Consider the following 69,638-nt stretch of genomic DNA (forward strand, 5'->3'; position numbering starts at 1 on the left):
TCAGTCACCCAACTTGAAGGTGCTGCTCCCTTTATCATGTTAATAACGGGAGATAATTAGCATGGAGTTTAATCTACAGCGCCACTTCTCGCCATCTGTTTGTGCGACCTACAGTTTCCTTTAAAAGCAGCGATTGACAAGAAAAAGAAAATATTGTTACGAGTCCTTGTCTTTAATGCTCCAGGCTATGATTATTCTGAGAGCACTTTCACCCAACTGATACCAAGTCATTTCATGCGTTTTTTCAACACAGTCCGCCCGGTTAACCCTGAATTTCGTCATGTGGGGTTCCCGAAAAAAAATACTCCTATTTATTTTTCCGCATTAATCAGCCGTGAAAATCTCAGTGTACAAACCTGAAAGCTGAGGTTATAATGGAAAGTATGCACATCCATCATGAAGTGTAGGGACCACACAGGCCCTGGCTGGATGTGACTGAAAGAGTTTAGTGTCTGTGGGTTTAGAAGTCCTGATATAAGCGTCCCCTACCTCTCTGCGTGTGTTCTGTGGTTCTAGCAGGAACATCTTAAAAGCTCAAATATGTCATTTTGATTTAATGCTGGTCAGTGTTGGCTCCATTCCTGCATGTCCATGCAAAAAATAACTGAGATAAATAATGAACTGATAAAAATTCCTAAGCAAATCCAACAGGACTATATATGCTGCATGGGCTGTTCGCATGTATGGGCAAATTCCTGTAGATTTGCAGAGGCTCTGCATCCATGCTTCAACTTGTTCCTCTATCAAAGAGGATGCTTTATATGAATTTATTTGTTTCTATTTTCAGCTCATTTGATTATGGTAATAATGTTCAGTCTTACCCAGCTTCCACATGATGCCTCATCTGATCTATGTTTTATTGCTTTTCTTGAAACATGCTTTCTGTAAATGTCTGATACTGATCTCTTCTTCTGTCTCTCAGCAAAGCCCATCAGCCTGGTGGAGAGATGCTACTGTCGCTCAACAGTCAACAGCCTCCCACGGGGCTACATCCGAGAGCTCAGGTTCATCCACACACCCAACTGCCCATTCCAAGTGATGTGAGTGTTGTTTTTACTCCTTTTTTACTGCTTTACTGACTGGCATCCACACAAACACGTAGAATTGCATGTTGTCCCTGGCCTTAAAACATCAGACAGGTTTCCTCCTTGTTGGACATTTCTCACCATCAATCTCTGAGAGGCGACAGGCCAGAGAAAGGAGCTGTGCATGCATGTGTATGCACACGCCCCTCTGTCACTCGCTTCCACACACATGCACAGAGAGCAAGTCGTTTTTACCGCAAGCCCACTGACGCATCCACAGGAAGTGCTCCATTTGAGTATGAGTGAACGTGAAAGGAAGGTGGAAATTGGATGCAGTTTTGTTTTTAACAGGAAAGCAATAATTGTGGCTTTTGTAATTGGGTTTGCTTCCTATTTGCTTGTCACGCAGCGTTTCCTCCTCATACTGTGCTTTTAACCTTAAGGTCTGATTTAATTCATTGTTACGGCTCGTGTGGAGTGAATTTACAGATGAAAGTGCACTGCAACATGCATGTTGGTTACAATAGAGGGGAAACTTCAGGATCAGTTAAATGCTAAGAGTGAGAAAACGAATTGGCAGGTCTTACAAATACACATTTGCGCCAAAAGGAGGCATGATCTTCCACATAGGGACATATGATCCAGTCTACACCAACTCTGTAAATAACCACAGGGTTATGCTGCATTTAGAAAGGAGCCAACATGTTGAGGGACTCTTCAACCTCCATGTGCTCGTTTTTTTTAACTACACATTAATTAGATACTTCAATCAAGGGCAAAATATCAAATTTAAGGGATATGATCCGTGACAATGCACATATGTCTTTAGCTGTGTGAATATTGGTAGCAGCATCACATGTAAGGTGAAAGGTGATTGGTCTCCACTGTGAAAGAGCTCTGTGTGTGTCAAACCGACAAGGCGGTGTTAAATCAGTCTGTTTGATAACAATGTGTCAAGACACCTGATGACACTAATTTTGCATAACTTACTCTTTCATCTTCCACTGAGGCATAATTGCCATGTTCTGACCTTCTTTTCTTTTTGCTCAGCGCCAAGCTGAAGACAAACAAAGAGGTGTGTGTGAACCCAGAGATCCGGTGGCTGCAGCAGTACCTGAAGAACGCTATCAACAAGTGAGTTGCATTAAATCAGACTGATTTTGGTTCTGGAATGTGTGTTTGCTGCAGTGCATGGTTCTGCTGTCACCCTGTAACGGATCACTCATCTGCAGCACCATAAAATCACTTCCACTCTATAGAAATTTAAAGTGAGGCATGCAAGAGCACAAATGCGCATTTGGGTATCTATCAATGGACCATTGTGAAAGTGACAGCTCTTAATTGCCCAATTTAAATGGGAGCCCAGGACTTGAGGCGTGCTGGTACATGACCAAGTGGGAGTTGAAAGTGATTCCATTTTCACACACGCACACACAGTTTAATCTGGTCTTACTAGAGTGCTGTTATGGGTTTGTCCCCGGTCATCACTGTTTATGCAAGACACTGGTTTAATAAAATATTTACACCTCACTTGAATAAATATTGCATATTTGCTAGACAGAGCTTTTAATTCAATACTTGCAAAAATAATATAACTTCACAGGGTTACCTTTCGCTTTCAGTCACTCAGTGTAACATTAGTGCAACAACTTGTTCTTTATTCATGTTAAAGTTTGTCTGAAGGCTCAAAGTCACTGCCAATATCAGCTGTCTTCTTCCTGCCCCGAGGACACTTTTCTGAAAATAACATTGGCACCATGAAGTTTATTGAAAGGATCGAGTTGCCATCCTAAACTTTATGCAGTCATATACTTTCAGTGCACCCCCCTAGTGTTCAGATCACACAAACTCTGCACTGCGGTGCGAGACAGACAAAGATGCAAAAAGTGAATTTTATGCCTTTCATATGAAGAAAATCAACACACTCCTGCAGTCACTGGCCCAGTGAGGATTTTGATATCAGCCCTGCGCTCCGGCTCCCGACATTCAATACACACTGACTGACCCGCACACAGCCCCGCAGTCAGACTGTCTGTCTCGAGGATGATTGTGGAGACCTCGACTTGCTGAGGTGTGAGCAGTCCACTGCATAACAAAACAGCCCATGCAGAGAGTTGACGGTGGTCATTTACAATGGATCAGATCTAATGTGTTTCCAATTGCACATGCAGTCAAATGGGCGGAGGGACAGACTTACTTACAATGTGTGTAAAGACACACGATTGTAAGTCATGCATTGTGCTGCTCTTTAGTCTGGTAAACAAGACCATGATTGCCTTCTTCATGAGTTGAAAAGTGGCTCAGATTTTGCATAGTATTATTCACTGTCAATAATAAGGCTGCCCACCCATGTGTACTGTTTATACATGGTTAGTGCAGTGTATGTGTATATCACCCTGCATATACAAATTCATGTTCTGCAAAACTGCATATTCAGATACGCGATTTATCAAAACAAGTTTTTTTTTTCATTTGCCAGCAGCCAAGTGAAAAGTTTACAAAAGGCTGGAAAGAAAAACTCACCCTGTCAACGAGCGATTGTCTGAAAACTTTGGAGATAGAAAATACCAACTGACAAATGGGATAAAAGGAGACTCACTGACCAGCTAAAACTGAGTGCAGGGGAAATTCAACTTTAATAGGTTAAAATGTTGAGTTCTTGATTCCAGGTAAACAAACATTTTGGTCCCGTAAACTCGAAGCAGCTGTTTTTGTTTTGAGAATGCTGGAACTGAATACTTTCTGAATTCTGGCACTTTCCTGGCATCCAATCAAGACTGGACAAATACTCATTAATTTTCAGGACGGTGTTTACTAGTTACATTTTCAATAGCTAAGTGTTTATAGAAATGGACACTGTACCAATTCTGTTTAGCAGGAGTTGAAAGAAATAGATCCGCACTCCACTGATTGAGCTTGTCACTCAGCCAGAGTTATCTATCGGCTCCTGTTGGTTTTGACAAAATTGGGAGGCAGCAACCAACAGTGCAAGTACTCAGTGCCAATTAAGCTATATGATTTTGACATTTCGCCTCAACATCTATTTTGTTCTTATAAAGCTCATATCAAATTTGCTTTTCCCTTCCAGGATGAAGAAATCCAAACAGGGCAACTGAAAGCTCCTGCAAAGATCCCCCTGAGCCGTCGCAGCTATGTAACATGTGATATGAGATCATCTGGTATGTTGTACAGCACTTATCCCGGCTGCCACGCGGCAGCCTCATGCATGGAGTAAACCTGCAACTCTTCACCATGAACACCAGCCCTGTCGCCGTTTTCACCATCCTCGCCATCACCACTCTCACCACTTATAGAGATCGTAGATGTTATTAGTGCAAAGTGCAATTATATCTGTGAGTGTATGTTTTTCTAACTATAATATGTATATACTTTTTTTTGTTAATGGACTTCCACAGTAAAGAGATATTTTTGGAGATTTTCTTGTCCTTCTGGCCTCTCTGTCATTTAGGAAAAGGGATCAACCCCGGGGTCAAAGTGTTTAAGGGGGAGAGATGTAGGTCAGCGTGAGGGTTTTCTCCACCACAAACATGATTAGCATCCCACAGTCCTGTGGATTGCTGAGCATGGAGATTTATTATAACTAATCCCTAACATGGGATCTGCTTATCCTTATTGTCTCTGATTTTAAATTGTACACAATGATCAACAACAATGTATGGTTTCCCTTCTCAAAGCAAGGGAAAGGGGCAGAGCCAGAGTCTGCCAAGTTGTATTTCATGTTTCAGATTAATTGGCACCATGGAATTTCAATGGGCACCAGCTACTCCCAGGCTATATATAGATGTATAAAAGATCCTAGTAAAAGTGGCAATTACAATGTTTTTGTGATGGAGGTTAGGATGCCAAACGAGCTCGAGCATTTCCTGAGCTGCTCTGCGGCTGTGATTACGCGATCCCGCGTTACGCAACGTGTCTGCCTTTTTTCATTCTTAGAGAAAAGCTGAACATCTGGATCCCAAACACTTTTAACTGAGCAACCAATAACTAGAAATTTACTGGAATCATGAAGCTGGGTCGCTTGAGAAGAGATGGTAAGAACAAACCGTGGCACAGTTAGCTGTCTTACTAAACTGGAGTGAAAAAGATGAAGTCATGTCAGAAGTAATAGGAGTGTCCATTTCAAAGAAGAGTGTAGAGCAATTTGAATAACAGCCATCACATCGGTAGTTAAAGCATCATGTTATACTGAAAGCCACACTAGAGAAAGTATTACCTTTACCTGTATTACCATTACTATCAATGAATAGATGTACATCGATGTGTCTACCTACAACTGTCATGCAGATAGCAATGCACTTTATATGTGATGTATCCAAGTTTTAACAACAAAATTTCCTATTACTCACTAAGTCTGATAATTGAATTCTGTCTTTTATCTTTATTTTGTATGTTAATCATGCTGTTTCCATTCTGTTCTTTTTGATCACTGAATGTGTAGCTGCATTTAACTGTTAAAGCCCGGGAGATCTAGTCATCTATTCATTTAAATCTCCCTTTCATATGTCAAATTAATATTATATAAATGTTTTATTTTTGTACTCTTTTTATGCATTTATATATTAAATCTAAACATTTAAACGAAGAAACTCTAGTCTCACACCTGAGTCATCCAGCCAACGTTTTCTTGTAAAACTTGTATACAGTTGGTCAGTTAAAAAAGGAAATCCTTAAAATGTTATGGGAACTATTTCAATATATGCTTTCCTATGAGTTATGAGCTTTTTCATCATAAATACTCACACTTATGCCCATTGCTGCACACACACACACACACAGACACACAAACACACACACACACACACACACACAATGATATGTTCAGCGTAAAGCCAGCTTCTCCAGGGCCAACACACAGCTGCTGAAATCTTACTGTACCAGTGGGTCAGAGGGTGAATCTGACTTTGATGTGAGAACATGTGTTTAGCTTTACTCACAGAGGCAAATGAGAGGCAAGGACAATAATCCCGCCTGCTATTTAACTATTAACTCAACAAGCGACCATTAAGAAAACATTAGAGCTAAAAGGGATGAACTTTTAACTTCCCTCCAAGCGCATTATGTGAGGCGGAGCACAGTAGTATATGTGATGAGAGTGGTCGGCTGATTGAAACATCAGGAAGAGATAAAGGGCAGTGAGTGGCAGTCCCCAAGCCGTTTTGCCATGTTTGCTGATTAGCTTTGAAGTTCTGCTTAAGTGGGATAAAAGCTCTGTTGTGGGAGATAAAGACATTGATTTAGCCACTGATTTAGCTCTGATGTCCCAATTCGGAGTGGAAATTAATCGCACATAATCACATTATAAACTGATTGTGTTAAACTGATATCACTGCAGGAATCTGCAGGTAGCATTACTTTCCTCCCCAATAACGGGGAGATGGGGCAGCTTGTCACATTTTGTCAGTCATACAGAGGATGGATCCTCATATCTTGCAGTGTTAACTGTTTGTACTCTTAATAAAGCATTTAAAAAATATTTGCTCACTGAGAATATTTCTGTTAAGCTTAATAAGGCAAAAGGCTCACATGCGATTTGCCTTCTATCATCAATGCTTCACTTATTACTTATTGCACTTATCAGTGTGACTACATTATGACCGATCTACGTGGGTCGCAGAGAAACCTACAAAAATGTGACATGTCTACTAATGAAAAGCAGTTGTTCATTGTGTTCCTGGGATCACTGCCAACATCCACCAGTTAAACCATGCAGGTGGTGCGACTGGTGCCATGAAGCCTGAGATGCAGTGAAAAGGGGATATATTTTATATTTTATGTGCACATTTCATTTACTTGTAAATGGAAAATGTGAAAAGAAAATGCAAAAAAAAACCTCAGAAAATATCACACATTGCTTGTAAAGGTTTATGTCATTCACATAAAATGTGTTGTGTGTGAAAAAGGAATCAGCCAATGTAAACATATAAAGAGGTTTCTTTGAAGCCTCTCTTAAACAAGAGACTATGGAAAGTAAATGAGACGTGCAAAATCACTAATGCATCTGTACGTCAAGTTTACTGAAGTGTAACAGAACAGCATTATTAAATGAGTTACTGGCCGCTTTACACGAGTGATCGTCTTCAGTGGCGTGTTGGTACTGGAGGCGAGCCGGGCACCGAGCCTAAACAAACACACCACAGATCTGCTCAGTAAGCCATCGGCAAACCTGGGAGACAAGCACACAGATGTAATCAGCTGTGACTCAGTGCCACTTTGGACAAACGAAATCCCTGAACGAGCAACTTTTCGAACCAAGAGCTCAGTTTTAAAAGTGAATTAAAGTCTGTGTTGCAAGGCTGTGTTTTATTCTATTGTGAAAGACTCTGAGAATATACTGAAAAAAATGATAAAACCAGAGGGCTGCTCAGCACCTTGGTATGAGCTGTACAGCCGGCATTGTACTGATTTACTCAAAGGCGAAGGAATGTGCAAGACAGGAGACGACATATGACTTTCATATTCGGCATTGCCTTCAAAACTCAGTTGGGGTTTGGAGTTCAACCACAATGTCAGAAGAAAAACTGACACCTTGACAGACGCGTGAAAATTTGTCATGTGAAATGCGAGGAATGACACAGAAATGAGGGACCAGCGAAGTGTATGTGCTCGTTTAATGTATCGTACATGTTCCCTCCATCTTATGCTGTAAGGGCTCCCAGATGTGCAGCCAATGAAACTCCACTTAGCGGTTATTCATCATGAAAAGCTGAGCATGAAAAATATAACATTTGTGTGTGTATGTGTGTGTGTGTGTGTGTGTGCGTAAGAGGGTAACAGGGGTCATCGAAAGCCACTTCAAGAAGGTCCCAGTGAACATTGCTCTCAGACCAGACCAGTTTTTAATAAAAACTACAAGGTGGTAAAGTTAACCTGGGTTCAGCTTGAATGTTTATGTGTGTGTTCATATCAGCGAGTATGCATGTGTATCCATGTGTGATGTCACTTCCTAGCTCTCCTCCAAGATCATTAACTTTGCTTTAGCTCTGTACCTCCAGCCTCCAGCTGGCAGCTGAACACAGCAATTTAAAGGCCCTTATAGTTTGTCACCACCCGAAATGTCAAGGGATAGTGAAAATTACCCACCGGAGCTTATTAGGTGGTCAAAACGCAGACACTCCTTCATCGCTGTGGTTGGACCGTGGAAGAGCAAAGTGCCACAACCCAACAATAATCTCCAAGACGGCAAATGGAAACTATCTGGCCAGTTCCTGAGCAGCTGTGATCTGAAACTTGCGAATAGTTTGAGATTTGTGGTCCGCTGAAGGTCTGATGATATTGTGCTCCATGAGAAGGCCTCTGTGGTTAGCACAACTTTCAGACAACACTGACTTCCTGCCCTATAGTCACTGCAACATGCAAGCATGTGCATGAAACAGTATATGTGTGTGTGTGTGTGTAGCTCATCTTTCTGTTTCTGTTGCTTTTTGTAACCCTGTTAATAAGAGCGGATGCACTAGTTTTGGTATTCACATGTGATGTCCCAGAGGAAAACTCTGTGTTTTTTTTTGTTTCACCCCGAAACAATTAGCTGAGCGCGCGGGGTCAGCTACCGCGGGGCAGACACTTGGCTGTCATGTGGCATTGATTTTTGGTTTTTCCGGTTGAGGATTGAAAACTTAAATTCCTCGGCAGCCAGGTTTAGACTCTGAAGCAGTTCAATACAGAGACAGACAACAAAATAAATATGAAGAGGAACATTTAACAGTGAAGATTAGAAATCTATAGAGCTGTGAACTTTAGCCTGAGCGAGGACAAAATAATGGCAGCTGTGAGGGTATGTGTGCGTTTAATTTAAACAAACACACTGGGCCTCTTCTAATCTCTTAGATTATTCTGTATTGTTCCATTAACTGTCATTCAACACGCCCGTATAATACTGCGGAAGAGAAAAACATGAAACTCATTCAGACCTGATTTCGACTAAGTCAGCTGACCTGATGTGATGTAGCATGCTTTATGTATTTGTATTGGATACAGAACTGCCTGCAGTCGTTCCCTTGCTCAGATATGATGCCCATAAGCTCTGATTCTGTCTCATTTCCCATCAGAGCGGAGGTCGATGTGTCTGCGTTCGTCCTGTTCTCTCTCAACCACAGCCCCCCTCCTGCTGCCTCCATGTTGTTATTTACCCCCCCTGCCCCAGACCAGGCCACTGCCCTTCGGCATCGCGTGTACCAAAATCCCGCCTCTCAAGGGAAACATTAGCAGAGTCGTAGCTGCTCTTGTATCAGATGACCCGTAGCACGTTTCTACAAATGCACACACTGACTCTGAAAAATCCCAAATAATGATTAGCAAATGACTTGTTGATTGTGCAAAGAGGGGTATTGAGTGTTGTTAATTGCCTTAACACTGCCAGTGACCCGCCAGAACATTAATCACAATTATGACAAAATTGCTCAGGCGAACGTCTCCGAAGAGTTAGTTACTGCGATGGATGTTGAAAGTGACCAGCATGCAGTGTGTAATAACAGAGGCATGTGTGTGTCTGTTTGAGACTGAATGGGAGGCTAATAGAGGGGGCCCTATCAGCAGTTAAAATAGCCCCCCTGCAGTCTTTCCACCTTTCATGTGCTAATATTGCCGAGGTTATGAGTCCCAACTCTATCCATCTTCACACAGATGTTTGCATGGATGTGGGGCCTTCTCGCCACACAATAACATGGCTATGGTCCAAATTCCTTCAAAGTCATTCTGTTTTCAAACCCAGGAGAAACCCAGTGGACTCTGGATCTTAGGTATGGATGAGGCACAATGGAGTCACACACTCAGGGGACAGTAGGAGGCCTCAGTCTGCGGGGCCCAGAGACGCCGAAACACCACCAATTTCAAAACTCACCCGCATATCACACACTGTGCTTCCCTTCATCTCCATTCCTTTCAGGATTATCACTCACATCCCATAATTGGTTGATATATCTGCGGTGCCCCCATGAATGTTGAGTTGAATGTCTTCCCATATGCAGCTCAAGAGTGCCACGTGACACCCAAAGAGACGGGAAAAAGAAGACCGTGAATGATGTGACTAACCATAAGAAGAAAGAAATAATTATACCATTATCTGGAGATGAAACCAACATACTGTACTCGCCTCATCTTTAATACCACAGAGTGTTTTTTTTTTTTTACCATGAGTATGATCACTATAGAGACCCTTCTGTTGCGCTGCAGTGTGACTCAGTGACTGAGAACGCTGTCCAGATGCGACAGACAGGGAGGTCTGAAGCCTAATGCCATCCACCAACATTGTTCATCATCAAACAATTACAGTTTCTAGAGACAAAGCAAAGAAATGACCGTTTCACCCACAATACATCTGAACGGGATTTTGTTGTAACTGATACACCACAAATATTTTCGATGTTTTTATTTCATTAGGTAGTTGTGATGCTTTGACCAGATTTCAAATTTGACTTGATTATTTGAACTTGGTGTATTTTAAAAGAACAGAACCATGTGAAAGCTCTGTATTTTCTCCAAAAGACATGACTCAGTAGTGGATACCATTAACCTGATCATGTTGTTGGATTCGCAACTTTAGTCGAGGCTGAAACATCTGAACAGCTATCGGATGGATTCCCGTGTAATTTAGTCCTATTGACTTTTGTGATCCCCTGACTTTTCACTTAGCACCAGCTTTAATTTGTGTAGTCTGCAAATCTAGCTGGTATTAGCATGCTAATACAATAAATGCTGAACATGGTAAACATACCTGCTAAACATTAGCATGTTAACATGATCATCGTGATCACGTTAGCATGCTGATGTTAGCGTTTAGTTCAAAGCACCCCTGTGCCTCGCAGCCTCACAGAGCTGCTTGCATGGCTGTGGTGATTGTTTTCATCTAAAAAGAGCTTCAGTAATAATGATCATTTTTCAGGAATTAGAGAAAGAAAGCCATTGATGATGTTTGACTGGTCCAGAAAATGAATCCATTGTTGAAAATGGATCAGTAGAAAGAGGGTAATATTCATTATTGGACAGTCGACCTTTACTCAGTCTTAAAGGATAACTTTCGTTTTTTACAACCTGGACTTTATTTGTAGCATTAATTACGACCATTTAGACACCCCGACAACTTTGGTGGCATTTGGAGTCGTTTTGAAGAAATTAGCGGCGGAACATGAGGAGCGGCGCATATATCCGTATAATGCGAGTTATCGGGGCACCCGTGCGTACCCTCTATAAACGCATAATCTGCGGCGAAACTCGTTCATATTCCAATATTTTGTTGAGATATACTGGTGCTATTCCCCTCTGAGCCCGTGGTGGCATGTTATCAACATCCAGTGTCTCTAGACAACTACTTCTGACGTGGATGACGTCATTTTCGAGCGCCGTGCGAAAGTTATCCTTTAACAATACACCTAGGCCAGAGCAACATTGCAATCATGCAATCAGATGTTTTAAAAAAAATGTGAATAGGGTTTTCTATTTTCATTCATATCTGGGCCCTGCCAGTCCTTATCCAAAGCTGAGCCAACACAAGAAAGCTCCTCGCCAGCTCTGGCTGAAAGACCAGAAGCACAACATCCAAACTAAACATGATCTCATCTCTCACAGATCCCAGCTTCTCTCTGGTGTTTCACAACCTGCCCCCGAGAGCCCTACATTCAGTTTGCAGGAAATCCAATCACGCAAAGGAAGTGAAGCGAAGCTGTGAAGCCGATGCCACGAGCACAGAGGAAAATTAAAGACCATCCACCTTGCACGTCTGCCTGGTGCATTTGCACCACCCTCCATCTGGCCGACTTAATGAAGCCTTCCTGGAACCGTATCTATTGTTATAGGCGAATGCAACCTCGCAGACAAACCAGTTGTCTGTTGCAGTTTACATAAAACACATCAAAGAAGCTAGAACAAAGGCTTTCTAATACCCAGACTGAAAGGAATTCTCTATCAATCTGGTCTGAATTGTGCGATACATAACAGATATCTTATAAGTTGGCTGTTTGTAGCTCGCCAAAGTTCAGAGGAGTAGTGTTTGATTACTACATGTAAATAGCAACTATGAATTGTTTTAAGCAATAAAATGTTTCCTTTCATCAGAGATCCAGTTTAGTCGAATCACAAAAGTAAATTATTGCTGCATATGTATTCCAGTGGGTTCCTCTGACAAGTCCAGGTTGCACAGCTCATGAAAACTGTGTCCAAGTACAGTTAAGAGTCTGAGCGATGAACTTTAGTATTACAACACTGCTGTGCAGGCCAGCTAAAAGCTGGACATGACAGAGACAGATCTGACATGACTCTCATCTTAAAGAGGCTGCCAGAGAGTCTTTTTTTCTTCCTTTGACCCCTTTCTGGGTGCACACAAATCAGGATGCACTTCTCCACCGTTCCAAGTGATCTTAAATGTACAGCACAACATTGCCTCCTGAAAAATAAATATTTCCATTCACTTTTCCATGTATGAAGGCTGTGTACATTGGCACAGAGACCAAACAGAACCATAAAGGCAGTGATTCAACAAAAGGAAAGAAACAAGCTGAAGGATGATTCACAATAGAGCAAAAGAAAAAAGAAAAAAAAGAAGCATAATCTGTGACATAAAACAGCTGCATCTGCAGCTTTGTTTCCAAGATGCAGACACTTGTTCGCGCCGGAGGATTAACTATCAGCTAAGAGACTTATTAGACTGATATAACAAAGACTGTGTAAATGCAAATAACAAGAAGGGATTGGTGTACGTTTCATCTGGTTTGACCTTGAATTTGTAAGAGTTGTCATCATTTGTCTGAAGGTTGCTCTCTGGTTTTTTGTGTTTGCTTCTCTTAGTCACAGTGGTTTGGATTAATGTCAGTGCCCTAAAAACTCAGCTTTATATGGCACGAAATATGCAAAAAACAAGGGTTCATTCGCACCAACAGATATTTCCATTTTTCTTTCTTTCTTTCTTTCTTTCTTTCTTTCTTACTTTCTTTCTTCCTCATCCTCTCGTTACTATTATTTGTGCACTCAAGGGTATATGCCACATCAGATTCTCTCACTCACACTACTTCTCATGACATCGTTTTTGGCGTTCTTTGTCCAAGTTTTGAGCTGTCTGTCTCTGAGTTTTCTGCCTCTGTTCCAAAACAATGGAGGTGAATAGAATTTATTTTGTGGTGATTACAGCACTGAAAAATAACTTTTAAAGGAGTGTCTTTCCAGAATTATTTATGTTGGAAAGTCCATTTAATTCCTCTACTGAGGAAGTAGCTCCCAAATCTGTTACTGTTCTAAAATTGAAAACGGATTTGTATGATAATAAAACACCTTCCTGAAGGAGCATTGTTTGATCTGACACAAAACTCACAGGGTAAATGTTCATGTTCGGGTTCCTTAGAGTGATTCACATTCAACTGAGGAAATAAATGCTTTTTTTTAATGCTGGCATCAAATAATCCTTGCAGACTTTAGTACCCTATTGTTACTACGTTTGCTCCCACTCACGCAGCGATCCCTTGCTTTCCCGAGCTGGAATCTGGAACAAAGCTAGCAAAGCAGCCGACATGTAATCCCTGAGTGTAACTGAAGATGTCTCTCCACCTGCAACATGAGGCTGAACTGTGATGCTGTTTCTTCTCAAACTCGGCCACATGTATTTGAAACGAGCTGCACTGTCCCCTCTTTAGTTACTTTTCCTTCAAACCACAGCTGGAGAAGCCACAGTGTTGAGCATACTTTTCGAAGTGATCAGGGTCTGCAGTGCTGCCTAATTTGGAGGCTTGATGGCAAGAATAGGACAGTAGAGTAAAAGCAGTTTGTGGAACCGGAGAAGTCCAAACTAAAAAAACGTTATACTCCCCCCAAAACAGAGCTTTTCTGAAACAGACCCCAGAGTATGTGGCTGTGTCAATGCAAATAAACAGTGTTTTACCAAAACAATGAAGCAAGCTGCCCAGCGAGGATCGGGGCTATGTGCCAGTGAAGTGAAGAAGAAAACCTTTGCTTTTCTAACTTCCTCTGTGATAGATCATTTCACAAGCCAACACAGCTGAATACACTACAGAGCAGGTCTCTTCAACCTGGATTCATTTTGTCAGATGATGCTGCAAGACATTTTTCCATTTTCATGTAGTTCAGGTGGATCCACTGTCCACTAACAATGGATAAAGGTGCCTACAAAAACAACATGTCTGTGCTCAGTGATTGCCGGTGTCTGTGTGATTTGGCCTTCATGGTGGATGTTACCAAACACCTCTTAGAGCTGAGCCTCAAGCTTCGGCCGGCTTCTCAGCTCTCTGCTTTCAAAAGTGCAATTATTTAAAGTGAATTTAAAGGTGTGACAAGTACAACTGGGGAGAGGAAACAATGTGCATTTTCTTACTCTGCAAGAACAAAAGCCTGCTGTGACATCTGGCTTTCCAAACCAGGAAAAACAGCTGCAAGTGGCATCGTTATCACTACCATCTGACATAAGACGCCTTGCCAAAGAGGAGCAGCTTTATCCATTGCAGAGGTTAGTGGGATATATGTTCAATAATTTAGCATGGCCAGGGGGTGCCACTAAGGGGGGTCCATGCCCCCCCCCCAAACACTCATATGCATAATAAGCTTCTCTGGTGCTGCCCACTCACCAGAGAGCCCCATGTGCCACTCAGTATGGCCCTTGAAGGATGACATAAAACTGAAATGGCCCCTGATAGGTAAAAAGATTCCCCTCCCCTGGAGATACAGCTAACCAGGCTCTGTCCAAAATAATTCCCTTCCCAACACCTTTAGAGCCAACTAATTAACAATTTGTATCTCCTTTGTTTAATGCATCCAAAAACTAAAGTGTGAAAGTGACAATTCACCATTTTAGTTGCTAGGCAAACTGTGGAGATACCAGGAAGTTACTGCTCCTGGACAAGAAATGGTGTGGGACACAGCCCCCTATAAAACACTTAATTGTACCAATTAAACAAACAAAATATGATGTGTTAAGTAGTGAGCTGGAAGTGCTGCTAGGACAAAGCCAGGCTCGCTGTTTTGCCCTTGTTCCATTGTTTGCGCAAAGCTAATTGGTTCCAGCTACATATTTAGCATACAAACAGCATCAATCTTGTCATCTAACTCTTGGCAAGAAGGCGATGAGGGTACAGCATGTCCCAAAATGTTGAACTATTCCTTTAGCAGATGGCGGTATAATCTAATGCCGGGCATTGCTTGAAATACATTTTGCAAAAAACAAAATTTCAAAAAACAAAAACATTTCTAGTTGAGCTAAATGTGCAACCCCTTTTGCCTTTTATCTGTCAGAGTGAAGCAACACTCTCACTAAATGGTTTGCATCACTGCCAAACTGCCACCAAGCAGTCAGCCATATCTGTCTTTCACAAACTCACTGGCAGCATCTCAAGGCCACTTACAGAAACAATCATGTCAGCACTGACAGCCTCCTTTCCTGATACACACACATAGCACTCACATGCATGCCAACAGGGTCCCTCCCACCTTCAGAGGGTCTGTAATTTTCACAGTTGTGGACAAATCTCTCTGTTCTTCTCTCAGCTGCAGGAGTTTCATCAAGCCTTGTGAAAAGCAATGCTGTGACATTCATTTCTTCACTCGCTTTTGATGGTTAGCTCAATATACAATTGCTCATTTGAGCCACCGACCCCCTGCTGGGATTTTATTACTTGCATCCAACCATCAAGAGTTAATAGGAAAATTACGGTTGTCAACATGTCATGAATGAAATTTCAAACACAGTAACACTGACACAAAAGTGAAAGCTGTGGTTAATATTTGTCAAAACAAAGCTTAAAACAAAAGAAACACAACTGGCACAAAGGCTTTTTATGTGTGTAAAAAAATGAGCTGACAGATTTTATTGCTTATCTTTGTCGCCATTACACAATTCACATGCTTGTCTATCATACATAACATTTCGTAATGGATATAAAAGAAGGGGTGAAAATGCCTCCTTTCACTTAATGTTAAAAGACACTGAAATGATGTCGGTAATGAAAATGGAAAGATCCTGGGTGATAATTTAAAGATGTAGGACAGACGTGAGATGTGGGGGAGGAGGAGGAGGGCAAGGAGAGAACATCTGTCCTCCTTTTCAGCAAAACTGACAGATTTAGGCTTTGATGCCATGAGAGACAAAGTAATAAAAGAGGGAAAAAGAAATAGATGAAATGTGGACTAAACCAACACAACAGAGAGAGCCGAAGAGGAATCAAGCTTCATTTTGTTGCACAGTTCATGAAAAATACGGCATAACTGAAGGTGTGTGCGTTTGTGTGTGTGAGAGAGAGATGAGTGGCTGCATTGTGTGTTATTTCCTCCGAGGTGAAAGAGCATCTCACACCTTCTCGGGCCTGTTAATTTCACCCCCGAGATTGGAGCAGTTATTGCAGTCCCATTCAGTAATTACACTGTGGTCCAGAAAATGCTTAAGGTTACATCCATGTTATCCTGCCTGTCCAGCCCCTGGGACGGACCTGAAAATTGCTCTCAGTGCTATTTCTAACGAACTTATTACTTTGGCTCTGGTGTAAATACTGTGGTGCTCATAAATGTGAAACCAAATCCAACTGGTGTTGCACAAACAATAGAGACAGTATACAGAACAAATCTACAACAGTTTACTGATCATCAGGGTTCATCAGGGACATAATGCCTGATTGCATCACTGAGACAGACTCTCTCTGGATACGTTCTGCTCAAATATCTTTCTTTTGAGGCAATGCAATTCTCAGCCCAAAGAAGACTGTTATGGATTTTTCCCAGCAGTTTGTGTCCAGTAAAGCGTGGCATTTCCCACATAGCTGGTGCATTTAAAAAGAGCTTGTCCCTGATCCAGTGATAAAAATGCACAATAATTAGCATTCTCTGCTAGCAGTTCTGTGAAGCTGCAGGCAGAACAGTGCATGCTAACACACTCACAAACATGCTGCTGTTTAGTACTGTCTTGCTCGCTGTCTTTGTTTAGTGTGTTAGCATGCAAACATTTGCTAATTAGCTCTAGCTCAGCATGGCTTTGTTTTGTGAGCATTTAGTCATGAACCACAGTGTTGAACAAATGGAAATTTTGACCGGATGATCAGTGAATGAAAAGCCAGTGGATCACCGAAGATTTTACAATTCATCCTGATGCGGTAACAAATGTCTGCGCTACGTTTCGTGGCAATCAAACATTTGTGGAGAGATTTCAATTACAACCACAGGTATGAAGACCTCATGGTGGCGTCACAAGCTGCAAGATACATTGTTAGGATTCATCCTCATGTACGTGTCTGAATGAGATTTCTTGGCAACCCATCCCATATTGAGATATTTCATTCTGGAGGTGGAATGGCAGACCTACGTTGCAGTCTCTACTGTTGAGTCATACCACTAGCATGACTAAAAATAAGATGCAACCCTCTTTTCTGTTGTTCAAGTGTAAATATTAGGTTTCTATCAAACAAAATCAAGATGTATAAGCAAAGGAAATGAGGATTGTATGTGGGACTTAAGACGCTTTCATCACAGAACACTATTGTACAGTTAGAGTAAATGTTTACAGAAACACAAACGGCTTGAATGGCTCGCTGGCAAATTTTATCAGTGATGCTCTTCAAACTGAATTCCAGCTAGTCTCTGTTTGGTCCTCTGTTTAAGATGTCTGGATTTCAAAACATTTTTAGCCTGACCTCTATTTTTAACAACAACAAATGCAGTTTCTGAATGACAGTACAAGCCCTTTGTGTCAGAGCAAATGCAGCATATCATGTTAAAAACTGATGAAGATGAAAGTTGTTGTGAGTAAAAGTATGACAGTGTTTTGGGGAAATTGAGAACAGTGCTTTGGGATCAATTTTTGGCAGACTTTTCAAAATTTGTCCTTGTTTCATTTTGTGCTGGAAACACCCCCGCACCCATCCACCCACACACGCAGCAGTGGGCAAGTAGCTTCTCTCTCTACAGACAACCACAGACCCCGAGATCTGGAAACGTTTCACAGTTTGGTTTTGCATTGATGCTTCACAATGATGCACCAGCCACCACTCAAACCTGCCACCACAGGCAGCGAGGATTAAGCCACACTGGAGAAAAGGAAAGCATTTGATTTTCATGAAAAGAGGTAGCTCACAGTCTGCATAAAACAACGAAGTGGGGGTCTAACATGTGCCAGTGAAAGACTGCACCTCAGAGACTGACCTCCAAAGGATGGGAACCTGTTTTTGTTTCTTGTGTTCTGGGAAAATATTTTTCCTCCACCAAGAAGGTTATGTTTTCGTTTTACTTTGTTTGTCTGTCTGGATGGATCAGCAGGATATCTCATAAACCTACAAACAGATTTACATCATGTTTTGTCAACCCAATATTTTTGTTCTGTTGACAAAACATATTATTTTGCCAACAGAACTGAACCTTCGAGGAACAATCAATTCATTTTTGATGGTGATCTATAATCATTAGAAAATCTACAATTATTAGTCATTATGAGGAAACAAAAGCCGATACTGCAGATATTTTTATTCCATGACCGAAGTTCATCACTGAGGTCATGTGATCACACCTGAGGCAGCTCCGTTCACTGACGAGGTTGGTGAGATGGGGCTAAAATCTCCCAAAATCATCTAAGTGGACACTGAGTTGAGATTGTTTTCATACACATAACAGAGGTAGTCCCTCCAAATCAATGGGTAAGGTTTGCATAGTGAAGAAATCAAATTCAAAGAAATTTTTACTGCAAAATAATATGAAAGAATGAAAAAAATGACAAATGAAGTGCTACAAAGTCTGATTGAACTATCTGCATGCATCTGTGGAATCACACTTCATAGCTCCTTATTGGTCAAACAGATCCTCCAACCTTCTAACCTCAACCCCAAAAATATATTTATTTGTTTAAGCCGCTTTAGCTGCTTGACCTAATCTTGCATTTCAGAAACAATAAATCTCTGCCAGCAACAATAGCTAACAAAGCTGCTTTCTGCAGCAAAAAAGATGTTAATGTTGTGTGATGTTTTAGCTGCATCAAGCTCAAGCTTCAACCAGACAGTGAGACTCAAACTAGATGAAAATCAGGTGCCAAAATGAACACTGACAGATTTCTGAAACATATATATCACTGCTCTGGAAATGACCTGTACAGCTTCAAAGTGCAACATGCTGTCGCCCATTATAGCCACATTACAAAGCCACATGTCCATATGTGCTGTATTGTGCTAATGCCTCATGCATGATATTTTGCAGTTATGACTGTGGAGAGTGCAGGAACGGGGCTCACCGTCACTCCAGAGGCACGAGCCCTCTGGGGAAGCATGGAGTCTGTTAAAACACATTCTGAGTTTGTTGTTTTAGCTCCAGGAGGGAGAGAGGATCTGTTGTCAGATGTAACCGCGGGGGTGCTGCTGTGGATGTTTATTTGTCTTTCTCAGTGACACAGGCTGTTATCAGTCATTAAAGTTTAAGTCTGAATCACCAGCAGCCTTCCGCCATTGATCATAATCCAATAAAGCATCACCTGCAGATGGTTGGAAGTCACGCTGACTGATGCTGGTGCAACAAAAATATGAACTGTCATTAACACAACCAAACACCAATGTGATGCAATAAGTGGCCTCCCCTGCTTCCACATGGCACTGAGGGCAGGATTTCACCAACAATAGATTTATTAATTGTGCCAATTTGTAGCATTTTTACAATTAACCAACATTCATCATTCTCCTCCTGAAGGAAATCCTGAAGCATTTAGATCACGTGACACAAAAGTGCCCCACTAAATAAAATCAGATTGATGTGCTGACAGCTCATGTAGGCAAGATTGACCGACCAATTCAGAGCAAAGGAAACTGGGATATATTAAAAATAAGTTTCATCGCAGGGCTTGGAGGCAGTTTTTAGAGCCAGTAGCTGTGGTCTGGCACTCAGTCTTAATGGCAGTGTCTTTTCACATCTGGCTTGTAGAAGAATCAATAACAGAATCAATAGATATTGTGGGAAATAGCAAAACTCATCACCTTTGCAGCATTATGCCGAACACAGCACACAGACACACAGCCTGGACCTTGAGGCTGATACAAACTGCATGTCTGCATTAGAGGATGTTTAGATGTTTAGTTTCAGGAGCCTCAAACCCTTCAGGGAGAAGTGGCCACGCAGGACCCAGAAACCTCACTGACCTCTAACCTCTCAGAGGGGCTCTGAAAACATGGACATTCATGCATTTGAAACAAAAAGAGCGAATTTTAAGTTTAAAGAGAAAATGAAAGATGAAGGGAAGCTGCAAAGGAGAGGCAGCAGGAGCCCGAGGGAGAGGGCAGTGAAGGGGAAGAGAGAGCTGGACAGGAAGGCAGAGTGTGGCCTTCAGCAGGCGTTAAGGATAATAAAGAAGGGCTTAAGAGGGTTTAAAAGCTGTTGGTGGATAACAGCAGGACAAATGAGAGGTCTTTTCTAACAGCAGCACTTGACTGACCCCAGCTGAGTCAACAACATCACCACGGGAAACCAGACTACCTGAATGGAGAGAGGAGAAAGAGGAGTGTGAAAATTCTTTCTCATAGATAACGTTGATCCTTTTGGTGTTTTATGCTCTATTAAAAATGACTTACAGTGCACGGGAGAGAGGTATTAATGAGAAGAGACTGTCTCAATATAGTTTCATATATTATCCTTATCTGTATTTAGTATACATAAACGTTAGTGTTGAGTGATGTGTCAGTGGTGTTAGATTTTAACTTGAGAAATCATGTTTTTGTTTCTGTATCCCACATTTCACACTGCTGAAACTTTCCAAATGGTGCTGACATCTTCCTTAAAGGGAGCTTCATAATGTAAAGGCTTAGTTTGCACAAATCCCCCAAATGCATCATGCAGATATTTAGTTTTTAACCCTTTAAGAGTTAATCAAGGTAAATTTCAGCACAGCAAACAGCTGGCACACATAACCCCTCCAAAGTGGTGACCTGTTGTTTTTACAGTTTTTTTTTTTTTTCGGATGAATAAAACAAAGATAAAAGGTGTTAATTGGTGAGCTTTAGAGGTGTTGGTAGGCAGATTTTGTAACCGTTGGTCAGTGCCAGGCCAGCTGTGTATTTCGTTTCAGTCTTTGTGCTAAGCTAAGCAAGCTGCTGCAGGCTTATATTTCACCACCCGAAGTGATTCAGCATATTGGCAAAATGGAGTAAAGAGTAAAGAGTAAAATATTTGTCCCACAGTTTTCCTCACAACAAACTGCAGCTCAGATGTCAAACTTCCAACATATTTAACATGTCGCTGACTCAGCATCACACCAGTAAACGTTCACTTGGACCAAAGGATGTCCTGATTAGATTTTGGCGATCAAAGGTCAGAGGTCAAGGTCACTTTGACCTCATGTCCTTTCCATTCTTGAGAAAGTGATGTCTCAGGAACGACAAACATGCACTTGGACCCAGGGATGAACTGATTATATTTTGGTGGTCAGAGGTTCAAAGTTCAAGGTCAATGTGACTACATAAAACACATTTTTAGCCATGACCCAAGAATTAATACACTACTCATGTCAAAATTTCACAGAAATGTCTCATAGGATAAAATGTACAAGAGATGACATTTTATGTCCAAAAGGTCAAAAGTCAACTTCACTGTGACATCATAATGTTCTGCAAAAGCACCATTATTCAACACCATAACTGAGGAACAGAAGGGTGGATGGTGACCATATTTCCCATTTGTTCAGATACTGAATTGGTGACACTAATCTTAAAAGCGACGTCCATGTTTGAAGCATTGTGGTCCACCAAAAGCTTGTTGGTTCTGCCGATATTGAGCTCCAGGTGATTGTCGTTGTGCCATGTGATGAAGCTCTCCATCAGTCCTCTAAGTCTCTATAAGGAGACTCTCTATGTGAAGACACCATGTTTTTCACTGGAAATTATTCAACGAAATCATGCATGTTCATATAGTGATGACTTCAATTTCACCAACAAATACACTTAATACCTTATATTTTGATTGGTTGGTGGAGGATTAAAACCATGAGGTAGTAATTCTAGTTTCTTCGTGAAAAGTTTTTGTCTGTTGCTTTTCAATGGGTGTCAAGCAGTGGCATTGCTTCCCTTGATGGAGGGTGTGTTGGAGGACATCATGAACACTGTGTGCCAACTCTCTGAAGCAATGAGAACACAATGGCACCAGCATTCATAGAAAACTTCTTCAATTTTCTGTTATTATCTGACACTCAGAATGAGAAGGGTGTATTAGATCACACTGGACAAGAACACAAACCGGGAGAAACATCTGTGTTTCATTGCTCTGTGAGCCAGAAAGTAGTCCGCTTTACTAAAAATATTTTGCATCCAAACAACAGATGTCAGTAATGTTAAATCAGCTGCCTTTTACTGGTAATCGTTAGTCAAACACATTTCCAGGTGCAGCAGAGCTGATGAGCAGGTGAGACCTCACACAGTCACAGTATGTCGGTGCGCTGCAACTGTGAGTAAAACAGATCAGGAAGTAATAATAAATAGATTTTTATTTTTCTGCAAGGGGGCTGTGAAAGTACAGCAACAAAGAGAAGCGTTTGTTCGAAAGCTCTGGGATGCACTGGTATGTGCCTTCTAGAGACAAAAACTTTAATAATGTGTAATACTTTCTGAGTAACTCTGAAAGATGAAGATTCCCTGGTTGTACCTCTTCATGGTACCAAAAGCAGCCCAGAGGATGAAGAAAAATAAATACTTCATTTTTCTACAGACACATTTTTGACACAGCTTTCCTCCCTAATGCTTCATTTTTTTTTCTCTCAGTGCCTCTGACTCTTGCTGTTTGTGAACAGCCTTTTTGAGTGTTTTAACAAAAAAAGTTGAAAATAGCCAGGAATCATCTGTCTGAATTGAGTTTGAAAGCTGAGACAACTCTTATTAATTTCTTATAATATTTACATGAAAGGGCTTACATGAATGAGAGAATACCCACAACGTGTTTAAAATCATAAACTGAACTAGTTACAAGATCATTAAAATTAGATCTATGAACATGTTGTTAAATGGGTCGTGTCCTACCTACATTTTATGACGGGAACAAACTTGATGTTAATTAGTAAATATCAATTGATGATCTTTAAGAATAAAATACTGATGGTCATTCTCAAATAAGGACTGTTGTGTGTCTATTCCTTGTCTTAACCAGCCTTTATAATAGCTTTCGAATTTGCACCAGTGTTTCTGGATGAACACTCAGCTTCTAGGACTTAAGAAAGGGCAATAATAGGCAAAAGTCTTGTTTTAAAATGAATATGTGTTTAAGCTCTCAAGCTATTTTGGTTCTTGGCTCCTCTCTCACTTTAAGTTTTATGAGCTTGATTCTCCTCATTTCCTTCTGTGGAAGTCTCTCATTTTCAACCACCTGATCGTGTCGTAATGCCAAGGGAGCATTTGGATGACCCAAGACCATTCATTTGTAACGAAATATGCTGACTTGCTGAATGAAAATGCCCAGAACATTTCCTCTTCTCAATGTCACCCTCACTGTCATGTTTTTTTCCTCACAATCCCCATTAGCACTTTAACCGCAGCAGCTGCAATATGCTGTTGAAGTACAGTAGACCTATAAAGTACACCAGTGTAAGCCATCCAGATATCTGCCATGAGAGATATATGAAAGAAAATGACAAAAGATGTGTTACCTTTAATATCAAAACGCGTTTTATAGCAAGCCAGAACACTTTCCGAACATGTAAAACATTATCAGTTATGAGTTCACCATCTGAAGGAAGTAATGTGAATGGAAATGTAACAGTAGTAAAACCAATAAGTATAGATTTTTTTTTCAGCAGCAGAGATCTGGCCAGCTTCTTCCGAGAAGCACTTTGTTTACACTCTGTGACAAAGTGTTTCATTCTTTTGTTAGTTTCAATTTTCCTGTTTTTCCTTTCGCCATGTGTCGCAGTCCCCAGCTAGGAGTTCCCCTGCATGTCCACTCGGAACAGACCCCAGGTCATCACAAATATGTGTCAAGATAACAAGACCTCAACTAACCAGGATCATGGCTCCCCTCAGGATATTACAGAGCGAGGCGAAGCTTGTTCTGCACAATAAAAAATGCCCAAACACAGGAAACACAATAGCCAGCGCTGAAAAGCGACAATAAAAATGGCATGACCCAAAGCACTCGCTGCTAAACTTAGACATAGTGGATGGGTGCTAGAGTCACAGAGTCTGACAAGAGAAAGTTCAGTGCTCGCAAAACTGAGATTAAAGTTGACTGGGACAACAGAAAACAACTACAAAACATCATTAATCTCAAAAAGAGGTAAAATAATGATCCCTTACACAACAATAGAAAAGCAAGCCTGGGATTTTTCTTATGATGGACGATGCTTTCGTGCTTCAGTAAGGTTCATGGCAACAGTGCAGTGTAATCATGTAAAAGAGTGCTTCAGCATTTTGGGAAAAATACACTCACTCAGTTTCTCATGTTTGTGCGTTAAGTATTTTGTTCAGTGGTCACCCATTTGCATGCATACTCACACACCTATGGCACAACCCTCAGGACACTTCGACATGCACACTGGAGGGGCCGGGGACTGAACCCATGAGCTTCTGATTAGTGCATGTCCTGCTCTCCTCCTGAGCCAGAGCAAGACCTTACTCCCAATAAAACAACACATCGTGAGTTTTATATTTCTGTTTGTGTGGATTAAAGAGGTTATATGTTAATTAATACGTTTTAGACTATTTAGAGGAGGGTTTTGTTCTGACTGTTTACTAGAGGTGTTTAGTACATGTATGAACAAATCTTTAAAACCAAATCTTCAAACTGAACTGAGTATACTGAATTATCAAACTAAACTTAGCAGCATACTCTGTTTGAATATAATTACGCTTCATTCAGAATGGAGCATTTTCCAATTAAGACTTTTGTCTGGACATATATACAAACTATGTGTCTCAGTTGGGGTTTTTACAGCAGATTGCCTCATGCCTGCTTACTGTTAGCTCTGTGTGTTGTCAAGCCAACAGTTCGCAGGCTGGGGTAGAGATGCATGCACAAAAGAAAAGCCCACAATTCTGGTCATTAGGAGAAACACATCTATTTTTAAACATCATGAAAGACTTGGATATCCACAGGTTTTTGGATATGCATAAACATCGCAGCACCGACCTTTTCAAGATGGCTGGTGAACAAATGAAAGACGGAGGCTGTGCTCTAATTGGAGTGTGCACGGCGGCTCAACCATCACATACAGTACGTTACTATCTTGTTGAAAAAAAGCTTATTGAAAGCCGTAGAAACATCATCAACAACATCATGTGTGATATAGCAGATGGGTGGCTGCTGAGCCGTTAACCTTTTAAACGATCCTTTCTTCTGCTGAACTGACCGTAACAGCTTGAACCAGCAACAGACTGAGCGTGTTACTGAAATGACGACAGTCTGAATGGACAGCGGACGTCACATTGATATGAACTGTGATGCGTCACTTGCTGATGTACATACTGAGGGGCATCTGAACAGTGATGGCCTTGCTGAGAAGCAAATGAACCAACTGCATAGACTGAACTGGACGAAACAATTTTGTAAGTTTCATTTCTGCTGCTTTGTTCGAGGTAGGTCTACTGTGCCCACTTCTTCAATTAACAGTCCCGATACAGGAAGCCAACAGAGCTGAGTGAGGAGTGTCAGGAAGGAAGGACAGTTGCAGCTAAGGAGAGGAAGGGGGCATGGTTGGCACTGGCAGGGAACTGTGTTTTCCATAATTTGATCCCTTGTTTGTATTAAAGTGTGAACTGTCGGATCAGAGGATGTGGTGGAAGAAAGACAACACACAAAGACACAATAAGATGGAGAAGAAAAGCATTTTACGGTTTCTATATTTGCTCATTCTCCCTCTCTCTTCCTGGTCTGAATGCTCCCTGCTGACTGTAATACACAGAAAGCATTTATTTTTCCTCACTGATATGACTCCTTTGCTGATTCTTCGGCCCAGAGCTGATATCAGATTGGGTTGCACAGCGGCTAATAGACTCTTGGCTCTCAAGCTTGGCACTTTATCTATTCCAGAGTTGGCCCTTCACTTTCCCAGCGATACTCCTCATTTATCTGGATACGTCTTTGGTGCATACACATAAATCTGCTGTGCTAGAGTCCTGTGCACTCCTGGCAAGAGGTGAGTAGTTGCCTCAAACTCTACAATGAAGGGTCACATGATGGTCACAACCTCTGTTCCTCTCAGCCTTGACACAGTATATTGTGCTTACCCAGTTAATTCAATGCGCTTTTTATGCATTGAAGAGACGCAAAACTTCTATAATCAGAGCCTGATGTGCGGTGGATTTTGCCAAGTCTCCACTGAAAGTCAGAAACCAGAACACGAAGCCAGAGAAAGGATTTTACAAGAAAGTGACAGAGAATACTCATTATCAGCCCAAATAAGTCACCGCTGAACTGGGATTTGGCGTTTTGTTAAAAGGATTTGGTGTAGCACTTCATATATTCTTCTGAAGCACTGGGTTGTTTTACAGGATTGGTCACTGCCTCCCACACATGATATCTTTGTGCAGCTGGAAATACTTCTGAATGTGCGATTAAAACTGGGTCTCAGAGGACGTCAGCATGTTTGATTTGGTCCACTAAAGAGATCAGATAATCTTGTTCACGCATTTTGTTTCTCCTGTCAGTTTTTCTCATCAGATTGGTCCAACAGCAGACTAAAAAAGGGCCTGCGCATGTGTAATTAAAGATTTTAATGGTATCTGGAATAGATTATTTGAAACTCTGAATAAATTGGATTTGGCTACACCTGCAGCACACTACAACAACTACAGGCAGCGTGCTGCAAGTGTGAAGAGTGATACAGTTTCTCTGCTTTTCAGTCCACTGGGGACAGCTAGGAAACCGGTTAGGCCTTCCTGTTATCGTCCAAAGTGCAGCCACTGCTGCATGCCCTGCGGTTCTGTTTGCTCCTGGCTGCACGGCGTGAGGCGTGCTTCTAATCATGCAGAGTGAGGACAGGGGCCACGTCGGCGTGGATGAAGGGTACGTGTGGCAGAAGGGAAGGAGCAGACGAGCTAGTGGCTAACAAAGCTTTCGGCTAATTTATGACTCCCACAGCAGATGGGGGCCTGATCCCACCTCCTGGGCCATGAGGGGCGCCCTGCCTTGGCTCAACACCCTGTGATCCTATGCTGGAGTAAATCAACCGCTCTAAACCCTGACAAACTATGAGCTACCCGAGCAGCCTATGGTCCCCGCGCTACACTCCATAGGCCTGGTGTAAATCATGGACGTCAGAGAGAGGGAGAAGCAGACGGAGGGAGTGATGGACAAAGGGCTCCCTTTAGGCCAAGGTCCTGAGAGACACAAAGCTCTCTGCCTTATCAATGTGGGGTTTTAGTTGGGTTTTCTTGGGCAGACACGCTGGCAGACAAAGAAACTTACTGCACCCCCACAGATCATCGTACAACTGCACAATATAATTAAAATACCAGTTTCTCTTAGGCTGAAAAGATCATGCCATTAGACATTGTTTATGTGCACTGTCGGTCAGTCTGTCTTTTTGTCTCAATGATGGCCTGAAGAACAATATTTATTGAATGCAGTGTAATATATTGCTCTTGTTAGTGCTTAACTTGAGCCTCTCATTACTATATTATCAAATGATTGCTCTTTCATACTGATCTTAACTTCAGACTTGTGTTGTTTCAAGACTGCATCTTGCGTGGTATTGACAGTATATATACCTTGTAGCAAACAAGATCAAATGTGAGCAAAACACATGTACTGTATATATATCAATACTAACATATGGTTTAAATAGTATACACATATGTGACAAAGTATTCAAAACCGCTTGTAGTTCCTGCTACAACAGGTGTCTCCAGGACAACTTAATGTCGTGATGACACACACACACACAGAATCACAGGTGAAACCTGTACCAGCCACGCTGTCACAGCTGGTAAACATACATCTACTGGTAAAGGACGTCTCGCTATTCTTCGGGCTGAGAAGGTTTGATGAGTTTTAAATTTATGAAACCCTTTCAAAAAGGATTAAATAAAGTCATAAATACATGATCGTCATCATAGTATAACTAAAAAGCAAGACCAGGCGACCTTTGAGAGGTCCTGAATAGTTAGTATTTGGGCCCAACAGCAAAGATAAACTCAACTGTGACTTAACTGCATGAAAAGAGATAAGACAAAAACTTTTGCAGTGGGTTTCCCAAAATATATTATCTGTGAAATAGTGAATTCCTGCGAAACTGCCAAAAATAAATTCCGCTGCATTAAGTGTTTTATTCATGACATTGGGAAAATTCTTTATTTACTCACTCTACTCGACACTATCATTAAACACTCAATCTACGGTATATACTGTAAGTGTAGAGTTGGCGAGAAGTTGAGTTGCTCTCTGTTCCCAGAACATCCAAAGTATGTCTTAATACACTGACAGGAAGAGACGGTTTTGAACTTGCAGTTTGACTTAACCTTTGGCACCCAGCTTTGTCCCACTCACTGTTGCAACCCTGATTCAGTGTCTTTTCACCCTTTCTCTGGAAATACGCCTAGAGACACCAGATTTTAAATAACAAGTTGATCTCCCAGCATTATTGTTTGTCCCCTTATGAACTCTAGTATGACTACTTAAGCAATGTACTACTTGATTCAGCACATCGTCACCACTGATTCCTGTTGTTGTGTGCTCTATCACTTGAGATTACTGCAAATCTGTTATGCCCATGACGCTAATTGCCCAGTGGGCAAGGTCCCTGGTGTGCAGAGGTCCCCCCATTTAAAGTTCTGCGTGTTCAGCGCACATTTCTGATGATGGTGCACATGTTTCTGATTAGATGGAGAGAACAAACACACAACAAACAATGGAGCTGTTCAAATGTTCTCTATAGATGTAACCCATGTGGGCCACATAGCATCAAACCTATCTAGCACCACAGGGTAGCGGCACAGAGAAATGTGAAGAATCTGACTCTGACTGCTAGCGCTGAAAGGCATGGAAAATCACAGCTCTCAGCCAGATAAGTCAGAGAAACTAAGCACTATTGCATCTGACATTTGGAAGCAGTTTAGTTTTGACAGTGAATGAGCGAATATTATCAGTCCAAACTCGGGTGATGGAATTTGTCAGTATTTATTTGTCAGTCTCTATTTACCTTGAGTCTTGACTCTTGTGTGGTTTAAGAAAGGCCCCTTTTACACACGACTTGAATTTACGATGAGAATGAAGATATCGGGCAGTGTAATGACAGAAAGAGGCCTGAGGAGAAGCGGGATGGGGTTTGGCAGGGGTGAGGATGATGATGATAACTTCACTGTGTTTGCAGACGAGCGTCAGGCGGCAGCACAGCATAGAACAGGTGTTCATGCACTTTAAGTGGGATTACACAAACACACACACTCAGACACACACAACTGGAGAAGTGTTTGGGATTTATTTTGATTCCTGATTTTAAAAATTGTTTAAAACTACTGACTGAAACTTGTCAGTCATCAAAGTTGACATGGGCTGATTGCTCTCACGCCTGTGAGGTGTAAGAGAGAGTCATAATTCAGTTTAAACCGTTGGGAGGTTAAATAAAACTTGGTAGAGTGGAAGTTTTCCTGTTGTAGGAAGCTTACATTTAACTAGATGTCCATTTATCTTCTCTCCCATGGAACCCGCTCCCTGTCTTCAACACGTCACAGATGAACTGCTGTTTTTACAGGGGACACCTACCCAGAAGGCATCTATCATCAGATGGCAACTCCATATGTATGTTTTAACAATTTGTGAACCAACAGTGGGAAACTGGCCCCCTGAAAGAGGGATGAGCCTGAATTCAGACTGCAAAGTCTATCCATCTTTACATCTATTGCATTATATTTTCTCAGCTTGTGACAGCTCAGGTTTCAGGCCATGCTCTGTGTCAGGGCAACGCTGCCACTGTATATCACCGAAACAGTCCTGATCCCATTGTTGTGGTCCACAGCTATCACTGGCGGGAGTCCTCCAAGCCACATCTAAGAAGAGACTATATTTATCACTGGAGACAATGCATACCGAAGCTAGCTCTCACACACTGTAACTCAAACACACACACACACACACACACACACACACACACACACACACACAGGCATGCTTCCATCACTTTAGGACACATTACATTCATTTCCTGGAGACTTGTCCTAACCACAACCATAACCACTACTTGCCTAACCTTAACCCTTACCCTAAACTTAACATAAACCAAAACTTAACTTAAGTCTTCTCTCTAAATTTAATGATTTACATAATGGAAACTTGTGTTTTGTCTCCATAAGGATGGTGAGTCCCCACGATGTGACCGAGTTAACAGATTTATGTCCCCACAACGTGAGCAATACATGTCCACACACACATAAGGAGGCATGTACACATACAGTAAAATGAGCCCACATTGTGGCTCTAGCGGTTTGGTGTGACGTGTCACTGAACCACACAGGCCTCGCTCTGATTCTTTCTGGTGTGGTTTGTTCCAGCTGTCTCTGAGGTCTGCTAAATACACAATTCTGCGTGCACTCCCAGTAAAGTGTCGGCACAACCTGACCCTGAATAGGTAGACAAATGTGAATATATGCTCGATCCTGGTCAGGACCAGTTTGCACGCAGGTGTTTTCCAGTGCACTGTAGGAATCACTTTAAAACCTTTTATAGGGAGATAAAGATAAAAACCCATTTCCTTGAGCTCAACATTTTGGACACTTCACCTCCGAAACTAATTTTCGTCAAGATATTTATAAGAGCACAGTAGTGTACAGTTGCCATGTGGTTACGTGGCCACAAATGTGCATAAACACACACCTGCTGCTGTGTGAAATCACAAGCAGATGGATCAGGCATCTACTGTAGCATGGGTAGCAGAGGTCTGATGCGAATGATGAGAACCCAGCCCACCCCTGTAATTATTATCAGACACACACACACACACACACACACACACACACACACACACACACACACACACACTAACTGGGACAAGGAAACACATGGGAGACATTAGCACTAGCAAGATGGCCACACACGTACAATGTAGTGTGTCTTGAATATACATTAATATAGACATGATGATGCTTTACTCGTTTTGATTTATTAACCATTCTGTGGCTTAAGAAAACATCATGGTTCTTGTCTCACCTGCAGAAATGCAATGACTTAACAGTGTGTGTGTGTGTGTGTGTGTGTGTGTGTGTGTGTGTGTACTGTGACAGCATGGAAGCATGACATACAGCATCCCTCTGTGGCTTACATGCATGCATATGTTGCTATACCCACAATAAAATCAAATTGCAACCAAGACAGGGAAATTGGATGCATGTGATACAATAATGCATTTCAGCAACAAGCTGCAACTGCAACTGCAACCAATGATTATTTTCATAATAAAAAAATGCCCTTCAGCAGTGGAATTTTTGAGTTTAAAGTCAGAAAAACATCAAATCCAGTACAACTGCTCTGAAAAGAAATAAACTATACTTGTAAATTTTGAGGAGGGGAAATGACCACATAGGATACTCACATTTCACTATTTTACGGGGGCACATGCAACAAAATGCAAGAGCAAGTCAGTGAAAAAGTCTTTATCAGAATGTTGAAATGTAAAAGTGCAAGGATGAGGTACACATGAAATTCAACGATGCAGTTAGCAAGGTCAGTACAGAGCTCACATTAAAATCCTCCCATAACAGTTTACCTTCATTCAAAGCAGTACAAAGACCGATAATTTTTCTAGTAAGACCTAATAAGTAACTGGTTCATCTAAGGCCAAAAACAACCCTGCAGTATACTATTCTTAGTAAAATGATGATTTCATCCTGGAGACATTCATTAGGTTCCATGCAGCTGATGAAGGCCGTACATACAGACAAAAACACCCTTTATCAGAGTGAGGAGGACAGTGAGCAGGAGATAACAGATGAAACACAACTTCATACTCCATGCGGAAGTGTGCTACAGTGCGTGTTACCTCTCTCACCGCTTTTTGCACATCAACAGTCAGGATGTTGTGGAACCATAACTCTTCTAAACGTCTCTGAAAGGCAAGCCCCGCCATGCTTTGCACATGTAAACTGAACACATAATGTTTTCTCTTTAAATCCCGCTCCACTTGTTATGCCACTGTCAGAATGCAAGGAGGCACAGAGCAGCAGTGTTAACATCACACCACCGCACCCTCTGGGATTTGCACTCTACCCTCCTACACCCTATAAATCTACTTACCCCTAGCACACAAAGAAGCAGCGTTTATCACATGCGTTCATGCTCGCACATGAATGCATGCCTACACATAAAGTTAAGATGGACAGCTTTGCCACCCACTAAATCCTGTGAGCTCGGTGTGGTCTAACTGACTTTCCCTAAATTATGATGTGCGGAAAACACAGCCATATACGTTCATATTATCTCCTCCCCTGTAGTAAACGTTGTCAAGTATTACTTAAATAAACAAAAGATGGAGGGGGAAGATGGAGACGAACTGGTGATTTACATACTTCTCTGCAGTTCAACCTTACAGTCACAACATTGCGCTAACGTGTCCGTTCATTTCTCATCATAGGTGATTCATCAGCAGCTTGATAGTTTATTTTACTTATTCTGACTCCTATCTGTGGGCCTTTAAAACTAACAAAGAAAACATTGTGCCCATTGGCTACCTGATCAGAGCTCTGCACACTGCAGGTCTTCTACTAATTAAAGTAGAAGTGAGGGCCTACTTCTTAACTGTGACACTCTTTCCTTTTGGTTCAGTGCTTCTTAAATTCAAATCCCCTCCAGTGTCTCTGGAGAGGTTCCGATGACGGTGACCCACATTTACTAGTTAAGCAAATAACATAGACCAGTGTCTCCATCTTCCTACACTTTCTGTGCCAAGGGTGACAGCAATATAAATCCCAATATAGATTTGTCTGTTTGCACAAATAACACAGTTTGGAAAGATTGCTGGCCTTTGCTCGGGCACTGCAGTGTAAGGCAGCAAGGGTATTTTAATTAAGTCCTTCATTTATTGTTGCAAGACAGTGGAAATAAACTTCCTCTGAGATGGAAGTACTTGGCACTGCTCACGTTTTTGCATGGCTTTCCAACCCTTCGAAAATTATATTAAAAAGGGACTGAGGCTTTGCAGGGGAATAGTAGCTTCGATATTTGAGGGTTTTTTGGTTTTTTTTTTTTTTGTTTTTGTTTTTTTGGACAGTGCCATTATGCAAGATCTGGCTGGACAGCAGCACAAAAACACCCAAACTTTCCCACTCCCTGACACATAGTAGTAACTGGTTCCCATGCTGATTATGGAAGAAACAAATACAATGGGTTACATGTCACAATGTGGTCAGCACATTTTCGTTGCACCGGGGGTGGTTCAATTAATTCCACCATGTTTAACTCTTTACGAAAAGAAGTGGATTCGTGGCGCCATCCAGTGGGCAAGAGCATAGACATACGGGCAAGAGCCCATGCTGCTATGAACCAGCAGAGGGCGCTGTCCAACAAGTTAATCATTGAACAGCGAGAACAACGTCTTCCCCCCACCGGAAGTCAGGCAGCTTGGCCAGCGGCATGACATAAGCCAAGCCAGTGATGTTGTGTAAGTAGATGGGTTGTAAGTAGTTTCTGTCATTGTCCCTTCGACACTCAGTTTGATGTATCGAACCTCATCCAGACAGCAGTGATAACGTAGTAACGTGAACTACCTGCCGTATCACTCTGTATTTGTTGGTAGTTTAATTTAAAACGAACTGCTGCTGGTCTCCGAAACAGCTGATGATGCTCGGCTCACTGTTAGCTTAGCAGGCTAGCCTAGCCACGTAAACAATGGACGGCTGTGAGAGCCTTCAACGTGTCTAACTCAGTTTTCTGCGAATGTTATAACAGTAAACTAACCGCTTCTTGTAGTACATTCTCTGGTTATCGGGAATATTTATTTTCACGATCTCTGCGCTCACTCATTCACAGGATAATTAGCTTGAAGTCACTTAACAGTTATGTTAAATACAACTAACTTCACAGGCTAACGTTGGCGTTAACGACAGTTACCTAACAACAGGTTTGTTAATTTCACAGTTACCGTATCCTCTTGACGCAATGTGAAGTTAGTCCAAAGTGACAATATTTAGCTAACGTTATAGCATTTACTAAAGTACTGTCGGGGGCTAGAAGAGACATGTATCTTTGGGACTACATCGTCTGTCTGACATGAGAATAACCCACTGACTGACCCTGTTTGCAGCTGCATCAATATGCCTGTAGAGGGTTCAGAGGACCAGGTGCCCTCCTCCATCTCCAGCCCTGCCAGTGCTGCCCTCACCCCAGGAGGGTCGGAGGAGGATGGAGCTGCAGGGGGCTCAGCAGTCTGCTCTTTCCCTGAAAATAGTCAGGGCTCCGAAGCTGCTGCAGCCTATTCTGCCTACCCTAACACTGGACCTGAAGATGGCAACAGCGGTGAGCTTTGCAACTTTTCCACCAAAAGAGACTATGGATGAACACCATGAATATCTTCAAGTCACTCCTGGCTATCTCACACTTCCATGTATTGTATCGTGTAGGTGGTAAAAGGTGTGGGGCCTTGGTGCATATCAATCGACAACGTATTCAAGCTGCATCTGCCAGTTCTGGAGCTGACGAACTTCAGGGTCTTGGTGTGGCTGTGTATGATCAGGACATCCTTGAGCAAGGTGTCCTGCAGCAAGTGGACGAGGCTTTCCACGAGGCCAGTCAGGCTGCTGCTAAAGCTGAGGCTGAGAAGGAATACCAGTCTGTCCTCGATGATGTCAGGTAATGAACAATTACTGCAATAACAGAAAGGCCTGAGATTGTGTGTGTTTTCCTCTTGGCTACATATTTGTGTTCCCAAGAAAATGCCTAATTTGTACTGATATCAGTATCATATTTTTGTTTTATATGTGTTTGATGAAATAGTAGGACTGCAGCAAGATAGAATTCTTACTCTGTTTTTTAATGGTGTGTGTTTCAGGTCTGTTACAACATCTCTAAAACATATCAATAAGATTATCGAACAGCTGTCGCCCTATGCTGCCTCCAGCAAAGACATCAGTAGGAAGATTGAATCTGTCAAACGACAGAAAGAAAATAAGGTAAAAGTATGATAAACCTTCAAATAAAGATTATGGGATTTACATGATGATGTTACATCAACAAAATTTTGATAGCGACTGTGGTGATGATGAAAACACATGTTAATTCAGGAGAAGCAGCTGAAGAAAGTCAGAGCCAAACAGAAGAGACTTCAGGCCATTCTGGGAGGAGAGGACACCCAACGGGTGGAAGCAGAGCTTTTGGCAGAGGATGATGGAGATGAAGGTGAGGTCTTTTTTTTTAACCCGTAATCCCTTTTCAATGTAAGCACTATCCATTCATTAATGGGGGAATCAGTACTAGGTCACATTAGAAGTGAAATCGGGGTTGTGTTCAGTGCTGCCCAAAGTGTAGCAAAACAAAGCAGAAATGGAAACAATGCAAAGCCTTAATACCAGTTGCTGTCATGGTCGCCAAGAAGGCAATTCTGTGCGTTCCTTGGTTGAGGAATTATCAGAGAAGATGGCAAATACATACTAGATGGTACTCGTTTCCACTTTATGAAAATTTCATTGACATGCGCAATGACAATAAAGACTCTTGAATCTTGAAAAAATATACTCCACGGTGCTGTAATGGCTGTTTAGAATATCAAGATGTTAGTATACTGTTTGTTGCATTTTCTGGCACAATCACCACATTATACTGTATGTCAAAACCTGTTCATAGATGTTGACAGTAAGTAGAAAAATCTCACAAAGTTGTGCAAAACCTTGAGTGCAGGTTGTTCAGTACATACCAAATCTGTTTGACATGTACATTATGCTTTGCTTTGACAGAGCTGAACATGAACCAGATAGAAAGCGTCTTTAAATCGCTTAGGGTTGTGGCTATTGACACAACATATTTGAGAGTCAGCTTATAAAGAGCAGTGTTGGAGGTGTTCTCTGCCAAATGTGATGTCAGTACTTATCTAATCTTCATTCCTGAACACAAGTTATTTATTATCAGCCTGAACATTCAAATGTAATTATACTGTAGCTGCACACTTCAAAGTACACTGACTTTTCTTGTAAAAAGCAGAAATCTGCTTGTACATATAATTTTCATCTTATATCTGTGCATGAGATGCAAAGAAAATGGGGACCGACTAGTCCAAACAATGCTCCATAGTGCTACTAGCGGTTAAAAATACTCCACGGGGTACCTTTTAAATACTGATACTCAAGAGTTCTGTATCTAACCCTGCTTTGTGTGTCTGTGTGTGTTGTACCAGAAGCTGGCCCGTCCACACTGGGCAGCATGCTCATGCCCTCTCAGGAGACTGAATGGGAAGAACTTATCCGGACAGGTCAGATGACTCCTTTTGGGACACGAATCCCACAGAAGGAGGTAAAGAAGGAGCCCCGAAAAGTGATGCTTGCTGAGAACTCAGCCTTTGACCAGTATCTGGCGGACCAGGCCAAGTTGGCTACTGAGAGGAAGAGAGGCCCTGTTCTAAAAAAGAAGAGGAGCTCCGGACTCAGCCCTGATGAGGAGGCCATGGGAAAATCCAACAGAATGGGTTCCTCTTCCAAAGATAAAAAAATAAGGAAACGCATGCGGAAGCTCCAGATAACAGCTCTTAAGGCTCATCCTAAGGCTCGGCCCAAGGCCGAACCACAGCTCCCTAAGCCAAGGAGGAAGTTCCATACTGAGGGAGAGGAGATGGACAGCGAGGGGTCAGAGTACCTGCCCAGTGATGAAGGCATAGATCCTGACCAAGAGGAAAGGGAAGCCATGGAAGAGGGCTTTGCAGAGGATGATGAGGAAGAGTATGAGTTGAAACCATACAAGAAACAAACTGAAGGGAAGGGGAGGAAAAAAGTTAAGAAAAAAGAGGAGGGTGAAGAAGAATACTGTCCTGAGAGTTCGGGTGAAGAGGAGGATGAGAAGGGTAAAGCCAAAAAATGCAAAGATGATGGAGATGTGGAGTACTACAGACAGCGAATAAGGTATGACTGTGTACTTGCTCCTATAAACTTGTTAAAACTATTGTTTTTTTGGTCTCAAATTTATCGTGGTTATGGTTGGATGCAAAGGTGTGAAAAAAGTTTTCATCAGCAAGTCTTTACATCCGTGCTCGAAAATGACATGCTCAACAAACACCAGACTGAGCTTTTAACTTCGCATCACATTTGCAGTGGCAGTGGTGCAAATGTGCTATTGTTATTCCCTTTAGTTAAGGAGAAAGCAGTGGGTTTCTGCTGGCTCCATAGTGCAGAAGCAGAGTTAATCCCAGATGAGATTGGCAGCTGTTTCTTGACTAAGCAAATTCACTCCCTGCTCTTCTTCTCTTCCTGCTCTCACACTGGCCTAATTATCCTCCTGCACATGGTTTTATACACTCACTCACTCTAATGCTCAAATTAATGGAAGAGCAGCCCTAATGAGATTTCATATTTATAGCTGCCAAATAAATTGTGTTGGCATGTGTCCTTTTTCTACACTGCAGTGATTGAATGTCAATTCAACAGCATAGACACAGCATGGATGGTGAGGCTAGCTTATATGAGGAATGATATTATTAGAGCAGGCGGTATTTGTAGTTGGGTGGGGGGTGGAGTGGGGGCAGAAAAGTGTAATTAACTGAACCAATGCTTAGTCTTGACTTAATTAGAGAGTGTGGTCTCCCAGGCCCAGCTAAAGGACCAGTTCCGTGGCAGGGTGACAGGACCAGGCCCAAATGAAGATGGATTCTTATCCTCTCCACCTCACACCTTTCTGGGGAACTCGCACTACTAATTGTCTGTATCAATCTTCATTTGCTGCGCGACGACTGTGCCTCTAACTGCCCTCTCTCCTGCACCATTAAAACTCTTCTCCTTTACATTTCCCTTTTTGCTGTAGATGTTCCACCACTCAAGGGAAATACTCGCAACTCAAAACATTTGCTTTCCATACACCTGTGTAGGCAAGTCTCTAAATAAATCACTGAGTGCAAGAGGTGCAAATGGAATATGCATCCATTCTAAATACCTGCTACCCCATTTAGGGTTACATTGAACTATCCCAGTATGCATGGGGTGACAGGATATGCATGGGGTGACAGGGTACACCTGGACAGGTCACTAGTCTACCACAGGGGGAATATGTATAGACGGAGCAATTAAACGGAATTTACTTGAAAGGGCTCGATCTTTTGAAGCTTTTGTCAATTCATTTCTTTAATGTTTGTACTATAACTTCATTGGTATTTATTCACTCTCCTACTAGGAGATGGAAACGACAACGTCTTCGAGAAAGGGAGGCGAAGAGAGAAAGAGGTGAGGAACTTACGGACGACAGTGATGAAGAATTTGACGAAGGCTTCAAAGTGCCTGGTTTCCTCTGGAAAAAACTTTTCAAGTAAGTTCAATGTGAAACACTGACAGTTACCAGCTAAGAAAGTGATAGCAACTGACTAGTATCAGTATGTCAGCAGTGTACAAAAAAATCGGTGTACTTTGTGCCATTACCCTGCGTCTAACAGCCTTTGTCCTGAAATGATAATGATTAACCAAAGATTATATGATCAAGACACCATAAACTTAATTTAATTACTATAATTTTAGTAGTATTTGTTAGTATGTCATTTAGTCTGTTGTAAGAATAACTGTGGCATCATATAAAGTTAATAAATATAGGTTTGCCAAACAATTTAACAGTTTGCTACATATGATGCTTCCTTGAATGGATTTAATAATATAGTTTGTTCTTACCATAAGCAAATTGACTTCTGTCTTGCATGTACATCATTCCTCTACCTGGTAGAGATTATGTAATCTGCTCTGACAATAATTGAACCAGATTTCAGATGAAAAAACTGTGCACTGAAATGTCTATAGCTGCCATCATGTACACTTGTTTTAAATTTTGCATACATATATATCACTTTATTAGGTACCAGCAGACAGGTGTGCGGTGGATGTGGGAACTCCATTGTCAGCAGGCAGGCGGCATCCTGGGAGATGAGATGGGATTGGGTAAAACCATCCAGGTCATCAGCTTTCTGGCTGGACTGAGCTACAGCAAACTGAGGACCAGAGGATCAAACTACAGGTACACACACACACACACACGTACACACACACACACACACACAAACAAACTGTGGCCAGAGACTGTGTGTCTGTACGGTATGAATATTTGATTAGGGGGATTTCTGCTTGAGAGTGTTCATCTGAATTATTAAACATGTTTCAATTATCAGACTCTTCACTTTCTTACTGCAGACATCAGAGAAAACACTGACACTCTGTGTGTGTGTGTGTGTTTGAAAGAGTGTGTGTTTGAAAGAGTGTGTGTTAGAGTAGAGTGAGTGTCGTCACGTCTTCATTTAAAATGAATTTTGGACTCATGAAGTTGATGTGGAGCAGGTGTGGGACAACAGATCAACCATGGAAAACATGGCAAAGTGGTGGTGATAATCTGGTTTTACTGCACAAGATACACTCATACATTCAGGAGGCGAAGCTTCCCTGATGGTCAATACTCTGTCTACTATAGACGCCCACAAATTGATTGTTTGCAAACTCAATTATGGCCAAGTATCAATAGCTTCCACCAGGCAGAGGTTCATACCAGCCCATTAGTGTCTTTGTGCATGTCTCCGTGTGTGTGTGCATGTGTGCGTGCGCGTGCGTGCGTGCGTGTGTCCATCCACACACCTTTGATTCATTTGATTCACTGTACCCTGATACTCAACTCGACCATTTCCTTTATGCCGCAATGTGTCACACTTTATACTTGGAAGCAAAGCACATTTTAATTCTAACTTATTGGGAAAAAGCTTTTATTTTCTTTAATTTTGTTTAGAAATCATGGCTGTAATTTGCTAATGAAATTTGCTGAGGTTATCCAAAGTTAAATGAACCATGAGTTCCCTTGTTGGCCATCTTAATCGCAGGTTTGAGATTAAACATCTCTGCGCTGTGTGTCCGGTTGTAGGTATGTCGGTCTGGGTCCGACTATCATTGTGTGCCCAGCTACAGTCATGCACCAGTGGGTAAAGGAGTTTCACACCTGGTGGCCTCCTTTCAGAGTGGCCGTTCTACACGAAACTGGCTCTTTCACCAGCAACAAGGTAATTGTTTGCTCGTGTGTTGGATTTTCATATTCATAATTCAGTTAGAAAGTTTTCTACAGGGTCTCATTTTCCTCTGGGGGGCACTAGAGGTCTGTTTATGCAGCATTATCTTCTAACCTTCTCCCCTCTCTCCTCAAACCACATTAAAGGAGATGCCCTACTTCGACAATGAAGCTACCAGAGATGGTTAGGAATTGCAAAACCTGAATTCATCTATGTGTTTTTTTTTCTCTGTTGCAGAAAAAGCTTATTCCAGAGATAGCATCATGTCATGGAATTCTTATAACCTCATATTCAGCTGTGAGGAATATGCAGGACTCCTTGCAGCGCTGGGATTGGCACTACATTATCCTGGATGAGGGCCATAAAATCAGGAATCCAAATGCTGGAGTTACCACAGCCTGCAAACAGGTAGTGTTTCAGACACATTCGTGTACACACTAATTTTAACCACAACACTTAAAGCATCTACAGACTAGTAATGACTTTTCTTTATGAATACATTTTAACTTTGCACACTTGAAAAAGTAATGCATGCCTTTTCATTTGTGTCGTTATCTAGATATATATCCCTCTACACATTCCTGCACACCATCATAGTTTATGTTCCTGCCTCTTAAGAAGCTATTTGCTTCCATTCATTCTTGTACAGCATCATCAAATGTGCTACAGCATCACAACGATCTTTACAATCCATAACGTCTATCTTCCCTGTCTCTAGTTTCGCACTCCCCACAGGTTCATCCTGTCAGGCTCTCCCATGCAGAACAATTTGAAGGAGCTATGGTCTCTGTTTGACTTTGTCTTTCCCGGCAAGCTGGGGACATTGCCTGTCTTCATGGAGCAGTTTTCTGTACCGATCACCATGGGAGGATATAGCAATGCCTCACCTGTACAGGTACTGTAACACACACATACACACACACACACAAATAAATTCATAGTTAGAATTTGTTTAAATTCTGCGTCTTTATCCTTCTTCTCGTTCTTTAACTGCAAAGTGTAGGGGTAGAATAACCCCATCAAGAAAGGTCACCCCGACACATTTTCAGTAGATAAGCTCAAAGCAGAAACCAGGTGTAAAGACTTTCCATGAGGGTGTCATTGTGTTTAATCTGTTTTTGGATCGTATAGTTTGATTTAATTGACCCAAAGTAAATGGAAAGGGTCGAAAAAGGATCTATAGCACAAATACAACAAGAAGTAGTCCACTAATCCAGCAACCCTATAAATAAACCTATAACCCTAGCATAGGGAGGTAGCAATGAAGGGCTAAAGTGTCACTTGACAACACAAGTCACATGTACACACAATTTTTGAGAGCTAGATGGAGCAAGTCAGAAGGAGAGATAGTGGAGCAACTGAGCCATTAAGTGCAGTGCAGGATAATGTAGATCCATGCAAAGGAACTTCACTATATCCCTAGTGTGTGAGAGAGGGAGAGGCTAAAGTGGAGAGCCAGTGAGCTAAATTGTAGCCCTTTGTCATTAGTGTTCAGTCGTTAATAACCCACTGACTGTATGGATTTAATTATTTAAGCTTGCTATTGATGCTTCTTCCGCTGTCGATAATAAAAACCTTTACTAATTATTAATGTTATTAAATGGTCAGAGAGGGCTAAGCTCTGCTGCCTTATCCTCCTCTCGAAATTCTCAGAGCAGCACAGCAGGCCCTCGGCTCCTGTTCTTATTTCGTACAACCAGATGTATATAAACACGTATGCAGCCGGGTGGGGCTGGATGAGCATGTGGATGAAGGATCCATTACTGAGGCATGCGTTTGCACCCCCATGTGAATCCACTCAGCAGCTTGTGCAGAGATCACTGGATCATCTGCTGCCCTCCTCTTTTTCTTTTCCACTCTGACCTCCACTGAGCCATAAATCCCACCATGTTATTGTCCCCTCCAGCTTTGCAGAGTGTGTCTTTGATCCCTGTGTGGACCCCCAGTGAGTTAATGTTTAAAAGGCTAACTGGCCTTTAGCACTGCCTCTGGATGAGGTGTAGCAGCACATTTGCAGTGGGGCTCCTAGTGCGGGGTGGGACCAAGTGTTTCTCAAGCTCCCCTCTCTGTTTCCATCCACTGAGGCTGGCCAGTAGTGGATGTAGTGGTAGATGAAAAAGAAGGTCTCTGTCCCTCGAGACCAAGGGCACTCTGATCAATGTTTAATGGCTCGCACTGCTGAGAGGGACAGCAACATGAGGGAGGTGATGAGAGAGGGCGGCAGGGGGGCTAAATGACGATCATGCCTCAGGAAAAATTCACGCTGACAGGTGTGAGGCTTGATGTGGTTGTTTGACACGCTCAACTGAATGTTCCTTTTGTTTTAAAAAGGGCTTGTTTGTGCTAAAAGGTTTAACTGTTGTTGTTTCCCAGGTCCAGACGGCGTTTAAGTGCGCAAGCGTGCTGAGGGACACCATAAATCCTTACCTGCTGAGACGAATGAAGGCAGACGTCAAGGCCAACCTCTCTTTACCTGACAAAAATGAACAGGTATTCATCATAGTCTAAAGACATTTGACCCTGTCCTGTCTAAATATTGAACAACCTCTCATGCCATGATCTCTTAACCGGGGAGGTGTTTATCTGATTGGATGTGACTGGATGTGCCACATCTAAGGAGTATTTGATGAATGTGCATGGCCCTTGTCAGGTGAAGCCAGCTAATAAAGTCCCAGTAAAGTAAAAGGAGCAGGTATTCATTAAGGTGGCCGATCCCTGGTCTGTCCTCGCGGCTGACGCTGGTTGACTCCTCAGTCCACTTCAGCTCATTAAGTCGGTCCCTCAGGACAGCAGTGGCTCCAAAAAACACGTTGCCTTCCTCTAATTTCTCTTCTCGCACACCGCACTTCATCAAGGGGCTTTAAAGCGGATGTTCACTGCTCATTACACACTCTTAAACCGCCGTGTGTGTGTGTGTGTGCGTGTGTGTGTGTGTGTGTGCGTGCATGCGTGTGTGTAGGTTCTGTTTTGCAGATTAACAGAGGACCAGCGGCAGGTGTATCAGGGCTTCTTAGATTCCAAAGAGGTCTACCAGATACTAAACGGGGACATGCAGGTAATCCTTGTTTTCACAGTTAAAACAGATTTACTGTGTTTGTTTTCTGTTTTTTTCTTTCGGACTCTTTGTGCTGGCCCATTCTGCATTACAAAGAAAAGCAGGGAAAAACTCTCAGTCGAGGAGAACACTTCCGGGAACATGACTTTCCTTATTCATTATTTAACCTCCTAACTGATGAATATCAGCTTGCCTCTCTCGCTTTGTGTGTATTTCTAACACTCTTGTACACTTAAGGAACAACACCTTGAAGTGGCATCAGTGGAATAAAATTCTTTGCCATGTAAATTTTCCTAAATCCCTAATAGCTTGACTTGCGTATTCTTTAAGATGCTCTCTTTAAGGATGCTTTGCAGTTGGTCTTCTCGCATTAGCCAAACCCTGGAGAGAGAGAGACTCCATCATTTATCACCACTGACCAAATGGACGTGGTTGGAGAGCCAGGGGTGACCACAGCAGATTGTGCATACACACACGCACACATGCACACACATGCTCTTACAGACATATTCAGTGGTCACTTTCAGTCCATTAACCACCATTACTAATGCAGTGACCGTTGGGCCTTCATCAAGAATCACAGTCTTTATTGTCCGTAAATAAATCATGTAACTCATTCCTGTAGACTAAAGTAAATGTCTTTGTTTGTTTAAAGGTGCAACGCTGTAATATGCAGTGAAATCCAACAACTTTATATAACAGTTTTGCCACCAGTGACCAGTTCTGATCATTAAAGAAACCGGCTGCTCCTTTTTTCTTTTTTTGTGCCGTGTAGGTATTCTCAGGTTTGATAGCTCTGCGCAAGATCTGTAACCACCCGGACCTTTTCTCTGGCGGGCCCCGGATGTTGAGGGGAATCCCAGAGGACCAGCTAACTGAGGAGGAACACTTCGGCTTTTGGAAACGCTCAGGAAAGCTCATAGTGGTGGAGTCCTTGCTGCGTCTCTGGTTCAAGCAGGGCCACAGAGTCCTGCTCTTCACTCAGTCTAGACAGGTTAGGAACAAGTTGCTCTGACTGTCTGATTGACCCACCAATCACTTTTCCAGTTAATTGTCGCAATCACTTGTAAATGTTGTCTCTGCATTTGTTGTTGTGTACATACAACCGCTGTGCTTGTAAAATAGTGTGTGTCAGTGAGCAAGAGGGGGAGAGAGTGTGTTTGTGAGAGAGGCCCCAGCTGTTGCAGTCAATACCAATGAGATTATACCTCAGAGGGAACCTGAGACCCTCCCTGTCGGTATCTCTGTCCATGTAATATTAATCTGCTCTAATCCTTTTAGAGATAATCCAAACCTCAGCCCCTCTTTTCCTTTCTGTGTTTCTCTCTCTCACTCTTTCTCACTGTCTCTCTGCCGTCTTCATTGTCTTCCTCCTTTCCAGATGTTGGACATCTTGGAGGTATTCGTGAGGGAGAATTACTACTCCTACCTGAAAATGGACGGCACCACCACAATATCTTCCCGACAGCCCCTCATTGCTCGCTACAACGAGGTGAGGATTAGTCATCCCTAATGGCTCTGAGTGTTTCTAGTGAAAATCCCGTCCTGAGGGACCAAGTGCTTCGGTGGAACCCTGCACACCCTGAGGTGGAAACACTAATTGATGACAATCTGTTGTTCAAACTGGATGTACCCTATTGTCTCTGTATTGAAATGCACATGTGAAAATATCACTGAGCATTTTAATGTGTGTCCTCAGAAGAAATAATTTAGAATTATAGCTAATGAATAGTGATCAAACCCTCTGATTCTCTCCAAATGCATGGCAAAACTTGTCATTAGTATTTTCGAATTTAATATGTTAATATCTGATGTAAAGTCTGTTCGCAATTTTCTATTTTTATGGCAATTTTAAACGACTTTTTTCTTCTCTGCAGGGAGAATCAAGAAACCAAAAGCCCAGTTTAGATTAAGAAATTTGATTCTCTTTAAATAGCGTAATTTAGTTTCGGAGGACAGAACATTGTCGTTTTACTTTGATATTACATCACAATATTAGTTAACAATTTACTAATGAAATGTATTGATATGATTATACTCCAAAGCGATAATCAAAATGAGAATAAAACTGTGGACATGACTTTCATTAATCAGTGGCATTTTTCCCCCTTGCCTTTTTCTTTGTTGCAGGACAAATCCATTTTTATCTTCCTGTTGACGACTAAAGTCGGAGGTCTGGGAGTCAATCTGACTGGAGCCAACAGAGTCGTCATCTATGACCCAGACTGGAACCCCAGCACCGACACACAGGTCAGACAGACAGACAGACACACACACACACACACACACACACACTCAATAGGTCTAGTAAAACATTTATTATGTGCATAATTTCTCATGGATTTCATTATTATTCTTATGTACTTGTGTTATTTGCACATTTCTAGTTAAACCAGTTTTTCCTGCTTCTCACTATTTTTACCTGGTTTATTTCACGCCTTAAAAAACTTTGCTGTGTGTATCTGAATTTCCATGAATCATTTATTTGAATGCATTGTGTTGTTCGTAGGCACGGGAGCGAGCATGGAGGATCGGTCAGAAGCAGCAAGTGACTATCTACAGACTGCTGACTGCAGGGACCATCGAGGAGAAAATCTACCACAGGTCAGAGTGCGGTTTGTCTTTTTTATGTCCAGTCATTAGCACTTCTGTACTCAATATTCAATCACAGAACTCAATCAAAAAGGGGTTTTAAAAATCCTGCACTGTTTTTAATGCTTTCTCTCACCCGGTCTTGCATTTTAGTTGTCTTTCCATTGACTTCACGTGTTCATGAATGTTGGTAATAACATTACTAATTGCTCACATCACTGCTGTATTACTACTTGCACTATTCCAGTTCTCAGTAATTGAAAAGCTTTGCTGCATTATTAAATGGCCAAACTAGGACTTCGAAACTGTTGCTCTGTTTGGTTTGGGTCTGTAAAGTGCTTTCAAAAAGCAAGTTGGAAGAACTGCGGGGATTCTATTTTGGTACCTACAGTAGTGCAGTTAACTAATTTTCTCATCCATCAGCCAAACTACTCTGTGGTGACAGAGGATCACGGTTGCCTGCTGAGGTAAAATAGTAAATTACACACAAGTATCTAATTCTGTTTTTTATCTTTTGTAATTCAGGCAAATCTTCAAACAGTTTTTGACGAATCGTGTTCTGAAGGACCCCAAACAAAGACGGTTCTTCAAGTCTAACGACATCTATGAGCTCTTCACCCTGTCTGACCCTGATGGAGCTCAGGGAACAGAGACCAGTGCCATATTTGCAGGTCTGCAGATTTGTTTTTTTTTTAATTTTATTGCCCAGTTATTAGATTATCTGAATCTCTTTCAAAAATAAGTTTGAAAAATTCACCTAACAAGTTTTGCTGTGATTCTCATACAGGTACAGGTTCTGATGTCAAGGCACCTAAGAAACCTGAGAGACCAAGGCCATCACACACTCTAAACCATGGCAGCTATTTACATAAACACTCCTCAGCAAACCAGAATGAAACTGGTGCCGACAGCAGACACTCCTCAACAAACATTCCTGCATTAAGAGGTGGAAACACTTCTCCGTTCAGTAAAAGCTCTCATGGTAAGCCAAATGTCCCGATGGACAGTCACAGCTCCAACCAAAATGGCGTGGATGCAGAGCCAAATATTTCATCGAATAAGCAGCATACAGGACAAAATAACAGGGACTGGGATGCAGCCAAGCCAGCAGTCACAAACTCATTTAGCTCTCACCAACGCAGAGACAAAGACTCCACCCTGACAAGCCCACAGAAACACAGGGAAAAGAGGAAGCACTGCGACTCAGCTGATGCAGACAAACACAAACATAAGAAACGCAAACACACCCAGGATGCACGGTTTGAAGGCTGCCGCATCTCTCACTTGGTGAAGAAAAGGACCTTTAAGAAAGCAGAGAATGAAGACAGTGAGTCAGCGGACCAGAAGAAGTCAGATGATTATGTCTTGGCAAAGCTCTTCAAGAAATCTGGTAGGTTATTTGTGCACAAGCCCCATCAAACATGACAGACATGTTTCATTAAGTAAAATAATAAGCTTCTTTGTTGATTATCTGTTATGCGTCCTTGGTCTTCCTCAGGTATCCACAGCGTAATGCAGCATGACACCATCATGGAGTCCTCCAACCCTGACTATGTTCTTGTGGAGGCAGAAGCCAACAGGGTGGCCAAAGATGCCCTGAAAGCCCTTAAAGTTTCCCGCCAGCAGTGCAGGCTGCCCTACAACAGACCCCCTCCTCCACCTGCAAGGTACATAGTCACACACACACACATACATGCACACACACACACACACACACACACTGGTTTTGTTTAGAGTTTCACTTATCTCATTTAAAACAAATCCTCATTTACTCTCTCAGGAAACGGTTTGGACAAAAGAAAAATTCTCTCCTGGCTGCATCGTCTGTTCAGTCTGTCCCCACTCCAAACAGATGCAAGGTAACAGCAGTGTTGTTATGAAAAGAAAACAGCACACTTTATGACAGTTTTTTTGCATTTGTGATGCGGTGTTGTTGAATGTATTTGTTTCTCTTTAGGATGCTGCTATTATAAAGAAGTCTGCATCAAAGAAGCCTGGTTCAGGAGCTCTTTTCAGTGGGGAGGGACCGGAAAGTGAGTCAAACTCCTCCCCCCTCTCGTCGTCCTCCCTGCTCGCCAAGATGAAAGTCCGTAATCACATCAGCCTGCCCTCCATCCAAAGAGACGAAGCACAGGAAGAAGAGGACGGCTCTGGAGCTCCAGGAACGAGCTCCTCCCCGGCTCTACCCACTGAACATGATGAGCTGTTGGTGGATCTGCGCAACTTTGTGGCCTTCCAGGCCAATGTGGACGGCCAGGCCACCACCCAGGAAGTGCTGGAGTATTTCAAGCCAAGACTGACCCAGCAACAGGCGCCTGTCTTCAGAGAGCTGCTCAGGAGCATCTGTGACTTCCATAGGACTTCTGGTCAGGAAGGTATCTGGAGACTGAAGGAGCATTTCCGCTAAGTGAAACACCGACTGAACTGTCATGCATATTGAGTCCTTAGTTATGACTCTGTGCTGTTCAAGTCTTCAATATCCACTTGACTTTTTGTAATGTTGTTTCTGACAAAAGCACATCAGTCACACTCAGAATTGTTCATTTCACATTATTACAGTGTGTTATGAAAGGACCATGTTGTAGCAAAGCCATTTTACTGTACAATGGACTATTGGGTTAGATGATAAACTCATATGATTATCAGTTAACTAAGTCTTGAAGGGAAAGTCTGTTGTAATGTGTAATTGGTTTCAGCTGCAGGAGGAACTTTTGTGCTTGTTCAAGCATTGTTGCAACTGCTTCTGTTTCGGTTCATTGTTGTTTGGTTATACTTGAATTCACTTTGCCTGTATTTGCCTGAAAGTTAAAACTATATTACTTACTGAGTAATGATACTCAGAGATATCTGATGTCTGCTTTTGAAATGTGTACCATAACACTGCCTCATGTGTCAGATTTTGTAAAATATAGTAATGTAGTTTGTCATTTTGTAAATACAGCCGACTCACCACAAGGTGTTGGGAGACTTTGTAATGCTGACTGTTCTTAAACCATGTGCAGTTATAGTGTGGGAGGAGGGTGAGGGACCTCAAAATAATATTCAGATTACTTCCGCCCAATTATTTCTGCACAGTTGGTAAAAGTTAAAGGTATGATGCTGCCATGTTTTTATACAAAATAAAAAAACTATGAATTTACTGTCTTGCATATATTGTATGCAATAAACCTCAAACTCTTATTTTTTTGTTATTTAAAATTCAAACAGGGGTTAGAGTAAAGGAAGATTTACTGAATTAGTCCAAAACAATTTCAAAAATATTTGTGTTTTAAAGTAGATCACCCTGCAAGCACAAGTTAAATTTCCAGATTTACCACAATAATGGTGCTAAATATGGATTTTTTTTATTAACTTTAGCACGTGGAAATATGATAGAATTTAAGATGAGTGTCTGAGACAGACCCTCAGAGTTTTTACTTGAGTGTGAAGTGTGGTGCTGACCAGGGTCCTGAAATGAAGCCCGGCAGATAAATCGTGTAAACATGAGGCCCCAAATGTGAAAACCTTGTTAAAGTTAACTGATAAAAAGGTTTCTAACCCGCGAAGATGAGAGTGTAATTCCATTTAGTCATTTAAGCAACCATCAGAAGATGAGAGCAAAGGCGCTGACAGGAAGCAGACACACGCACACACACACACATACACACCACAGGCCTGCACTCTTGTCAGAGTTGTCTAGACCAAATATTGGGATAAAGTTATCAACCGTTATTTGATTTCAATTTTCTCCACGCACCTCGCCGAGGTCATAATAACAACTTTATTTTCAGTGGTGCATAAATTAATTACGCGCATTTAATAACTAAAATATCATTATATTCCCCCTTTAATAACATAAACGCTGCACGCCAGGGAAACCCTTAATAGCGCGGGGCCCTGTAACTGGCCATTATCCGCCTGTAATGATATTACAGAACCAATTACGCGCCATTAGAAGGGATTTTCTGCACTTTATGTGGTTTAGTCCAATCCCGCACTCCTCTTCTAAATTTCAGCTGCTTCTCGAAGCCTCATTTTGCCTCCACCTCAGAGACGCATGGCGTCTGCGCTCTGCCGTCCCAGATGCGCTTTAAAACTAATTGAAAGGGTCCCGCAGCAGATCATTTATCTGAGGAAGCGAAATAAATCGCAGGACCCCTTGCTGTGAACAAAATCAAAAATTTGGCCTTGTGAGTGTTCTACATGCGCAACCCCTTGTAAAGTGGACCCCCTAACACACCCTGACGAGCAATTAACCCACCCGACAGTCAATCTAAAACCCAAAAGCAGTCATCCTCCTTTTTTTAATATATGAAAGAACCAAATAAAAAGTGCAGCGGGTATGTGTGCATGTTTATGGTTAGGGAATATGCTTGACTCTGGAATAACAATCACTTGTGATGAATTTTTTTGGCACCAGAGCAGAGCTGCCGTTTGCCACCCTGGGTACGTCTCCCCTCTCCCTCTCTTTTTCTGTCTTTCTCTGACACACACACACACACACACACACACACACACACACACACACACACACACACCAGGGGTTGGGGGTGAGAGAGACAAAGCCGTGATAATCCGATTAGGACCAATTAGGCGTGAGATTCTGCGACACTAGCTGAAAGCCTTAACACTCTGTAGACAGTTATACAGTTATAGAGACATCTGGACACTCCCAGAGAGAGACAGGCAGAGATGTGAGTGTGTGTGTGTGTGTGTGTGTGTGTGTGTGTGTGTGTGTGTGTGCGTGTGTGTAGGAGAGAGGGGGAGGGAGGGAGAGATCTGGACACTCCCAGACAGAGAGTCAGAGAGTCAGAGGAAGTGCAGCAGCCTCCTCTCTCCAGAGCGGGAAGTCAGTCACATCAGCATCCTCGCTGCAGGTAGGATGCTCTCTCGCACGGCGCCTCCTCCTCTTAGGACGATTTGATGCGTTGTAATTTCCAACCACAAGAGCCGAATCTCACTGCAGCAGCTGTGGCCGACCCGCGGCTTCGGGCTCAAAGTTTTGTCTCTGTTCCAGGTTCAGTGTCGCGGCTCAGAGACGCGCCAGGATGTTCTACTTTCACTGTCCGCCTCAGCTGGACGGAGAGTGCTGTCGCTCCAACACATGTAAGTTCTCTCTTCTGCGTTTTTTGCACCGTTGTTTTCGGTTGATTTCATTTTCTGCTGAACGTGTTTTAAATGACTCTCCTAAAGACAGAGTCTGAAAAGTTTTGCGATGTCGGGGCTGCGCACTTGCGCGCAGAAAGCGCGTTGGTTGTTGGAGGAGCGGAAAAAAAGGCCTGATAAGATGTTTTTTTTTCTTTTTTCCCCCCGATTTTTTTTATTATCATCTTCAGTTAAGAATAAAAGTTATCTTATAAAAAACTTATCTTAAAGTAGCGATACATTAAAAGATTTTGAAGCTCTGGTTCGCGGGCACTGATCGCAAGAACAACATCTAAAAACAGATATTTTCCATTTTTAAAAATCCAAACTGAAATAGGTTGGACGCTCATGCCTCTCTATAAACATTTCTATCGGTATAAATCAACGGGTATTTTAAGCTTTCCCACAAATTCAAAGGCGGAATTAAAGAGTTAAGTCTGTTCTCCTCTGTTCTGTCAATCTGCGAGCTGTTGTGGTGAAAAGCGCTGGTGGTTTGGCCCCGGGGCAGAGGGGGCGTTCTGTCCCGGGCACAGATGTTGGGTGTCATGCCTCTTAGTCCGTCATGGTTCCCATCAGACACCCGCCATCAATGTTTCATGCAACTAATGGAAAGACAAAATGTGCCAGAGAATAAATTGCCTAATCTAGTCTGCTCTGGTCAATGTTTATTCTTCTTCTTGTTCTCTTCATTTTTCTCTCCTTTTTTATTCTTTTTAACACATTTACTCAATTATTTTAAATGCAAACGCATGGACTGTGAACCTTATTTTATTGGGTGACTGAATTCTCTCCAATAAACTTTTTGTTTTTGTCTTTTTGTTTTTTTTCAGTGAACTCGAGCGGTTTTGGCAACCACGCCCCGGCTGATTTCGATGATGGTTTTCTACGTAGAAAACAGCGCAGAAACAGAACAACATTTACTTTGCAACAGGTAATTATTTCCCAGGACAGATATAGCGAAAAAGAAATATCTGAAAGTTCAATTGAAAAGAAACAGGCATATTTGAAATATGCAGGAAGAGAATAAAACGATTGGCAAAGTTTTGAAAATGAAGGACTGGCACAGACACTCTTTCCAGATAGACAAAAAAAATCAAGCGTTTAGAGGTGGTTTGATACGATAACAGCCTAAAAGAAAACAGCATCATTGCTACACACAGAACAAAAACACAAGATCAGGAAACTTCTAGAAATAAGGCCCAACATTTGTCCTTTTGAAGATCATGCGTGGGCAAATTGTACCTGCATGCAGGGAATTTGATGTTGGGCCAACATTTACGCCTATTTTGCTTAACGTATTTCATCTAATAGTCTGTTATCACAAATGTATGAGCGAGTTTAAGAGTTTTATATTTCTAAAGAACAGCACAGGCCTGGTGAGGATAATGGGGATTAAGAAAGAGAAAGAAAGAAAGCAAGAAAGAAAAGAACAACTAAACCAATCAATAGAAAATAAAGTCATTTAAAGTATAAGTGCTGTTTTGTGTCCATGCAGTTGGAGGCTTTGGAGGCAGTCTTCGCGCAGACCCACTACCCGGACGTGTTCACCCGGGAGGAGCTGGCCATGAAGATCAACCTGACCGAGGCCAGGGTGCAGGTAGGCTGCAGCGGCGCGGTGCGTCCCGGGCACGTTTGACCATGCGAGAGAGGGTAAATTAAGCCACTCTGTCATTCCGGCGATGCACTTTAATAACATCAACATAATGGTGAATATTAGATTAGCTTGATTAATCGGTCATTCATAATTAACCAGCGATAATGTTCCTCGCTAATTTGTCCGCGTCTCAAAGGTAGGAATACATCATCCATGCAGATCCTTTTCCCGTAACGCGCACAGAAAGCGATATGTGCTTTAAGAGAGGGCAAAACCTGCAGCCTCCACAACTCTCCCTCTCTCTCTCTCTCACACACACACACACACACTTGAACACACACACACTCCAACACATACACACACACACAGAAAGAAAAAGAAAGAAGTAGAAAAACGCAGACACGCACCTTAAATTTGGCAATTTATATTCCGCTCCTGCCCTGCACATATGCGCCGTTATAAACTTGGCCACATGTAATTAAGTTATGTGTCCTGTATGTAATTTCCTGCATTCCAGATTTGCTTTTGGGTTTTGTTGTGCGCACAGATCTAATTGTGGGAAATATAATAGTTTGCCTTTTGTTCCCCAGGGTCATCTTACTATCGCTTAAACCCAATGGCGGGCTTGATAATGGAATCCAGCGCTGTAAATTAGGGATTGTAAACAAATTATTCCCCTCCTAATCCGATTACCACATTCCTATTATTAAATCTGAACATGAATCCACCGCAGTATGCAGGGATATTAAACTTACATTATTATTAGAAAATAAATTTCCTTTCTGTTGTAGTGTTGTTGCCCCCCTTTTTGTAAAGTGTCAATGGGCCTCCCCCGCATTAAGAGCACGCCGCAAATTGAGATTAATGGAGCAATTATAGCCCATTCAGAGAGGGGTGTGCGCGTGGGGGGGCGCGACTTCTAGCTGGAAGGTGCAGGGGTGAGATAAGTCCATTGGTTGTATTGTTGTCCTGCCACGAAAATGTTGTCCTTTCTTTGTGCCGAATGAATGCATGTGTTTTGTTTGGCTGTTGACATCATTTATACCTCCGGTACAATAGGAGGGATGCAGAGCACATGCACACCGACTCTAACCTCCATTCACACATCATGATTAATGCCTGCTAGAACCAAGTCCTAATCGAATCTGATGTTGTCAAACAATCACTAAATAGGGAAATAAACGACTTCATCATAGCTGCCTCTCTCTCAGGCAGCACAACTGTCAGTGGGAAGTCATTAAAATATGATAATGAAAAATTGCTCAATTAAATGTTGTTATAGGCAGTGACCTTCATTCGATTAAGACACCAGAACTTGGCTATATGTTCTCAGCTGTGTGGATGGTGAAGTTTCGGGGATAAGTCGGGGACTGTGGGACATTAGAGCGCTGGAGTGGCGCATTCAAACACCTCTTGATGTGTAAGACAAAGCAAAAAGAGCAAATAGAGGAACTTAAGTTTGCATTTGTTTGTCTGTGATGTGCCAAAAGAACATGCAAGAATACAAAAATGTGGCATGGATATAAAGCTGCATTCAATAAATGAAATGAACGGATGGCAGCTGCTAATGTGTCAGTAAATGCAGCGATATTCCAGTTTTAATTAGTCATTATTTTAATCATCTTTGCTTTTTGCCTTCCCTCTCGTTTATCTCTTCTTTTAATGCAGGTTTGGTTTCAGAACCGCAGAGCTAAGTGGAGGAAGACGGAGCGAGGGAGCACAGACCCTGAAGGAGGCAAAGAGCAGATGAGTGAGGGCACTCCTCCATCTCGCAGCATCAACTCTCAGTCCCCAGTGGACCACAGCAGAAAACAGAAAGAACCGCTGGAGATGCAGCAGAGGTGAGAGAAGGCAAACGCTTGTTGTAGCTGTTGTCGTTGTGTTAGCAGGAGAAACCTGTGACAGGGAGTTTGCTGGTCACAGATTTGCAGACATGTGGATTTCTGTGACAGCCGTCTAGATGATTTCTGTAGATTACACTGTGTTCTTAATAAACTCTTCTAATTAAATGGACTATGAAACAATTAAAGCCACCTCTGCAGTGCACAGTGCAGATAGAAAAAGTTAGAAAACAGCTGTAAAAATTTCTAGAAATGTAGGTGTACTAATAGAATAAATGTCAGTTTAACTTTTTACCAGATAATTGCATTCAGTATGTCTGTTTTTTCCAGTATCAACAGGACGGTGGGTCCAAGTGGTCCGTTCTTCCCATCTTGCATACCAGGCACCCTCCTCAACTCTGCCACCTATGCCCAGGCCCTCTCACAGGTCGCCACGCTGAAAGGTGAATATGATGCTCACTCACTGGCAGAGAGAGATGGTGATAGTAATGATGTGATGATGGAAAGCTGCTTTAAGATAAGATAAGATAAAACTTTATTTATCCCCAGCCGGAGAAATTTTTAGTAGTCTCATCACGAGCCCCACTTTTGTTCATTTCCAGGGAATGGTTTGTGCTCCTGCTGCGTCTCTGACCCCATGGGCTTGTCCTTCCTGCCGCCCTACGGTTGTCAGGGCAACCGCACAGCCAGCGTGGCTGCCCTGCGCATGAAGGCCCGTGAGCACTCGGAGGCTGTGCTGCAGTCTGCCAACCTGCTCGGCGCGGCGACCGGACCCGGTGCCGGCGTGGGAGTCCTGTCTGGAGTCGGCGTGAGCGCAGCCGGGGTGGCGAGGCCCACGCTGGCTCCTGCCATCGAGGTGCCCGGCACTGTGGGAAGAGGGGGAGACAGCTCCAGTCCCAGCCCGGCCAACAAGGTCCCAGTCCTGGGCAGCAGTCCTGACAAACACCCTCACTGCTCCAAGGAACCACTGGAGAAAAAGTGAGGCGCTGGACATAAACGTGGATGTACTGATACTCTAAATCTGTGTGATCCTGCCTGTTATTACTACTCTACTCTACTCTACTCTGGTCCTATGAGCAACAAAGCCCAACTGACTGACTCCAGAAACAGCCTGGGAAAGACTTTACTGATATCACAATGTATGGATGCAAACATTAAAATATTTATTTGACAGTAAATTATTATTGTTTGTGAGAAATGCTGAATATTTGGGGCCTTGTTATCCCCTAGAAGCACAAGTGTGGTTTTGGATCTATAAGTGTCTTTGTACACTCTTGGACTCTATTTGATGGACTAACACAGATACAACATGTGTGCAACAAAGACCTATTTGATAATGTGAATTTAAGTAATCCTGATACATTTCCTCTCGTTTTCATAAAGAGGGCAGATGCTTACGTTGTGAATGTTAATGCATGTAAACTGTAAGTGTAGAAGTGATGGCAGGGCAGTGGGGATTTTGGCAATATAATGTTTATGCCATCAGGTCAGTAACGGGCTCAAACAATCTCTCACTCTTTTGGTTTTTTACAGTGAAAGTGCACTTTAATATTAACCAGCCATTTTCAGTGTAAATGTGTACACGTGCTAGAATACAGTATGTTCATGTGTGAAGGCCAGGCGGGCTGAAGCAGACCCAGTGGCAGAGCGGTGGTTGTCCCTTCCACTCTGTTAGCACATCTGTAGCGTCAGCAGACAGGGAACACGCCAGTCCTGTTGTGACATGTTCTTTAAAACAATTAAAGATGTAGTCGCTCATGTTCCTCTCCTGTTGCCTCTCGCTCCAGCCATCTGTTCTGATACATTATTTATCAGTTTCCCTTAAAGCCGGGAGAGGAGCGCAACCGTGACTCTTATTATTTATTTACTTTTAGGAATGCTCACCCTCTTCCTCTTTCTCTTCCTCTCTCTGAGCATTTTTTTAAATAAACCCCATTAAACATTATATATGCTATTTATTAACGTGGAATTTACATTTTAAAAAATATCATCTCTCATCACTTCAGGGCTCCTCACGCAGTAGTTTATCACATGTGTTGATTTATTATTCCTAAATATCTCTCCTCACTAGGATGACTCTTGAATAAAGGATCAGCTGATCAGATTGAGAACACTTAACCGCAGAGCACACGACCAGTAGTTGGGCTGATTCAATTTGCGTCCTTGAGGATTTTCAGGAAATTACTTTTGATAGTCAATAACACAATTAAGTAAACTACACACACATTATCATGAATAATTGATAAGAAATTATGTATTACCATGAAGTACTGGTTCAATAATTGATGAGGCGACACCCTGGTGACACAGAAGAGGGAGATAATGTCAGAAGTCGTGCCAGGTTGTGCACAGAGTACCGAGCACTCACAGCCTCTTTTTTTACACCATTATGTGTGCATGTTGTAAATACCCTACAAATATTCCAATAAAGTGACGCTTTCATTGACTATGAACCACTCTCTTGTGACATTAACACTTTTTAAGATTTGATGGAATTTTTTATTTTTATCAGAACACCAAATTTCCCTACGAAAACACACACATCATCCATACAAATAAATTGGCACTTTTGAGACAGAAAAGTCAAAATGCATTTAAAACAAAGTTTGAAAATCAGAACCTATTATGGCTTATTTTATATATTTGGTATCATATACTCTAGGCCTGTTATATAGCAGGTACTGTATCTATTCATGCCCCAAATAATATTACCAAAAACATCATGTCCTAATATAATGATTTTTCTTTAAGTGCATGAGAGAGCTCCAGAGCAAAGATGTTAAGCCCCCTGACATGGCAGCTAATGATAACACAATATCCTTATATAAATCAGCTCCTTTTCCAAAAATGTACCAACATGGACGACAGAATCCAGCCAACTCATACAAAAGACGTGAAAAACACATTCAATCTCTCCAAAATTGAATACAGTAGTTGTGGAATTTAATCATTAGCCAAAACAAAGGATGCTGAAGTTATAATGACTCCGATCATCATTAAGTTCTGCATGGTGCCCATAATTCACTGCTTTAATATTTGATAAACAAGTCAAGTTGGTGTTGACATTCAGCTGTGCATGTGGCATCATTGATAATTTTCTGTCACCTAAAAAAAGTCCTGAGGCGGTTTTGTGGAGCATTGTTATATCAAATTAGCTGGAGAGCGGCCAGAAAAGCAGACAAACATGGTGAATATGGGGGACAGCAGTTGAACTCTGTTCTTACAGTGCAGTTAATGGGCTTCTTTTGTTGCAGTAATGAAATATTTTGCAGGGATGTGGGGAAATATTTCCTGAAACAGGGAGACGTTGCGCACATGCACCCACCCACAGACAATATAAGGCACATAGAAAGAGAGAGTATGCTGAAGACAGACGGGCACATACATACAATTCTTCTGCTTGACACTGGGTGCAACACCTAAATTTTACTATTCAAGGACCCAGCTTCCAAAGTCAGACATAAAGTGCATTCAGTGCCCATTCACTGAAGGGCCAAAATACACAGAATCATCTCTGCAACAGAGCTGATCAATAACCCAATCAATTAGAATCAATTAAGCGAATCTCTGAATGGAGATAATACAAACAAAGCATATCTTAATGCAGCAAGTAATGTGCCTGTCTGCTGTCTGCCACAAAACCACAGCTCTGCTCCTCCTTACTCAGCACAAGGAAGAGCATCCTCAGCGTTTGTGATCAGTGCTTACAATCCTCAGTAGCTTCACTATACAACTATGTTGAAGCAAAGCTGGTCAGCTGCGCTGTGCAAAAAATCATGTATGGTATGTATGAAAAAAGTGACATTCTCTGTAAAGACCAAATGGATGTGGAAGTCTGTTCTTACTTTGTCCACTAGAGGGACTTAGTGAGCAAGAAACTTGCAAAGACTCCCCGCAGCAGCCTTTAAACTACAGTGGAAAAACTGGGCATTTTGGAGACTCGATTAATTTTTGCTGAAGGAGGTTTTTGGGTATTAAATTTCATTAATCAAAACTATTTTTTAAACAAGTGCTGAATACTGAAGCCCCAAAAGTAAGCAACAAAACAAGATGAGGCAGCAGCAAGTTGCAAATTCTGCATGACAATGATCGAGATCTGTGAAGATGATTCTCTCATCTTAAATGGAAGAAATCTTGACATGAATGTTACTGACTGACAAGAGTGCAGTGTGGAGGAAAAAATGGTGGATGAGAAGTGGTGGTGTGGGTGGTGGTGGAGGTTGTTTGGAGGGGAGGAAAGAGATTAGTTAAAAAGGGATTACCTCAGCCTTTCTCATAGTTTAGTGAGCTGTATGCAAAACCATCTGTGTGTGTGTGTGCGTGTGTGTGTCTGTGTGTTGTTGTGGGCATATGTGGAGGAGTGCGTCTCCATTAAGGCCCATGTGTGTGTGTCCATCATCCCGCCAGGCTGGCCCTGCACCCGCCAAGAATCCCAGGAAACTATCTGCTACAGCAATCTCCTATTATAGCAGCAGGCTGTAAGAGGGGAGGGAGAGAGATGAGGGCGAAAGGGGGAGGTACAGCTCCTCCCCTTCCTCTGCCTTATGGCCTTTTCTGCTGGGGGGTGAGTGAGGCTGTAGCCAGGGAGATTAGACTGGTAGTGCTGTAATAAGTGAGTGTAATTCATGCTGAAATGAACCTCCAGGATATGTGGCATTAACTGAGAAACATCTGTGAAAGGAAATGAATGAGAAAATGTGACAGATCTGCTAAAATGTTCCTGTTATGTGGTTTTATTGTCAACAGAACGCTTCCTTCAAGCGGTGATGACAGCAGGTGGCTGCTGAGCGAGAGCCACTTGTTGACACTCCATGTAGTGCTTGTAAGCTCTGTTCGATGAAGAGGCTGGCACTCGAGTGTGAGCCAGCGGAGTTATTTATGTCTCCCGAAGGAGCACCCAAACTACACCCCCGCCCAACACTCGTAATAATAAAGCATCTTCAGGAAATTAGGTTTTTCTCCTGGTTTAGACCCCACGACCTCCTCAGCCAGTTGTGACACTTTCCCAGTTTGTGACAGCTAGCTCTCACTGCTAATGGCCAGCGGTTAGCTGTCCAGATTTATAAATAGTTGAGAGGCTGTTTGTTTCATCCGTCTGACACTCGACACCAAAGGATCTCACAGATCCGCATGCTAGCCCAAGCCCTCATTCTGTCCCCCCATGGTGGACACTCGCTCTGGGACAACTCCTCTATTTCTGTCTGGTCTCTAGCCCCGAGCCCCGCTGCCTGGCTGTGGTCAGACGCTCAAAGACCTGACTGTGGACTATATAGAGGTTTCTGCTTTGGATTGTTGTCAATAGAAAGAGCCAGAGCTGCCAGAGACGGCTTGTATGAGGTGACAGGGCAGGATCAGATCAGCAAGGCCTTTTTGGGGAGACGGAGCCTTTTGAGGAGTTTGCAATAAGGCCCAAATTATGGATTATAAAACTGGAAGGTAAGACAAGAGCTTACGCTACATTCTTAATGTTGACGGAGGGGGCACTTAAAAATAATATTTGAATCCTCAGAGAAAAGTTACACCTTCCATGCATGCATGCCTTCTCGTTTCAAAGTAGTAAGAGTGGGCATTTTCTTGCAGATAAAGACAAGATATGACAAAGCTCCCTGCTTGAATCTCGAAAAGAAAATACACACTCACTTACTGAGGGTATTGACTGACAGAATTTTATTTTCTTCCACTGACAGTTGTTGACATTTATAAACATTTAGTCACATCCTCTCTGCACCCTGAAGTGACAGACTTACTTCTGTTCAGTCTTGGTTTTTGGACCGCAGTGCCTGAAAACGAGGCCTCTCTGGTGTCAGGTTTTAGAGTTGGAGGCCCGTCACTGGACAAAAATAAACCTATCACATGCAAGAATGAACAGAAATCACGCTGACAGTTTGACAGATTATTGTTGCAAAGAAGAGCTCAAATTAGGGGCATTACCACAACGGTGCATGACTTTTTAATGCTTCTTTGTGGTGTATGTAGATTCTTTTTTCTCCACTGAACAGAAGCTGTTGTTTGCGTAGAGACAGAGTGGTGCGTAAATTAAAAGTCAAGCCCTCGTAAGTTGCTGTTGTTCTCTGCTTAAGTAGAAAGGCGTTGCATGACAATTTAAAATTTCCCTTCATTTCTACGCCAGTTTTATGTATTCTGACATAGCCAGCCTGTACGACAGTGTGGTGTGTAGCTGATCTGTAGATGCGTAGGAGATGGACGGCCTCCAGGTCAGAAGATATTAATGAACTACTGGATATTCTGAGCAAGGTGACGGCTGCCTGGCAGATGCAGTAAAGTTAACCAGAACATACCCATGATGTCACAGTGCTACCTCTAAATGTGCAAACATTTGATTTAAAAATTACAGCACAGCAGAGGGAGTGTGTGATATGACAGCTGTAAAACATCTCTCTCCCCAGGCTGGAAGAAAGAAATGATTTTATTACTTAGATGGTGAACGTTGATGTGTTTCATTATATCATACATTGCATTTTAGTGCCAGTTTATTGCGAGCAGTGTTTTGAAGGCTCTCCACAGACGATGCACTACAGCCAGCTTACTGTGAGTGATGAGTGAGAGTAACAAGGCTAGGAAAAGTCATGCTGTCAACAGATACAGATATGTCACAGCCCTCACCCAAGGCCTTGGCTGTTTCAGATTTACACATCAGAAAACACTGGTGTTATTTATGAAAAAGGATTTGCAAAGAAAGCACAACTGACTACATAACTAACTCCCCTCTGCTTGTTTTAAGCTTCAGGTGTGCCCTAACCTTTTCCTTCAGAACAACAAAGCCGAAACTTAATGTTGGGCCAGGGGCCAAAGGCAAACACTTATTGTATCGTATTGATAAGATACAAAATGGTACTATATCCCAAATTCCCTTAATTGACTGACTTCCTGCATGAAGTGTTGCTCTGCCTGCTGTGCTCAGATCATGAAAAATAATTAATAATTAGGGACACACATCTACATCTACACACCTACACATCTGAAGAGCATTTTTACCACAAAAAAAGTAAAACAGCATAAATGGCAATTTAGAGTTTTGGGGTTTTTTTTATCTAGAAACATGTGGTGGGCCAACTCAAACTTTATGATGGCCCTACTTTATACACTTTGTACTTTATTGTAAATTGATGATGGTAAATTAGATTAGGTAATGTTTACCTACACTAGCATAAATACAGGTATTTTTAATTAAAATAAATGTCACATTTTAACATTTAAGATGACAGGTTATATACGTACACCGGCAATAAATGTTTTAATTTTACCTCTGATATCTCAATTTGGCCGCATTTCGTCAAGATATTTTAATCCACTTTCCACCTGCTCTCTCCGTACTGTAGCAAAACCAAAGGGCTTTTCCAACAAGAATAGTTTTCAATGTAAAGTTCCAGTTGACTGATCCTAACCAGACTTTTTGATTCTTTGACTCAAAAAGAAACAGCTCCATAGCAGTCTAACCTGCTGTTTTTGTTGGTTTTTTTGGTGAAACTCTTAACAACATTTACACTTTGACAATGTGACATTATATTTTATTTTTTTCCAACCTCTGATTATTGTTAAATCAACATCAATAATTGGCTGTGATGATCAAAATTTTCCACAAAAGTGTGTGTGTGTGTGTGTGCGTGTGTGTGTGTGTGTGTGTGTGTGTGTGTCCCAAAATAACTCACGTGAGGCTGTCTTTACTGTGCCTAGCAACAGTGTAGTTTTATTGACAGCATGTCTCTGAAGGTCATAGTCATTGACCAGAAGGATTTACAGGGCTGTTTTCAGAGCCACATACAGTACATTGCTGCTAAATGCAAAGTGAGAAAAAGCTTCTTATCAATGCCAGCTATCACAAATTAAGCACCAGAACGTATAAGTCTTTTAAAGGATCTCACATGAGAGAAAACATTGTGTGTATCTTAGGCTTTGAGTCAAGGCTAAAGTACAGCATGCACATCATGCAAACATAAAAATAGTTTCTTTTTAGATGAATTGTTATGTGAGTGCCAGTGAAGTTCAGGCTAATTCTTGGTTCTTTTCTTCTGTAGGAAAACAACAAATTCCAGGATTTTTTTGGACAGAGGCCAACTAAAAGGCACAATGCCTTAGGAGCTACTGGCTGGACAAAATCCTGACTGGGGGCCCAAACTCTGGGCCCTGTAGCTCCAGCAGCAGGCAAAGTGTATAATTTTGAGGTCTGTGTTTGCATGAATGACTGAACAACTGAGGACAGAGCTCTTGGTTAACGAGCCTGCATCATGACCTCAGTTGAGAAGCGCCGCTCAGGCCGAAAGAGTGGCGGCCATCGAAAGCACAGCGATGGGGGCTACAGTGACACCTCCAGCGGTGGGTCCTTTCTGGATGAGACGGACCGAGAGGTCAGCAATCTGACTGATAGAGCATTCAGGAGTCTCTGCATTGGAGATGAGGCTGTTTATAATGACTCAGACCTCTGTTCGTCCTCACCCTGCACTCAGAGAGACAGGCAGCTGGCCTTCGGCCAGAGTGGCCAGGACAGAGACAGAGAGGACAGAGAGAGAGAGGAACTTAAGAGAGCTGCACATGAGAGCTTCAGCCTCAGGGTGCAGCAGTATGGACAGGACTGGATCCATGGAGGAATGTACGGGGCTGAGATCCAAAGAGATCCACACTGGGAGGTTTATGGGGAAAGGACACAGGGGAGGGTTTCTGCCACATTCCAGCACTCCTCTGTGGAAACCTCTCAACAGGAGGAATCTCTGAGGGAAGAACAGCTGTCCTTCCTCAGTAATGGAGCCACAGAGTTGAGTTCGCAGCAACGCAGAAGCCGGTCCAGAGTTTCCTCTCTCATCCGAGCTTTTAACTCTGAGGGACACAGGGATGGAGCAGGGATGGACGGCAAAGTCAGAGAGTGGAATGATGAGACAAGCTGGGACAAATCAGCCCTGATGAGTATCCAAAGAGAACTTTCTGAATTCTCTACGTCATACCAGCAAAACTTTACCAGTGGCCACTTCCCCCCAGCTGGCCCGTTCTCATACCGAGACGCTAACTTCTACTCCTCTGAAGTGGCAGCAGTGGCTCACATGAATTCTGCATCCTCTTTTATGAGATCTTCCCACAGTAAACACAGCATGTCCGCGCAGGTCAACTGTAACTCGAACTTCTTTATACACAGTGAGTTTAGTCCCTTCAAGGTATGGAGGGACCGTAACAGGTTTCCCTTCCAACAAGGACAAGTCTCAGGGTTTATGCACTGTTCAGAGTTCCCAAAATGGTATGAGACACCAATGTACAAGGAGCTTTCACTGGAGGCCCAACCACAGGCTCCTTATAGGTTTCAGGAGAGGGGTATCAGACACCCGAGGAATAACTTGGCGCCTGTGGTTCCTCCCACTCCTTCACGCTCCACCTCAGCTTCCACAATGCTGCAGAAAACGCTGGCCGTGGAGAAGCGGTGTGAGTCAGAGTTGACAGGTCATTACCCTCACAGGAAGCGGACGCAGAGCCTGGGAACTAACAGGCTCCCATCCCAACGCCCATCAACTGCATCACCTACCATCGAGATGTCTCGACGTGTCCAGGACACCATCAGCTCCGTCAAAGCCCTCCAGCAAAAAATCAAAATGATGGCAGAGCAAAATATCACAACAGAGGTGACAGCGAATCAACAAGGAGTACTTTGTAGCAATGATTATTTAATTCCCTTTGGCAATAATGCAAAAACAGTGGCGTCAAATGTTGTCAGCAGTAACACAAGCACAACTCCCTTCAGCATCAGCCAGCTGCTCACACCTTTAGTCCACGCACATCAAGAAGCAGAGACATCTGATGTCCGGCAGTATGCAGATTCCCCTCAACCCGTGGAACATCCTCCAGTGAGAGCAGAAAGCAGGGGAGCCACTCCTGATGTTAGGATGTCAAGCTACAAATCCAGAGCCACCAACCTACTCTTCAATCTCAAAGACAACAGGAAAAGAGTAAAAAGCACCTACAGTCCTACCAAATTTAAAGGCCTGGAGACACTGGAGAAAAACAAACAGTCCTATACCCAGGAGCCTCGAGACACTGTGATAGATATCCCTGATTTTCCAGATCCAGACCTTCAGTTTCCCCAGGTAGAAGAATCCAGCAGGACAAATGCTGCCCCGCATCAGTATGTAAACCAGTATCATGACCCTGGATTGTCACTGCAACCTGCAACAGCACATGCAGGCCAATATTCAGAATACACTTCAAGTGATTACCAGCCAGCTCAGACACAAGGTGAGACGGTTCATCACTCTGGGTTCACTGGCGTCATACCTGAAAATTACACCAGCAATCAGCTGGCTAATGGACAGAATCTCCATGAAGACTTATCATTATTTACTCCCTATAAGCAAGGCATGATAGATAATGTAGAAACTCTTGGAGGAGATGTGTACAGGCTTAAACCATCTTACGCTGCCACAGAAACACAGAGACTAAATGCTGACAACAATCAAACCAGAGGATATTTAATAAGTAAGACAAATCCTGAGCAACATTTTAATGAAACAGTGGGAAGGGAATTCACAAAGGTGGATAGATATCAGCAGTTTAAAAACAACAAACATGATTACAGTAATGTGTCCTCGCAGGATAGGTGGAGACAGACAAACAGCCAAGACACAGAAAATCTTAGTCTGAAAGCAAATATCTCTCCATGGAAACAAGAGATAACAGCCTTAATGGAAAAAGACCAGCACCCACAGGCTAACCAAAAAGCAGCCGAGATAACGGATGAACCAAATTTACACAGAGACAAATACAGAGGAGAAAATCAGCAAAGTATGAATAAAGAACTTGAGAAAATAGAGTTGAGGGAGGGTTTTGCTGCAACATCTTCTCTCAAAAAGGCTGGATTAGTCAATCCTAATATTTCAAACCAGCTGCCACAATATGCTCCATTTAATAATGACCCTGTGGAAAATCCAGCTTATTATGGACAACAGCACGCTGGAGTATTTCAGGACAAATATGCACTTCAAAAGTATTATGGAAACAATAAGGACAATGAAATGAAAGATAGTTATTTGACACAGAATTATAGCACATATACTGATCAAGAATACAGAAACCAACACATCTCTTATTCAACTGAAGACAAAACAATGCACATGCAAGAAACAGGTCAGAGAAAACCAGTGCATGAAATGCAGAGTCTCCAGCCAATAGAAGTTAAACCACAGTTTGACCATAATTTGCAGAAAAGTTCATTATCTAACCCTGACAATACATCTGCCCCCACAATGGCAAACTGGGTGGAACACAGACAGTTTGCCGAGGTCAAGGCTGAACAGGCCATTGCAGGACATATAAAAGCACAACACACCCAAGCAGAGCTGGCAAAGGCTCAGCACTGGGCTCAAGTGGAGCAGCCCAAAGTGGAGTCGGCTAGGTTAATTTTAGCAGGGCAGACTGGTTCAGAGAAAGTCAAAGCAGAACAGGCCAAAGACGAACTGACAGAGGTTGAGAGAGTAAAGCAGGCGAAGGCAGAACATGTTAAAGATAAGAAGAGAAAAGAGGAAGAGACCCAACAAAAGCAGTCAGAGCAGGCCAGAGAGGAACAGACAAAATCAGAGCAAGCCAGAGCACAGACGGTAACAGAGGAGTCAAAAAACATTACAGAGCAAGCAGCAATCAAACATACGAGAGAGGGGCAGGTCAAACCAGAACACGCTGAAACAGAGAGGCTAAAACAAGAACAGAAGAAAAGTGAACTGGCCAAGATAGAGCAAGTTGGGCAGGCAAGAATAAAGCAAGCGAGCACTGAACAGGCCACAAGAGAAAGGATCAAAGCAGAGCAACCTGAGGAAGAACAGGTCAGAGCCGAACAAGTTGAAAGAGAGCGGACAAAGGCAGAACAAATCAGAACAGAGCGGGTTAAAGCAGAACAGGCTGAAGCAGAGCGTAGAAAAGCTGAAAAAGCTAAACTGGAGCAGATAAAAGAGCAACAAATTAAACAGGAGAAGACTAAGGCAGTCGAGGATGATTCAAATGAAATGGGTCAAGCAAATGCAGAGCAAAAAACCCCTCTGATAAGTAAAGCCAAGGAGGAAAAAGCTGAAGACAGAAAGGCAGAGCAGGCAAAGTTGGAAAAAACCAAAGTGGAGCGAACAAAACCAGAGAACATGCAGGAAGGGTCTGCTAAACCCACAGCAGCAAAGCTAACGGTGACACAACAGGCCAAAAGTGAGCCAGATAAGGTTGAGCGAGTTAAGACAGAGTTAGCTAAAGCTAAAGCAGAACTGGCTAAAATAAAGGAGAAAATGAGAGGAGAGCAAAAAGAGAAAGTCAGAAATACAATTCCCACAAAAGAAAATGGGATTTTCAGAGTAAATATCAATAAAAATGAAGAGCACAAAGATCAGGAACAGCCAACACAAATGCATCAACGGAGGGAAGACTCAGAGGTCTGCAGGCAAAGCACAGATCCAGCAAATATAGTGGCTGATGATTATGAGCGCCTTAGAGAGAAATATGGTTTTACAGATACAACTCCAACAAACCGAAACAAGCTGTCAGCTGCAGGAAATGTTTCATCCAGTGATGCCAGTGAAACTCCAGCTCTAGCTCTCGATAAAGTTGAGACAAAGGTTAACAAGAAATCAACAGACAAACGCAGTCCTACAAGCAGATTTGCAACAGTTAACACAGAAAATAAAGAGGAAGAAGGTAACTTTAAATCAAATGATGTGACAGAAAGCCACTATGTTTACAGTGAGTCATCCAAAGAATTCAAATTATCCGGAGCTGATTATTTACCTACCAATGTAGATGGAGCAAATAATGACACAGCTGCTGATAAAGTGAAGACTGACAGTGTTGAAACGCTGGGAAAATTTAAGGCTCTGAAAGATGCTGATGTTTCACAGCAAAGAGATTCTGATTTGGCTAAACCGCTTCCCACTGAGAGAAAACCCAAGATTACTGAGCACAGTGCAGGTCCAGGTAAAGATGCACATTTTACCCCTTCCAGAGCATTGTCCCATAAAGAGAGAGCTCAAACCAAGCAGGAGATTCTGACTTCCAAAATAAAAGCTCATGCTGAAAAAGAGATTTCGGCAATTAAAGAAAAGGGTTTTGCTATACGAGACGGGTTTATATCCAAAACTTCTGCCAAGCAATTAGCAGGTAATCAGAGTATTAATATAAGACAGAGGCCACCATCACAGGAAGTGTCTAAAAAGCATGAAAGCACATTGTCGAGTAATACTACACCAAAGAACCAGATGGATCCTTTAAAAATACAGATGGAACCACTCAAGTCTGTTTCGCCTCCCAGCTCTGCTACAATACCAGCTAAGTCTGCAGCAAAAACCAGCCAGTTAGTAGATCATTCACCGAAACAGGTTCCCAAAGAACTCACAAAGAGCAACGACAATGTGCCAAAACCACCCAGAGAAGCAGAACAAACAGGAAGTTGCACCACGAGCACAGATCAGGGTTTGGTAGGAAATCAAAAGAAAGAGAATCAGTCTGGAATTACGTCACCAATTCACAGTAAAGAGCAGGCGCCCAAGAACAAGCAAGGAAAACAGGAAGCAAAACATGGAGAAACCTCTGGAAAACAGAAAGAGAGACTTAAAGACAATCTTGCCATAAACACTGACCACCTCAACAGGAAGAAAGAGGATCAATCACAAGCTGCAGCTCTGCTCGAAGCTGAAGGCTGCAAACCTGTGATGACAGAAAACGCTGAGAGTAAACACAAAGCAGTTCAGGAAGACTCTGCAACATCACCAAGTGTCGTCTTTGGTCAGAACGAGACCCCTGTGGCCGATGATAGCTTGCAGATCACCGGAATAATTGTTACTGTACGAGAAAGAAAGGCATCTGTGAACAATGATCAGAGGAACACCAGCACTCACCAGGAACACATGAGTGCAAAAGAGAAAGAGTGCAGTAATTCAGATCTAGAAAAATGTGACTCCAGCTCATGTCTAGAAGAGAGAGACAGAAATGTATCTTCAAAGGAAGTTGGAGTAAAGGCAAAGAACAGAATTGTACAAAACACTAATGTTGGTGTGAATAATCTTTCTGAAAACATGCAAGAAACTTCAACCCTTGAGACAAACGATATGTCTGAGGACGTCACTGTGAAAAAGACTGTTCTCCAGCAGGCAAGTTCTTCTACAAATGCAAAACCCCAAACACAACTCCAAGAACCTTCGGCTGAAAAAGGTGTGCCCTCCACAGTCACAGTACCTGCTAAAAATAAAGTATCGGCTGAAACTCAACCCCTTCTCTACACACAGGACATGACTGCAGGAGAAAACAAAGACCACCAAAGAACGGCAACAGAGAACTCCGCACAGAGCATGAGGAAAGATGAAGTGAAGAGTTATACCAAAGAGAAAAATCCACAAAAAAGGCAAACAGAACACACCAGTGAGAACTTCAGGGCCAAAATGGCGAACACAGGGATCAACTACACAAACGATTCTGGAAGAGTTCGTGCTGAAACTCTGATAAAACATGATGCCCAGGCATCCACGAAAGACGATATGTCAACGGTCATAAATCCATCCAAAAGCAAGAGCATAGATGGCAAGAATGCACCCCCACTGGAAGAAACACCACCAAAGCCATTCAATAAAACCAGTCCCTCTCACCATTTAACTGAGAACGAAAACATACACATAACTCCAAAACATCTTCGTAAAGAGGCACACATTGGAGAAGATATTCAAGTGGATGATAGCGTGCATATAGGCAGCATTTCCATCAGAGTTGTGCCAGCAGTGACTGAAAAGGACAAGCTGCAAATGGTGGAAAAACATCATGTTACAACTGTTCCCTCTCATGTAGGTTCAGCTAATGAGCACAAACAAGTTGCATCACCCAGTCAAGATGAAAATGTGAACACTTTACACAATGAAGTCAGAACCAAACACCCTCCAGCAAGCAGTGAGAAACAGATGAAAGAGAGTTTGGAAGACAAATTCAGACTACAAAACGTGTCGTCCAGTGTGAAAAACCTGCCTGAGTCATTGAAAATCAGCAATCAGCAGAACAGCATGAATGCAACCAGCGAGAATACTGACGCTGAAAATGCAAAGCCTGAAAAAGCTGATGAAAGTGGGAAATCAGTGGACGAATCAAAGATACAACCAGTAGAGGGAGGTTACTTTCAAGTGCAAGGGGTGGCAGAAACAAACAATGAACCACACAACAGAGCAAATGTTGGCGATAGATCAGATGCTGTTTCAAAGGGAAGGGAACTTCCAGCATTACTGCCAAACAAGGCAGCTATCAGCAATGAACCATACAGTGAAGGAAAAAATGAAGTCTTTGCGTTGGATCAAAGTCAAATGAAAACAGTGGAATC

General features: G+C 42.3%; 3 protein-coding genes across 5 annotated transcripts in view; all 3 read left to right on the forward strand.

The window, feature by feature from the left end:
- Positions 1 to 4,459, forward strand: part of cxcl12a (chemokine (C-X-C motif) ligand 12a (stromal cell-derived factor 1)) — a 5,292-nt gene extending 833 nt beyond the window's left edge. Inside the window, exons 2-4 of the mRNA XM_041947698.1 lie at positions 923 to 1,040; positions 2,076 to 2,159; positions 4,114 to 4,459. Of these exons, the coding sequence (XP_041803632.1) occupies positions 923 to 1,040; positions 2,076 to 2,159; positions 4,114 to 4,141 (230 nt within the window). The 3' untranslated portion in view covers positions 4,142 to 4,459. The remainder of the gene's footprint in view (positions 1 to 922; positions 1,041 to 2,075; positions 2,160 to 4,113) is intronic.
- Positions 4,460 to 33,512: 29,053 nt separating this feature from the next.
- Positions 33,513 to 48,880, forward strand: ercc6 (excision repair cross-complementation group 6). Of its 3 annotated transcripts, none has more exons than XM_041947243.1 (22): positions 33,513 to 33,552; positions 34,195 to 34,406; positions 34,511 to 34,739; positions 34,939 to 35,059; positions 35,171 to 35,285; positions 36,277 to 36,994; positions 38,256 to 38,387; positions 38,922 to 39,080; positions 39,969 to 40,104; positions 40,348 to 40,518; positions 40,829 to 41,005; positions 42,484 to 42,600; positions 43,070 to 43,165; positions 43,941 to 44,159; positions 44,547 to 44,657; positions 45,296 to 45,415; positions 45,675 to 45,769; positions 46,283 to 46,428; positions 46,545 to 47,147; positions 47,256 to 47,424; positions 47,538 to 47,616; positions 47,715 to 48,880. In XM_041947243.1, the coding sequence occupies exons 2-22, from the start codon at positions 34,205 to 34,207 to the stop codon at positions 48,162 to 48,164; spliced, it is 4,365 nt and encodes a 1,454-aa protein (XP_041803177.1). In that variant the 5' UTR covers positions 33,513 to 33,552; positions 34,195 to 34,204; the 3' UTR covers positions 48,165 to 48,880. The 3 variants fall into 3 exon arrangements, with proteins under 3 accessions (XP_041803177.1, XP_041803176.1, XP_041803178.1); XM_041947242.1 differs by lacking the exon at positions 33,513 to 33,552 and adding an exon at positions 33,591 to 34,011; XM_041947244.1 differs by lacking the exon at positions 33,513 to 33,552 and adding an exon at positions 33,591 to 34,011 and having other exon boundaries at positions 36,280 to 36,994.
- Positions 48,881 to 50,784: 1,904 nt separating this feature from the next.
- On the forward strand, positions 50,785 to 55,298 carry drgx (dorsal root ganglia homeobox). The gene is made up of 6 exons (XM_041948158.1): positions 50,785 to 50,842; positions 51,712 to 51,812; positions 52,377 to 52,478; positions 54,144 to 54,316; positions 54,647 to 54,759; positions 54,919 to 55,298. The coding sequence occupies exons 1-6, from the start codon at positions 50,785 to 50,787 to the stop codon at positions 55,296 to 55,298; spliced, it is 927 nt and encodes a 308-aa protein (XP_041804092.1).
- Positions 55,299 to 69,638: the final 14,340 nt, after the last annotated feature.

Source organism: Chelmon rostratus, chromosome 11 (assembly GCF_017976325.1).
Source record: "Chelmon rostratus isolate fCheRos1 chromosome 11, fCheRos1.pri, whole genome shotgun sequence".
Classification (NCBI taxonomy): Eukaryota; Metazoa; Chordata; class Actinopteri; order Chaetodontiformes; family Chaetodontidae; genus Chelmon; species Chelmon rostratus.

Coding starts and splice junctions, on each gene's coding strand:
- ercc6 (XM_041947243.1), top strand. CDS start 34,205: ATGCCTGTAGAGGGTTCAGAGGACCAGGTGCCCTCCTCCATCTCCAGC. Junction 39,081..39,968: donor ACCAGAGGATCAAACTACAG/GTACACACACAC, acceptor GTCCGGTTGTAG/GTATGTCGGTCTGGGTCCGA. Junction 44,658..45,295: donor TCATTGCTCGCTACAACGAG/GTGAGGATTAGT, acceptor TCTTTGTTGCAG/GACAAATCCATTTTTATCTT.
- drgx (XM_041948158.1), top strand. CDS start 50,785: ATGTTCTACTTTCACTGTCCGCCTCAGCTGGACGGAGAGTGCTGTCGC. Junction 54,317..54,646: donor CCGCTGGAGATGCAGCAGAG/GTGAGAGAAGGC, acceptor TGTTTTTTCCAG/TATCAACAGGACGGTGGGTC. Junction 54,760..54,918: donor ACAGGTCGCCACGCTGAAAG/GTGAATATGATG, acceptor GTTCATTTCCAG/GGAATGGTTTGTGCTCCTGC.